Source organism: Ornithodoros turicata, chromosome 5 (genome assembly GCF_037126465.1).
Source record: "Ornithodoros turicata isolate Travis chromosome 5, ASM3712646v1, whole genome shotgun sequence".
Lineage (NCBI taxonomy): Eukaryota > Metazoa > Arthropoda > Arachnida > Ixodida > Argasidae > Ornithodoros > Ornithodoros turicata.
This window is the reverse complement of record NC_088205.1, coordinates 37,693,618-37,765,706: the sequence shown is the minus strand read 5'-3', so window position 1 is coordinate 37,765,706 and position 72,089 is coordinate 37,693,618. Positions and strand designations below refer to the sequence as shown.

Here is a 72,089-nt window from a genome sequence, read left to right as displayed (position 1 = left end):
CTAGGATTGCACAAACCGAGAACAAATAACGGCTACAGACGGCGTGGTGCAGGTAGGACAGAGGTCGCAAGCAACTCGCTGGAGGACTTCAACGACATAAACGAGATGGACACAACACACAGCAATGGCAGGACCAGGGAAGACAGTAGAGAGAGAGCAAAGTCCAACTGTACCACAACCACGGCAAGGAATCACAGGCAACATGAGGGACATACCCCCCACCAATCGAAGCTTGACAGACCAGCGAGAAGGATAATAGCAGTATTAGTAAGCGATTCAAATATGCGACGCACAACTGATACGATCCGCCAGAAAACACAGAATGCGGACGAAGTAAAAATATGTGTGAAAGGGGGTGTGGGTGTTGAACAAATCCTCCAGCAGGCTACATTACAACTGCAGAAGGCTGAAGAAAATGAGGTCATGATGATAATCCAAGCAGGGACGAACGACATCCTAGCAGGTACACCACCGGATGTTATTGCAGATGAACTAAAAGTGTGGCTGACGAGGGCGGCTGCACAGCACCGTAATACAGCTTTTGTGTTGTGTACAATTCCTGGGATATATCACCCAGGCCCAGAGCTGCAAGCAGCAGCAGCAGAGCTCAACAAAGCTATATATGAGATGGGCCGGAAAAGCAGTGCCAACCCTAAAATCGAGATTCTGAGAACACCGTGGTGGCCGGAAGCCATGGAGCCAGATGGCATACATTATAACGAAGAAATAGCGACCAGGCTAGGCTTTAAAGTAGGAAACAATGTGACAGCTTTTTTAGGTCTGCCAATGGTGTACCTCCCTGGTCCAGGCAACAGGGAAGACAGGGACACAACAGACCCCACCAGCGGCACAACACAGACATAGTGGACGTACTGATCACAGCCCTAAGGAATTGCAAGGAATCTCAGCCACAGCAGCGGTGGCGGAATTACTGACTGTTAAATGTTCCAAAGCAAACAATAGGAGGAAAGGGGGCAGCCAAAGACGTAAAAGAGGAAGACGAACAATTAGCGTAGCTTTTTTAAACATGCAAGGAGGACGCAGAGTGCAAAAATGGGCTGAAATACAGGACAGTATACTGTCAGGTGCAATAGATATCTATGGGCTTGCGGAGACACATTTAAGGCTATTGTCTCACTCCCCTCTTAAAAAGAGGCAACTTTGTACCAGACCTGTAGCTCTCATTTTCGTCTGCTGGTGGTGAAACTGGTGCCATTCGGAAGCTATGATTCTTGACTCGGGGGGACCGTCTTCCGATTTTCGGCCAGGCATGCGGTTGCGGCACCATAAGGCCTGGAACATGCCAATATCTCCGATTAAAGGTGGTCTTTGTACGAAACTGGCGCAAAAGGGAGAGCAGATAGCGGCGCACAATTTGTTGCGTTGTGTTGTTCTGTGATACGTGGAGGGTGGACTGTCTCGCTCTTATTGATATATGACGCCGATAATCCGGAAGCGCATTCAGAAAAAAATGAAAAAATGCCTTTCTTTGGCTTCCTGTTTCGAGGTGTTCTAATGTCACCACACCAGCCTAGAAGTGGCAGTGGATGGGCAATTATGCGCAAAACAGTTGCTGATTTGAACAAATTTCAGCATGATTGGAAGAGCACAGCGCAGGTTATTACGTTCCAAAACATTCCGACCAAACCGAAACTATACAAGATTTTCGGTGGCCACATCGTGGCGGAGCATGTAACTACCGTGTGATCAACTCCAGTATTCTGCGAAAGGTGGCGCTTGCGTCACTTGTGTTCGTTACGTCACGTTGGTTGCGTACTGCTCTGGCTGTGCCGCCGTGCTGCCGCTGTGCTGCGAGGCGCATTCATTCACGCCGTGTTGACAGGTGCTGACTGTCGTGTTCTGATTTGAACTGTTGATACTGCGGTAGGCTGCACGTTCATAGTATCGTTGCTGCTGCCGCTTCGCACAAACTGGAAACGCGCGGCAATGACACGGCCGTGCAAGAATCCTCGGAAACCGCGCAGTTGCGGTCGGAAATCAGTCCGCAAGTTGCGTCGGCGGCTGGCGAGAGAGAAACGGTAAGTTGTAACCAAGTGATTGTAACTTTGTACTGGTGCAGTGCGCTTGCTCTTATTTATTTGTTATTCCCCGTAGGCAATCCAAACTGTGGCCTTTGCCCCCCTTGTATGGTCTTAGGCATCAGTGGTCTTAGTCTAGTGTCATTGCCTTGACTCTGGGGGCAGGACTGAGAAGCACCCGTATTACAACTCTCCCCCGATGATTTTTTTTTTAATAGTCTGAGGTACAGCACAGGAGTAAAAGGGTGAGGATGGACAGCGTTCTCTAGGTTTGGAACTGTCTTCTGCTGTGTATCTCACTTCGATATTTCATTTCTGCCCATGAGAGCATTGCCAAGTTTTTGTGCATTTTGACTTTTTCAGATTACCACAGTGGGGCCACCTTTCACTTGCGGCTATCCAAGAGCGTACGATGTGATGCGGTTCAGGTCGACCCGGATGTTATCATAAACAATATATGCATTTACCAATTTCTAATGGCTGTGTTCCACCTCCTCTTTTTCTATGGTTGCTACAGTTGCCTCACTGCCTCATCCCGTTGTTCTACCCTCGCCAAGCGAATGGCCGCTTCCGCAGTACGATGAACTCAGCATGGGCATGTTCATAGCAATATCAAAATGCCCGTACTAACATACCTGAAATTTGACCCGTACATTGCTGTAGTCTCACCATATGTTCTCGTCTTCTTTTTTCTTTTTCTTTTTTTACCTTCTCCAACGTCCTGCGGTCTCGTGAAAAGTTATCGTATAGATTCTTCTCCCACAAAAGTCTTCTAACACTTTGAGTACGTTATGCAAGAGCAGGAAATTGACCGACTTGCGCGAGATTTCCGACCACTGACCTGCTGCAAACGGGTTGGCATGGCACACGGCCAGAGGAGGACAGATAACCGAGACAAATAATGGGAAAGCGCGCCCGTTCACATTCCTTCGGTTGTTGTACCACCTGTCTAATTGTAAAAGAAAATCGTGGGGGAACGCATAAGGCTGTTATTCGAAACGTGTCTCTTGTGTGCTTCCTTGTTTGTCTTTCTCGCATTCTCGCAACGTGTCCTCGGCCTAACATATTGGCCTTGGCTCATAATCGTTGTTGTGAACGAACTAAAAATCGTAGAACCCTATGTTTGCGCCTAGAGAGCAATACGTGCGTGTAGTGTGCCTGTGGACCAAATCTAGTGGTACAATGAACGACTGTAGCATTTCGTGCAGCACTATCTTCGGTGCGCAAGCAGCCATGGTCTCAAGGGAATATAAAACTGTAATCGGTATCATCAACATAATTATCGTAATGAACCTAATTATCGCAATACGTTTGAACAGTTGCACACCTCGCCGCGCATTCTGAATCATATTCGGTTACTGCAAGTGTCACTGACATCCTGCGTGTTAGATAAAGCTGTTAGGGGCAACAAGCAGGACCTTGCAAAAGAATTGTCACTGCTAGGCAATGAATGTGAACACAGAAAAGGCCACGAGCTAATTCTCTTCCGTCTCCCAAACACACGCTTCTTCGTGTTGTTCCTTTATTTATTTTTTATTTTTTGCTTCATTGTTTCTATTCGAATGGAAGGAACCGGGTTATGCACCAGCTTGCCTGCGTCCTGTCCCTTCGGTCGGCAGTTAGGTAGCGGGGTACCGCTATTCGCTACTCCTCTGAAACGTCGCTACTCTTTCGGAAACGTAGCGCGGTACCGCTACCGCAAGGAAATATGTACCGGCGCTACTGCCAAGCTGCCTCGTAAGATATTTTTTTGTGACGAACATGTAACCATGATGAGTAGAGCCCACACAACGCTTAGACAATAGAATATTGTTTTATGCAGGAATAATAAGCACGAAAAATGTCCATACCAGCTGTGAACTTTACTCTAGGCAGAACAAGAGCGTACAGAAATTAGAAAATATCACTTTGGTCATGCCGGATTGTGACACGGATACTGCCTTGTCGAAGTGAAATGGTGTGGAATACGAGTTACTTCTTTTGGTTCCGGGACATTTGATAGAACGCCGTTTGGTCGAAAGCCGTTTGATCGAACGCAGGACATTTGCTCGAAAACCATTTGATCGAACGCCATTTGATCGAAACGGCAGCGGTCGTTTGATCGATTTTTTTAATTGGTTCGCTTGGAGTGTCGAAAATGACAAAAAATGACAAGAAAAAAAAAGCTGCAGTTCTAAATGCAGTTATCCTAAGGAACATTTGACTTTGTGTAATCTGCTTCCCCGTAAACACATTCCTCATGCTAAACCACTTTTTAGTGTCCAAAAAGCACTACAAGAGCCAGGGTTGTTCACCGTTAACCCGTTGGACAACCGAATAGGTTTTTCCGCTCTGACACATAGTGACTAAACATGCTGTACTTGTTAATCCACCAACCCTTTGTCAAATAATAATTGATGTCAAGTATTAAACATTTTGGCAAATCAATTAAAAATAAGTAAATGACATTTTTGATTATTTATTCCCGTCGAATATGAACAAATAACAAATAATAATTAACAGTGTATTATTGTTTGTAATCAACTGACCACTGGATAGGAGAAAGAGCAGTTTCAGTTTATTTACTTTTCGCCTATGTGCAAGTGACCCTAAATTTAGTTCTTGCAACAGACATGTATCCGAAGAAGTCCTTCGAAACTTACACAAGATAAGCAGGGCAGCAGACCTTTGTACTTCCTCTATTTCTTCGGATAGCGTGCATGTGTAGTGATTCGAGGCTGCAGATGCATACTCTAAGGTCGAACTAAGGTTTTACATGCTGTTAATTTAATATCTCTCGTTGTACCGTGGCGAAATTTCGTTCTTAGCACCCACAGACTTCGCGTGGCTTTGCACATATGACTATCCCGTTTCAGAGCGTTCCCTTTAAATATGTCGCCAGCAATAAGAAGGGTGCCCAGAACAAGCATAGACTATCGGCTGCTCTCAACCTGTGGCAGCTTTCTTCGGTATGTGTCTTACTGATTCGTAAATGACAAACGTCTGCAACTAACCAGTGGTCTCCCCTCTTCGGCTGCAAAAAGCAAAAAAGAAAAAAAAAAGAAGAAATAAAAAAAGCAGAGGACACTGATTGCCTGCTCCGTATGCTCGAGTCAAAAGTAACCGAAAAAGTGGTGCGGACAACACAGCTTTGAATTCCCTTCGAACAAACGGTGTCGATCAATCGGCTTTCGATCAAACGGCTTTCGACCAAGCGACTTTCGACCAAGCGGCGTTCGATCAAACGCCTTCGATCAAACGGCGTTCGACCAAACGGCGTTCGACCAAATGGGCGGACACCACTTCTTTTGTCTTGCCCACTAAAGTAGCGGTAGCAGCATCGAACACGTTACCAAAATTTGTAGCGGGAATTATTTTTCCGCTATTGGTTAGAAATTTAGCGCGAACGCTCCTCCGCTACTGAAAAAGTAGCGAAAAGAGCTGCTCTGTTACTAGCGCCGCTACGCACAGCACTGTCTGTCGACAAGGAAACGTGTCCAGCCACACACGCAAGGGGCGCGGACAATTGCTCACCGGAGAGTTGCTCACCGGACAACTTCTCAGCGGACAATTGCTCACCAAAAACTGTTGAGGCCGGACAATTGCTCACCGCCTCTTTCACCACACTTATATTGTGATTTCATTTCGCGTTTCTGGCGCTTGACCTTTTTATGTTAGCTGAACTTCTTTTTTAGCTGTGTAAGTTGCTTCAAATAGATCTAGGAATCCACCAGTGAAGAGGGTGAGGCGAGAGGTCGTCCACTTGAAGGCACACCTGAAGCGCCTTTGTCAGGACCTGCATCCATGGGGCGTTCCTAGAGGATTATTTCCCAAGGGGGGGGGGGGGCAGCAAAGTGCTTCCATGGGGGGCAAAGCGTCCAACCACGTCACTTCCTTCCCTGGAGACGGACGCTGCGAACTGTGCGGGTGTTCACAGGTACATATTATGATGACTCTGAGAAAATAATCATGGCATATGAATAAAGAGCGCGCAATCTTACAAAGTGACCTTGTCCCCCTCTCGGTACGCTCATGCTCACCAGGATCTTCCAAGACACGAGACGGGGAAGATTTAAAATCACATCATTATTTAACCACTAAAATTAACGAATTTTCTATATTTGTCCAAGTCGGTTTAGCGAACGAGAGCCACATTTTAGCGCCCGTTATGCTTAGTAGGGCGGAGACGACTGAACAGTACGGTGGTTAGTTTATTATTAGGTTGGTCCAAGGTTTGCACCGCTATGTCCAGGTTAGTCTAAGTTCGCTGTTGGCAGTTTCCTGCGCGCAACTGTGCATTGTATAGCCAGATAACATTTATTTACAGTAGTTTGTTTTGAAATGGGGATTTCGATCACTTTATTTCGAGGTACACCCAAGTTCAGCTAACAAATAAAAAGTCAAGTATATGAGCACCATAACTGATAAATAAAATCACATCACATAAAACCGCGAAATAAAATTACATATAAGTGCGGTGAAAGAGGCGGTGAGCAATTGTCCGGCTTCAGCGGCTCTGTGGTGAGCAATTGTCCGGTGAGCAATTGTCCTGGATCCCACACGCAAACACACAAAAGAAAAAACCGTCCCCGAATCACGCACGTGTGTGCCGTAATGTAACGCGTATGACTGAATTCAGGTACCGTCTGCACCATGATAAACATTCGTTATGTAGGCAAGGGGATTTTGTCGGTCAAATCCTTTCATGGCAAAAAGAAAAACAAAAGAAAGAGAGAGAACAAGAAACAGCAAATCGTGATAAAATTTACCTTTTTTTTGGGGGGGGGATTCATAAAATTAGATTAGGCATATGCTGTGGGACTACTTTTGGGTTATGTATTCTTGTCTTTCGCATTGCACGATCTCGAAAACCTTCGGTATAACGTTCCTTCCATCTGCCGACGTCCTTGACTCTGGCAAGTGAACATGTACGCGTCCTTACATATGTGGCTTCCCAGCTAGTAGTTCTTCTTATGAAGCTACAAAAACGTGGTAGTTAGTAGTTAGTCAGTTAAATAACTTAGTAAAATAAAAATAAAAACGTGGTATTTCTGTAACCATGTCAACTGTTTTACATGGCATATCGTATCACCAAAAATGCAACGATGCAATTCACCTTCCTGAAGTTGTACAAGTTGATGCATAACTTTCCCATCAAGACAAGAAGAAAAGAAAAAAAAGGGTGCCGCGGAAAATGTGTGATCAACGGCATTTAGACACGACGGAGCTACGGCAGACGAGGACAGTACGGAAAGGACGGAAAGGCACCACACTGCCCTTTTCCGTATTGTCCTCGTCTGCCGTAGCTCCGTCGTGTCCTAAATGTCATACCAACCCCACACTGTGTTGTTAGTCAACGTTATTTGTTTGTGTGATATACACTAACACAACTACGTGGAGGCTTGAGTATCTGCCCCACTGCCCCTCGGAACTTTATCATGCTGGGGCAAGGTCCCCTCCAAGCAGTCTATCCAGCTGACACTCAGGACGAACGTTTCGCGGGATATCCTAATGGTCGCCTGCTCAATGTGTAGACAACCTCTAGCTCGTCTAGATGCTCAAAACACACGACTGCTCTGGAGCATCTTTACTTGGCGACTGCTGCTCCTCCTTTGAGGATGTACAAGATATTGGATATACATACATATGCCCCTTCTGAGTCACGCGGCGAACTGGCTTTTCCTCTTCGGGCTAAAGCGCGCGAATACAACGTTATGAGTACTTGGGTGCCATAATTAAAAGCTATCTAAAATTGGCTAGCAAACCTGTTCTAAAGCTATACTCGATGACCTTGGGTGTGGAAAGAGAATTTTCGATTTGGGAGTGAACATGAAAAGGAAATAGCAGTAGCGTGTCATATGCGTCGCATGTTTCTCTCAGGGAAGTCACAGTGACCGCCGTACGCCAATCAGCTACGAAACTTGCTTTTATTTCGTTGCATTTCTCCATATCGTGCTCATAGCATTTGCCATTACCTTCACGTTATTGTCATAATATCAGTATAGGCTCAGTATATAGTAAAGGGGATAAGCCCATGAACGGAGAACCTGTTTCATGACAGTAACTGATCGCAGTTGTCTCGCGACGTAAAGCCTCGAATTATTATTATTATGACAGTAGCTATCGGCGTTGCCTTCGCAAACAGCGAAGAATGGTTGTAGGAAACAATATCTCCGAAACAAAAAAAAAAGTCCGTACACCGAAACTTCCACACCGAAATGTCCCGTTCCCGCCCAAAAAATGTCCCCGACTGACCGCGTTATTCAGGCTACCAGCGGTATTCCTGCGGCTAATTTCAAAGTTAGCGAATATCACGAGGAACTCCTCGTGTAGTGACTCAAGTATAATTATTGCGGGACAGGGAAGAAAACATTTCCGGGCATCCGTTCTAACGAAACAAAATACAAGATTACAACAGCACACGCACACGAAGACATGATGATGGCGTGGGGCTGATGCCGGCCCGCAGGCTGACAAGATCACAGACGTTTTTACCAGATGTATGTTTTCTTGTATTTGTGTTCACGCTTTTCTGCTTTTCTAACCGATTGTGCACCCCGATGCTTTGGAGAATTGTCTTTGCGTGACAGTAAAATCCCGAGACGAGAGACGACGAAAGGCAAGGGATGATAAATCGGCGTTCCATGAAACGGCGTTGGGTAAAATGTCCCAGTCGAAATGACGAAATGAAAACCCCGTCACATTTCCCTGTCCCGTTTCCCTAATGTATCAATTTCGCGTGTGACGTTGTCCCGGTCTACGTTCCTCAGTACGCTGTATTCCAAAGAGAAAAATAATATAACTACTAAAATGCTACTGTATTCTCGTACTGTAGTGTCGACTGTATTTGCTTGGCTGGTTGGTTATGTGTATCAAGCGTAAAACAACATCATAGAAAGAAAGCACAACGAACCATTGCGCATCATTTGCCGCCATGTTTTGCACCGAGTCTGAGTTCCCGATTTTTCTATTAGCGAAAAAAAGAAAAAAAGACAGGAAATGGGAGAAATCTATTTTTCCCTTTTTTACACGCGCCTTTCTACATTCACAACTGCAGATTCGCGGAAACCCACCCAGGAACGTTTCCTAAGCGTTTTTGACGAGCGGTCGTTGCTCAAAACAAATGGGAGCAGCATAAAAAGTCTACTCAGCAGCGATAATACCGAAATCAGTTGAACCCTGGGGATATCGTCTGCGCCATGGTCTGCGAACGAAGTGCGGAAGTGACGACAGCGCTCTGCGGGCGATTTCAGCTGAATTCGTGCTTTCTCGGCGACGCATCTGCGTCGCCGCTTTTAATTATGGCCCATGTATATACGCTTTCTCGGCGACGTATCGTGGTGGACGAACACAAACACGACAGACACGGACGGCGTTCAACTAGCAACCTAGGTTTATTTGACACAAATCCTCCCTACCGCTACCCGGGGGCGTGTTTCTCGACAAAGGTGACGTCTTCCTTTGATGAGTTCCAACCAACATGCTCTTTACCTTCTACGTAGTGCTCCACGGCGCAGCGGATAGATCTGAAATGACCATTGTGTAACCAGTGTAACAGTCCGTTACGCGAGACCTGGAAATAGACCACCTCACGGGAGATTGGCATCCACTGTGCTGCTGCAACCGGGTCAACGTGACACATGGTCACAGGACGAACGACCGAGGAAAAACAACGAGAATGCGCACGCGTTGACATTACTTCGGTTGTTGTATCTCATTTCTCATTGTAAGAGAGAATCACAGGGGAACGCAACAAAGCTGTTGTTTAGAGCTTGGCTCTTGAGTGTCTCTTCACTTGTATTTCTGACATTCTTGGAAGGTTTCCACAGAGTAACATATTGGCTTTGGATCGAAACAACTGTTGTGGACAGAACTAAAAATCGTAGCATCCTATTTTTGCCCCTAGTAAGCAATGCGTGCGTGTACAATGAACGCTTGCGGCATTTCGTACAACAGCTGTTTCGCTGCAATCTTTTCGCTACGCGACGGACAAGCAGCCCTGCTGTCAAATGCCATATAGAACTGTATTCGTTATTATTATAATACTTATCACAATGAAACTGCGATTATCACAATAGGCTCGAATCATAACAATTGCGCCCTTCGCTGCGCATGACGAATCAACTTCGGTCTCCCAGTGCCACTGACAACTTCTATGACAGCGAAGCCTGTTAGGGCCGGAAAGCAGGCGGTTATATCTCATATGGCCTGAGTGTACATAAGGCTCAAGTGACCAGAACCCCAAATGTTCATAAGACCCGAAAATAAATTGGCCTTTTGAGCATTTGGGTCAAATGAGCAGGGCAGGATAAGGTGTCCAGAAGGCCCTAATGCCCAGAAGGCCCAAATGGTCATATGGCCTGAAAACCAGGAAGGCATCAGATTGACCTGTGAGGTCATGGAACCGCAAACAACAGAAGCGTATTTCCCCATTCAACTAGGCCAGCCCTAACCTTCCCTCACCTGAAAGAAAGGCTAATGTTGCCTCAGGGTCCCAAAACTTGCACTGATAAAAGTATACGTATTTTTCTGTGTATACGCGCCGTTATACATTTAAAAAAAATTCTCTGAAGAAGTCCTGCGCGTCATCTAATGTCATCATATGCGCGTCATCATCCTGTGCAGGACTTCTTCAGATAACCGTTTTTAATATATAACGGCGCTTATACACAGAAAAGTAGGGTACTTCTATCAGTGCGAGTTATATGCAACAAATATTCTTCTGTAAAATCGCCTTTCAAATGTGACAGCGCAGGAATTCCACACTTTTCCGAGAAGCCCTACGGCTTGGCATTTTGCTCGGGGCTGGGATTTATTATGTTAATCAAGTTGCGCCCATTCTGGACAATTGCACTCGGTGAATCCTCGAAATATGCTCCTCCTGACGTGAACACAAACAATGCGCTTCTTCCGCCGTGTGAAATGTAGTCTCCAAAGAGTTCAGTTACAGAATGAATTCCAAGGTGTTCGCCCATTTGATGGAACCCATCAAACGGCCCCGAAAAAATGGTTCCCGAGGGGTTAGAGCGGAAAAAACGGTCCCATGCGTAGGCATGGTTTGCTACGTTCAAACCTCTCCCGAAATCGTACATTTGGTAGCTCGTTCGGGATAGGGAAACGAGGAGTAAACCCTTCTCTCCTATGCAAATTTCCTCCTGAACCCCCCCAGAAATATTTTTTCTGGCTACGCTACTGCCGTGCCCGGCTTGGTTCCCTTCGCAGAAAAAGCGGTACTCGTTGTGCGTCATAGCAGTATACCAGAGAAGGTTGAAAAGCTTTTAATATGGCAGACGGATAAGTTATTCAATAAAAATATTAGGCACAGAGCCTACCAAATGTACCGAACGAAATATTGAACGCTGTAAGGATTCATGTTTATTTGTATTTAGTTTTTGCCACATCTATATCTTATTTGCTTGAAAAACTGTCGCATTCATTTAATATTGTGCACAGGAGCAAAGAAAATATCTAGGACACTCCTAATCTTCCCTCCTGGTTTTCGGGCCATATGACTATTTTGGCCTTCTGGGCATTTCGGCCTTGGACACCTTACCCTGCCCTGCTCATTTGACCCGAATGTTAAAAATGCCCAAATTTTTTTCGGATCTTATGAACATTTGGGCGTTTTGATCACTTGGGCCTTATGCACACCCGGGCCCTACAATTCCACAGACGACCCAAATCAACCAAAAGCTCATTTCATCCGAAAAAATGTTCGGAGGTTCTCGGCTTTCGGTTGATGTGGGCACGCGGGTGGCAGTGACCCATATCCCCCAAAAGCTCTTTTCATCCGAGCGCCCAGAACCACCGAAAGCGAGATACTTGAAAGGACACGATTCCTCTGTTTGTCAGAGAGAGGAGGAAGGCTGAGTGGTTTTTGGGTGTGCGGGAATCCAATCCTGCAACTGAGTCAGAAGTGAAGTTTGCAAAGGAAACGTATTATTGACGTCGATCGCGTTCAATAAATGATCCGATCCGAACAGAGAGATATTTTCCATGTGAGTGACAGGGCTCCAGGTACTGTGTAGGTCATCATAGTGGAAAGCAAATATAGTAACAAAGCGCCCACTTCACACACTCTTAAAAATGAACTTCACCACATAGCACGCTCCTAGCCAACCATCATCTCAAATGATATCGTTATCTGCCATGATTTGTTGAAAACGGGGGGCGTACGCCTTTTCTGTGACACTTATGCTGTTCATAATTGTCACAAAAAAGGCGTACGCCCCCCGTTTTCAACAAATCAGGGCAGATAACGATATCATTTGAGATGATGGTTGGCTAGGAGCGTGCTATGTGGTGAAGTTCATTTTTAAGAGTGCAGGTCTCGAAGAAGGTTACAAAAAGGACCTCCTCCTTTACTTTTCTTTGATGCGTTCTGTTAATACAGTTCGGACATTCAGAAAACACGTATTAACCGGCTGAAACAACCCCTAGAAAAAGCTTGTAAACAGTATGAATGCATGAAACCAACATATCGACTGTCGATCTCCTCTGAAGGCGCTTGAGATTTGTTTGTTTTCCGCCGTCCCACTAAATGTTCCAGCCACAGAACATACCACTCCCACCATGCTCTTTTTCCGTTAATCGTGACGCGGACTTCCATGACCTTCCGAAGATAGTGCTTCTCCCGTCAGCAACGATCTCATTTGTACACACCGAGTGTCGTGTCATTTCTATCCAACTACGATCAAGCTTCTTTAATATCGATCTCGTGCATCAGCTCTCATATTTATATTAGTCATATATGTTACATCTCTACGGAGAATTATTAGTAAGCAGGGGAACAAAGGAAGCTGTGCAAATCAACGGACCGCATACCTCATGCTACAGAACATTTCGAGCATCGGATGAGCAGCAATCAGGAACCCACGTGACCCTCTCTGGCGAGTTGAAGGAAGTACAGCTCGAAGCAGAGTTAACTGGAACGCCACTTCGACCGCTGAATCAGGAAGAGAATCACCCTAGCCCTGGGAAATTCTGGGCGCACGGAAATTGCCACGCGAACATGCAAGATTGCTTGACTGCTCGGGATCTGGCAAAAAAAAAAAAAAGGTTGCCACCAAATGACCACCACTCGCCATGATGCTGCGAGGGTGTCCGCCTTGGCATGAGTTGTTGACTCGGCATTACTCTCAACGGTGGTTATCATCGCGATGTTTGTTTGGGTTTGAGACAATTATGTAAAGGTGTATGCTGGCCGATATCCCGCGGATACGATGCTGTTATCTCATTGATACGCGCAAAGGTGGACAGCAACTCCAATAAATTTTCCACTAGACCCCGTGCATCCTCATTTGTTTTATCACAAATCTGAAAATGCCCCACTGAGCGAACGCGACCACTTTCGCATGTATCAATGAGATAAAGGCATCGTATCCGTGCGATATCAGCATACACCTTCACATAATCGCCGCAAACACAAACAAACATCGCGACGATAACCACAGCTAAGGGCAATGCCGAGTCAATAGCTCATGGCAAGGCTTACACCTCCACAGCAACAGTGGGACAGTCGGAACACTATTTGCCTTTATTTCTCGTAAGAGCCACTAGGGTTGCTCTCTCCCCGAGTTTAGTAGGGAGCCTTCATGGGTGGCTGCGGCTTCTCCGCTTTTCAGGAAGGAGACACCCTTTAACCGTGCCAACGCCGCCTTTCCTCCTCGCCCTTCCGCGGAGCGCGCATTTTGACTCCCAACTTGCTACGCACTGCCCATTGCCGGCTATGCATTTTGCGCGTTCGAGCGGCCATCCGGCACATATACACGCAAGTGATTGCATTTCTTCGGTGTCTTAGCGTAATTGTGCGTTTTGGGAACAAATATCGCAACTCATCCCTCCAGAATTTTAAATCCAGCGTGCAACAAGCGTGTCAGAACTTCCTCTATGACTGCTGAAATCGGTCATTCCACGAGTCAATTTCTCGGGTAATACCAGAGTTCCAGAGATTTTTTTCTGCGTGTACCACGTTCGGGTCACAGTTCTTTTGCATCGGAATTTACGCATGAAAGAGCTCTTTTTTTCTTTTCTCTATTTCTATGAACCACTGCTAAGGCTCAGTTCATCTCCATAATGCTGGCATGGGGTCGTTGATCTGTCGCCTAAAGAGCTAAGTCGCGAACTGGCGTTCGCTCTTGTTTGAGTAGTTCCTACTTGATTGAGCAAATACATTCGTTGGTGGACGAAGACAAGCGTGCGTGGAGATATGCAGAGCGCGTTGCTCGTATGATACGTCGTGCAGCGAAATGTCAGGGTGCTGTGTGCCCAAGTGTGCCAATCACTCTCGGAAAGGTGCGCGTTTGTATCGCTTCCCAGCATCTAAAAAAGCGGAAAGATGTTGCGCTCGCGAAAGTAAAGAGAGCAGAATGGGAACCAACAAGTAGCTGGTGCGTGTGCGAGGTAAGCAAGCACCTTTGCAGCGTGCAGTGTGTACCGTGTATTCTGGTAGCTCAGTGGTCATTTACGTTAAAGTAAATTAAATTGCGTTAAATCTCCGCAAAGTCACAACAAGCTTTCGTGAACACGTGCGTGGTGCGATGGATCTTCGGCATAGTTCGGGCAGCGTGAGAAATGTGCTACACGTTTCTTCGTACAAATGTGAAGAGGCATTCGTCTTTTATTCATAATAACGTGGACAATAATCTTCCGACTTGCAACCAACACAAAGAAGAACTATGTCATGTAATCGTGGGCAAATTTGTACAACTGCGATTAAGGGTGCAGTTGCGACAGGAGCATGTCGGTAAAACCGTCGTTTTCAAGCACAACGGCAGCTGGCGTTGCACTTCAATGAGACGTTATAATAAAATCTGCTTGCAATTAACATATTACTGTTGTCTATACACATTCCCATATTTACTATTGTAATTCGCTGGTCGAGACGCGACCGCGTGTGCAGGTGCAGTGACGAGTTTAGACAAACGTTACAAAGCATTAACAACATATTTTACAACCCATGACCAGCTCTACTAGCATTTATGACAGTTTTGCTACGCTAGTATCCTTCATTCTGCTTTTACCCCCTTCCTGTCGCGAAAAATCGAGAAAAATGCAACCCCGCCGCTGACGCCCAATACGATGTGGGAGTCAAGATGCCGGCACTCGTAGCAGACGACGGAGTTGTCGCCTCCCTGAAAAGGGGACGCACATGGAGGCTCCCTAGAGTTTAGCTCCGCCAGTCGAAGTGGCGTTCCAGTTAACTCTGCCTCGAGCTGTACATCGGATTCCCGCATACTTGGGAACCGCTCACCCTTCCTCCTCTCCCTGTTAAACGGTGCAATATAGCCCCAAAACCTAAGCATGAAGGCCTAAGGGATGACGGAGAGATCCAGCCTATGACCCACTTCCGAAAGTAAGAAGAACGAGACACTGCCCCCATTCTTGTCGTCAAGGCCAAAGCCTTCTGAGAAAAAGGACGAAAAAAAAAGACGGAAACGGTGAAAGAGGGAGGGAGACAGCAGAGAAAAGGAATAATGCCGAAAGCGAAGCAGAAACTGCAGGAAGAGGTCCCTGAGATAGAGTGCGATTGTTGTAACAGGTGGCTCTACATTGGAGAAACACCCTTCGAAAACGTAGCTGACGCTTGCGAGAGGGACTACAAATGTAGAATATGCGAACAGCACGAACAGGGACTGGCAGAGATCAGGAAAGAGATGCTGATGCAACAGGAAGAAGGGGAAGAAGAACGCAGGAAATTCCTCGAGGAGCTAACCGCGCCACTGTACGAAAGCATCAAAACCCTCTATGATGAATGCCACGCCCTAAGGTCTCAAATTGAAACAATGACGAAGCAGAGAGATGAAGACAGAGTGGTACTTAAAAACTTAAGGACCCAAGTAGAGACTGCGACGCAAAGCAGCGCAATAAATAATGCTCAGCAAGAAGAGCAAAACACTAAACGAGACGACGACAATCAGGACGAAAACGAGGACGCTAACCAAGGCGATCAAAAGACCATCCAAGAAAATGACACACGTGAAAGACAGACGCCAGTCACGAATCACGAACAGACCGCCCCCAACAACCCTGGAAGCCAATCGGAGGGCACGGATGTGAACCAAAGAAAAGTCCTACTCATCGGGGACTCAAATGTTAAGCGAATACACAGGAGCCTGACTGATCACATCCAGACATCCGAGACATCTGTAGAAATCATATCCCTTCCTGGTAGGGGCATTCGCGCCGTTCACGAAGCCCTACGTGAGAAAGCCAAGAAGATTGCATGTGACCACAACCTATCTGTGATCATACACGCAGGCATAAACGACGTCCTAAACTTGACTGATAGAAACTTCATTCCAAATTAAATTAGGACAATGGCCACAATGCACCCATCAGTGTCGTCCCAGGTCTGCACAATACCTGAGGTCGACCACCTAAGGCCTGGTATGCAGCACATGATCCGAGTGAATAACGGAGATCTCCAAACCATATGCAACACCTACAAGCTCGAGTTCATTGACCTTCGGGGAGTACCGCACCAGCTCGTAAACCCGTTCCACCAGGAGCACTATTCACCACTAATGAGCAAGGTTGTAGCTGAAAGAGTCGCACGGAGAGCCAAGGCTTTTTTAGTGAAAGGGAGTCGCATCCCTCCCCCAACGAGACACAACGAACGGTTCGAAGGCTTCAGTCACCAGAGGAGGCGAAGATACTACGAACCACAACTAGACAGGGAACACCAACAACGAAGGATGAACCCCCAAAACTACAGGCGCTCGGACCCTCGACTCCAAACCGCCGAAAGACCGTACTGCAGAGGGCCGCAACGTCGAAGATTCTGGAACAAGAAACCACCCACGACCTGGTCATGGGGCCAAGGACACCCAACGCATACCCAATACGAGGATACCGCGGACCAGGAAGGTCAACAGCAGTGGTACCAGGAACATGGCTCATACGCAAGCCACAGCCACCACCCCCAATATCCGCAACAACTCCATCCCCTAAGACAGGATATCAACGAAAGACAGCAGCAGGAAATCCTCCAAGGACAGGCATCATACAGAAGCGAACAGTGGGACGGCTGTCAACGGGAAATCACACCGCACCTGATCCCAGAGGAGAGCCAATGGCCCAAGATCAACCAAGCGCCAAACATGAACCCCGAACCCATAGCGCAGCAAAGCGAACCGTGGATAAGCTCCGAGCCACGCACGCTGGCACCAGCCCCCCAGACACAAGGCCTCCGAACTGCCTGGTGCAACCCCATAAGCTACAATGTAGGGTACCTCCAAATGCAGGACCCCACGAGAGTGGTCTAACACTGAGAGACGCTCCCCTTGCATGGGTTCTTGGCGGACAAGATATCGCCCAGACAAACGAACAGCTGCCAGTAAGGAACGAGAAGAACACGCGCGGCAAACAGAGGAAACGCCGCAAAACAACTAAAGTAACTAGACACGGCAAAATATGCCTAGCCAGCTTAAATATCCAGGGAGGCTCTAGTCTAAAATGGGAGGAGCTTCAAGCAAATGGAATAGAGCAAAACGTAGCAGTGTACACCATCACCGAATCTCATTTGAGAAATCAGGAAAAGCCACGCCTAAATGGGGATTGGTAATGGATAGTTATAAACCGAAACACCGGTGACAAAAAGGGAGGAGGCATAGGCTTCGCCTACAGACAGCATCTGGTCAAGATAAAGCAATCAAAGATGTGCAGAGAACATATGTGGGCTGAATTTGAAACACAAGAGAAATGGTCCTTCATCCTCAGGGTAACATATATGGCAACAGGCAACGGCGCCGATCCATGGAACGAGACCATCTACGAATGTCTGCAGCAGGACCTAGCCGCCTTCGAACAAGACAAACCAGGGGACAGAATAATCGTGATGGGTGACTTTAATTGCCATTGCATAGAGCTAGACGGACACGAGTCAGCTGCCCGAATGAAAACACTAGCGGAAAGGAACCAGCTATGTATCCTCAACTTGGAGCCGGAATGTAGAGGAAAGAAAACATGGTCAAGAGGCACACAAACCTCGACCATCGACTACGTACTCGTCAATAGGGCCTGCCAAACATCAACGACAAAGGTCAAGCTCCAGATCGAGGAAGACGGCAGTTTCAACTGCGGCAGCGATCACAACCTACTTCGACTCACAGTAACTGTTAAAATACCGCCAAGCACACTGTCAAAGCCGTCAAAAAGACCTACAACACCCAAGACGCAAAGATGGAAAACCGCAAATGAAGAAGCTCTTATGAAGCTCGCGGACCTACTAGAGGATAAACTGAATGGACACACGAACACCACGGATGCGGACTATGAAATCTTCACCAAGGTGCTTGTAACTTCGGCAATGGAGACAGTAGGAAAAACCTCGGGCAACAGAGGGTACAGGAAGAAGAAGAACCAGCCATGGTTTGACGAAGAAGTAAGAGCAGCCATTAAACTAAGGCAAGAATTGAACAGGAAGAGGAGACAGGCTGTCAAAGCCAGGAGAGATCACTTGGAAGCTGACCAAGCCTATGAAACGCAAAAACAGGCGGTAAGACCATGGTCGCTACAAAAATCAAATCGTTCCAAAAACAAATAGCCGCAAAAATAACAGACAGCGGACGAAGGACAGGAGCGGGACTGTGGGCCTACATAGCCAACATCGACAAAGAAGACCACCAAGAGTTTACCTCGAACATACAAGATGATAAAAATAATACTCCCTCAGACCCCACGCAAATCGAAGAATATATAACCGAATTTTACACAAAGCTGCAGCAGACACTCCTACGACGAAGAGCGCCATGCACTAGGGAAGAAATTACCCAAAAAACAAATGAAGCACGACGGAAACGAATCCCGGACATAACACAAGACGAGCTAGAGGTGAACATCAAACGCCTGGAACCGGGGAAGGCAACGGGCCCGGATGGGACCCCTAACGAATTCCTAAAGGAACTCAAACCCGGAACAGTGGAATTCCTTAGACAATGCTTCAACCAGATTATATCTACGGGGGACATTCCAGTAGATTGAAGGGAAGCCAACATTACACTAATACACAAAGGAAAGGGTAAGCCAAGAGAAAATCTTGGCTCCTACAGACCTATCGCCATCCAGAGCAACGTGTATAAGCTCTTCACATCAATTCTTAACCGAAGACTACAACGCGAGTGCGAAGGGAACATAGCCGAAGCACAAAATGGGTTCCGCGTAAATAGAAGGACTAGTGAAAACCTATTTATTATTACACAACTGATCGAAGTCTACAAGATACAACGAAAAACGTTGTACCTCGCCTTTTTGGACTTTGAGAAAGCGTAGGACGCTGTACCACACGACCTACTAAAACAAAAGATGCAGGCCTGCCAAGTGTCCGAGAGCTTGGCGACTCTGATAGATCTTCTATACAGAGACATCTACAGCAGATTCACCTTGGGCCCGTACACGTCGGACAGAATCAAACAAGAAATCGGACTGCGCCAAGGATGCCCACTTTTCACCCACTATCTTCAACATTTTCATCAACGATCTCCTAATCGCCCTCGAAAAGTCGGAGAAAGGAGTCCACCTGCGCACACAGAATGTGGACGGGAATTTTGAGGAGACCGTGATCTCGTGCCTAGCCTTTGCAGACGATGTCGTCCTGATAGCCGATGAACCGGGAAAACTGCAGGACCTCCTAGATATATGTTCAGAGATAGCAGAAGCGGAAGGAATGCTTTTCAGTAGAGAAAAAACCAACGTAATGAAGATCGGAGACAGCGCAACATTTCCCTCATTTACACTGCAAAAAGCAAAAGTGGACATCACCACAGCATACAACTACTTTGGAATCTTGCTCGAGGACAGGGACAACTATCTACAAACGTACGAGGAAAACCTCCTCAGAAAAATGAACAGCAGGAAAGGCCATACGTGGCACATAGCACGCCACTCCTTCCACCCCTACGAAATAGGACGTCTCCACTGGAAGACCACCGCTGTCCCAGTGGCAACCTATGCAAATGAAGTAGTATGCCTCAGCAAGACAACAATTACACAACTTGACCGGCAACGAGAAATCGGCCGATGGCTTCTACAAGGATCCTTCGTCACCCCAAACCCGGCCATTCAGGGTGAACTGGGGTGGTCCACGTACGAATACCGAGAAGCACGCTCCAAGACAAGATACCTTGAAAGACTGATCCACGGACGCGAAGAATCATACATGACCCGCCTATTCAAGTTCCTCAGATTTGCCAATATATAGACCAACTGGATAAAGAGGTTCAGTCAAATAGGCAGAATATACAGCAGACACACAAAAAGGAACACCGCCAAATCTGAAAAGGAATGGAATGGCCTCGTCAAAAAAGAAATGGACCTCATTGAAAGGGAAAGGTGGCTCTCGGCTGTGTCAAAAAAAGAAAGCATGGCGTTCTACAGACGACACAAGACGACCCCAGCGCCCGAGAATATCTACAGGGGAGACAAAGGTAGTGGTCTCCCGTTCCAGGCACGAACGGGTTCCCTCCCAACGAAGAAAAGATTGAAGGAGCTCTTTGGGAGCGACAGCGCTACCTGCCTCCTCTGCGACAACGGAGTGGATAAGGACATCGAACACATACTCCTCGTTTGCCCGGCCCTACACAAGGCAAGGAACACAACGGCACAACAGATAGAATTGCTGCTAGGCTTTCAAGTCCACAGCGACATCCAAATAATCGGAGAGACCAAGCACCTCCTAATAGAGTGGGAGAAAGCATCAAGGACAAAACCAGACGGACAACGTCCCCGACCAAGGAGCCCCCAGGAAACACAAGGGAACGTCACGCCTGGAACCCAACCAAACCCCACCAACCCAGAGGGAGAAGCCGAAGAGGCCGAAGAGGAAGCGGCGCCCACAGAAATGACAGACACAGCCAGGGAGGCAAGTGAAGCCAAGGCAGCCACGACCATCCCTGTGCCACCTAGACAACGCCGGAGAAACTCCACCCCGCCTGCTACACCTCCAGTGTCGACGTAGACCAGACCCAAAGACCAAGCCAAGCCAATCCAGACTGTGCCAAGCCATGCAGCCATGCGAAACGAGATGCTTTTTCCTTCCTCAGTCCCTCTCTGAGGACGCCGTCTGCTTCCTTCACCTCGACCTCAATCCTTCTCTCCCTGTACCCTACCTCGCTCACTTTCTTTCTCCCCTCACCCATGCTTCCTCTTCCTTCTTTCCGCCTCTCTCTCTCTCTCTCTTAGCCTGTGGCACCGCTTAGGTGCCTGCCCTGATGCAAAAGGGGACGAGGCTACCCTGAACCTGAACCTGACCTGGACGCGTGTCCTTTGAAGTATCCCGCTTTCGGTGGTTTTAAGCGCTTGGATGAAAAGATCATTTGGGGGATATGGGTCACTGCCACCCGCATGCCCAGATCAACCGAAAGCCCAGAACCTCCGAATATTTTTTTGGAGGAAATGAGCTTTTGGTTGAATTGGGGGGGGGGGGGGGGACGTCGGTGGAAATGGGCGTTTGGAGGATATGATCTGCTACCGTTCCCCAGAGCACGCGCGTCTTTGTCTCGTTCCTTTTTCTTTCCAACTAGTTTCTTTGTTTTCTACATGTGGGGGAACTGAACGAAGAACCGGAGCATGGAAGGAGGGGGCACCATGGTAAATGTTTATTATGTAGGAAAGGGGAAGGAGTGCTGTCGCATCCATTTTGCTACGAGGAATTTTTGTCGCACGATAACTATCTTGCAATGCAAATGCAATTTCTTGGATTGAACTCTGAAGTCTGTAGACAGATCCTCCGTTTACTCGCAAGTATAACGATCGTCTCACGACAAACTGTGGGCAATCAGCGCCGCGTAACGCGATGGAGACGACTGAAATAAACTAGTGAAATGACCACATTTCGTGGCGAAAGATCACACCTCTCGTCATCTCACAAAGCGATAACACGAATCGCAGCCAAATAGAAAAAAAAAAGTTATCTTCATCTACTAGCAGTGGCGTAGCCACGGGGGGGGGGGGGGGGGGGGGCTCGAGCCCCCCCTACCTGCCACGGACCGACCCACACAAATCGTGCAAATCCGAGAACATAATATATGGGGGGGGGGGGGCGGACCAGTTTGACGATCGCGAAAGTTCTTGCAGTTCATGGCGTCTATCTAAGAAGCACTCTAGAATGGTTTTCAAAGTATGAGCCTTTCAAAATACTTCCAATCTCGTGACACCACCTCATTGGTCATGACAGCCTATACATGTAATCGTACTGTGAACGTCTAAATCAACTACTTTCGTTCCTTTTTTTTAATCCTCAGTTTGCAGTGTGCACAAGTATGTGTGTGTTGTCGATACAGGATCAGCGGGGGGGGGGGGGCGAGTTTTCGTACCTACCTTGGAGGTCTGGCTACGCCACTGCCTACTAGTCACAGCCGCTACTCTGCCGAATACGGACAGGTTACATAGCGTATAATTGTCGACTTCCCTATTTTACTTCGGTTATGCCATTCCTTTGATTCTTATCATGTTGTGTGCGCACTGTGAGTTGAACTTCTAGTTTCAACAGAACTGGTAATTTCATAATTCATTTCAAGAAATCCTGTGTCTGTAAGCTGTATTGAGATAAAACTGCTACCGATCGGCACGTGAACAGACTCTTCACAGCTGACTGCAATTATTTAGTATTTGCGTCCATTTTTATGACGGTTGTTTGACCATTTTGCATTTGAGATATATATTTTTATATATATATCTCTCAAATATATTATATTTTGCACAGTCTTCGTCACACGCTACGTGCGCGACAGCTACCCCCGTGCTACACAAAACACGAAAGCACGAAAATCAACTCGCCGTCTTGCACGACAGTTTCAGAAGACTTTTACGAGACAATCGTCCCTTCTACACACGTATAGGCCTGTTGCACTAGGCCAGGTGGCGCAGCAAACCTTGTGTGTCAGCGCCGCTAGTGGCGACCTTTTCAACACACGGCCGCTCCCTAGCAGACGACACTCAGTCTACGCTGGCTAACTTGCTGTGGCGTTATCGTTTATCATCTGTTTTCCGGATAGAAAAAAGTCAAAAGGATCGACAAATTCTTTTTAAAAACGTTGCTGAAACATGTGTACAATGCGCGGCACGATGCACGTATGCAGAACGCGTGTATGTCGCGAATGATGCTGTTTGTTAGGGCGTTTAGTGTGCTTCTCTGGTGCACTGGGGGTGCCAAAGTGTAAATTTCATTCTGAGAAAACAAGAACGTGGCAAAGATTAATTCGCAGGGTGCTCATCGAATTCAATGGGGACTTGACAAAACGCTCGCCGTTATAACTGAAGATAGTTGAACAATATTAACGGGACATCTAAAAGAAACACAAACTGTTTTGTGGTTCAACACCCAAATAGTTGCTCTTTCCTGGGACCTCTGAGCGAACTTCTCGACTATTTAGATTTGGAATCAGCTATCATATGTCCGTCTCGTTCAAACATTGTTGTGCACATATACACGAGGCTATATATTGTATATGTATATGTTTGTAAGAGCTCCAAAGAGCTCCGGCTATATTTTTTCCTTGTATATGTACATATGGAGTTTCTGGTGACGACGACCCAGTGAAAGAATTGATAAAAACAAGTGAGCTGGTGTGTGTAATTCATGACAGTAAGACTCGGAGACTAGGAACGACGAAAACAGACACATACAGATGTCTCCAAACTTTGTCTGTGTGTGTCTGTTTTCGTCGTCCCTAGACACGAGATCTTACTGTCACACAGCGTCAATTATCCGAAGCATCGGCTGCACAGTCGACTTTTAATATAAAAAGCAGAAAACTGCAAAGCAAATACAAGAAAACGAAAAGTATATCTGGTCAAAGTTTTTGTGTTCTATTTCATGAGAACGGATGCAGATATTTGTCTACTGTAATAATTGTATGAAGGCAGAAAAATAGGCGATGTCAAGTTGCCGGTGATGAGTAAATCAAAGAGTGATCTTCAACGGTAGGAGCAACTTATTTATTTACACATGGTAACAAGTATTTCGTGCACGAGACTGCACTTCTTCAGGTTACGCAATAATAATTATACGTGGATATTACATAGCCGCAATGTAAGTCTATGACTGAAAACGGTAAACGGCGGCAGCAGTCAGGAATAATTTTTTCAGGGCTTCATATTTTAAAGGGGCAATAAACAGGTATACGAGGCGCACTTTTTTGAATTACATTGTGATACTTTGCCGACGGTGGACGTTTTCAAAAAAATGTTGTCGCAAAAAAGTAAATAATGGCTCCAAACCGACTGAATATTCACTGCACTCTTTCGCCATCATGCCCCGCCCTGCGATGTCCAGGCGACAATAGCGGCACGTCATTTTGACGTCGCGCATCTTCAACCATTTAGAATCTGGGATGCTTATACATTAACTTTTTTGTAATATCGAGAAGTGAGGTCAACTCTAAACGTATTTCCACTTGTCTAATCTAAGGTAGCCAGTTCAAACTGTACCAAAAACCCTCAATATTCTATTTCACGTGCGCACTATGTTTTCTGTGCCGTATTGCTCCGCGAGGTCACCGCGATGTTCCCGTAACCGGTTCCCTCGCGAGTTGCAGCTTGTCTCGGTGGGGTCCGTCATTGGCTACGAGAGCGAAATCTCCCCCACCTGCAGCGCATAGAATTCGGCGTTGCAATACGCTGGAATATAGTGACGTGACCCGGTTCCAAGGATAAGGAGAGGCTCGCGCGGATTATGCTCTTTGAATGGCATTGTTTCGTGTTAAAGACGCTCGCTGGAAGCAAAAGAGTTTCATATTTGGATATCATGAGCTACATTCTTTCATTAGGCATAATAATTGGAGAATGTTCGTCGACCTGTTTTGTGCCCCTTTAAGAATTAGCTAGTTCTGGAGTACAAAAGACAATACAGCCGCCTGCATATCGCCGGCTGCCGGAATAGCGCTGCCAATCGGGGACATTTCTTTCGGGAACATCTTTTCCGGGGACTTTTCTTGGGCGGGCAAGTTTTTGCCGTAGCCATCTTCTTGCTGCTATGCGTACGACACAACAACAGTTTGCGATTTTTTGTAGAGTACGATTCCATTCAAGTAAAGTTCGATTTCGGAAAAAACAAAACAAAAGAAACGGCGCACTCTTTGACGCGTCCTACCCGTTGCTATCAGTTATGCATACGGGGCGAGAGCGGCCGCGTGTCGTAGCATTCCGACGGTAGGGGTCAGAGTGGCGCTCCAGTCGCCCTCCTCAAACTTTTGCGCAACAGCCCTATAAACACCGGGTACAATGGCATAGAGAAGAGACTCAAGGTCAAAGGGTCCAGTCGGCAGCTGTCCCACGCGCGCGGGGTCATCCACGGAAACCGCGACGGTGGCGCCCCGCCGTAGGAAGTCCGTAATTAAATTCATGATGGCTACCGTGAGACCGTAGCCTTAAGGAATGAAGAGGGATCACCCCCACATAGCAATGTGCAATGGGAATGATGCAACAGAACAGATAAAGAACGACAGGGCGGGGGTCTGGGGGTACTCACCGGAAGTAATATGAAATGGAGCCGTATAAAACCTGAATGCAGGGAACATATGTGGATGCGAGGAAGGATTGGGAAATGCTCTGTATGCCTGGCAGTAGTGTACCTGTGGACTGGTCAAAATTCTCGAGCCCAAAATACAGAAATACTTAAATGCATAAACCAAGTTGTAACGAACCTAAGGGACAAAGGAGAACTGCTGATTGTGGGAGATTTCAACGCACACATAGAAGAGCTGGATGGACAGACTGATCACCAGGGACATGAACTAAAGAGATTCATAGACAGACACAACCTTACGCTAGGAAACCTAAGCAGTAAATGTGATGGAAGATACACATGGAGTGCCAGAGGACAGAGAAGCTGCATCGATTACTATTTCCTCTCCCCCCGGTTAGCAAAAAAAGTAAACCACATCCATATTGATGAAGAAGGTTTATGGAGTGTTGGCAGTGACCACAACAGGATATTAATTAGCTTCGGTAGCATACAACTAAAACGACAGGGTCACACAAGGACAACCCTCTACACGAAAAAGTAGGAGAAATTGCACAACAATTAGAAAACAAAGATTTAACAGACCAAACATATCAGGACTGGCTGGCACTACTCATAAACAAAGACAAAGTAAAAGAGACAGAACCTGTGGAAAACAGCAAAAGACTGAAGAAATGGTGGGATAGGGAAGCCAAACTTAGCATCAGGAAAAGGAAAGAAGCACTAGCCCAACACAGGAATGCACTAAAAAACCACAGAATAGACCTAATTGAGGAAGCTTGGCAAAAATACAGGGAATGTAAACAAGAAGCAGCTGAAACTGTGCAACGGAAGATCAGACAAGTGGATTTAGAGTTTATACAGTCGTTGAGAACATCAGGAAAGAAGGCACCAGCAAAATTTTGGAAATATCCCTATTGAAAAATACTTCAGAAAATCTTACAAAAGAAATTTTTCAGACCGCTGAAGGAATTTCTATGAGGTTATGAGACTAAATCTTACAAAATTTCTCTCAGGGTTTCTTACAGGGATCCTGTAGGATTCCAGGGAGGCTTTCTTAGAGGATTTCTTACAGGCAGTGCCAATGCAGCTTTCTTACAGGGTTTCTTACAGGGTGGCTTGTGAGGCTCTCTCACAGGATTTCTTACAGGCCTCGAGGCCCGCAACAAAGCCTGTGAGAAAGGGTAATGGGCCACCCTGCAAGAAACACCATAAGAAAGATGCATTGCCACATGAAAATTGAAGGATCCCAGACTTACTTGCTGAGAAGTATTGAGAGTAAGTCGCATGCCGTCACTCTAAGGAATGTTGCAGAACATTTGTGTCCCAGCCAATAAATTCAGAAAGGCATGACCCAACGCAATGTACTCGTATTTGAAATGTCCAATGCGAATTTATTCATGTGATTATGCCATCTTTTTGTTTTGCACCTTGGGAACGCGTAGGCTTTCTTGCGTAAAAGCACCACCTAACTTTCTCGAGACGAGAATGGGTTACGACCACAAACTCGGATCGAATGCGTTAATTCCCGCTGCCTGCCGCTTCTTACGAGTTTAACCTAGAAGAAATAGCATTTCAAAAAGCACGGTTACAACAGCATGTGTGTGCGTGAGAGATAAGCATAGAAATATGTAACATACCTTTTGCCCAAAGCACAGTTGCTATAACCATCTCACTGCATTCTACCTTCCGATCCACAGAATACCTGCGAACAGGGGTAAAGACGCATAAAGAATGGGAATGCATAGCGCGAGCGATTATATACCACACGCACACGTGCTATATATACCTCAAACGCGACGAAAATCCTGAATGCCAGGCGATACTTGCTTGAGATGCGTAGCTGCGTCCATGCGCTTCCTCGTTTCAAAGCAGACTCACTAACTTGCTGGCAGTTGGAATAAACGCCTTCACTAATGTACGATGGAATGTCATAACAGGTTATATAATTAATAGTTTCAATAGGAACGACAAAGCGGAGCAACCATGACACATCTACCTAAGAGGGATTATTCACAAACATACAAAATCGCACGAACTACTTTCCAACACGGACGAGATATCACTCTCTGCTGCCCGTCATTTCTTGCTTCATGTTCATCCGACAGGGAAATATCCTTCAGAATTTATCTTAATACTGAAGAGAAGTTCGTGAGAAAGTCAGTCGTGTATGAATCACGCTGTTTTCTCATAGAAATCACAAGGCCAGACCCTGAATTATCCCACAGGATATTTTCTCGTGTGCCTGTGAGGATATGTATACGAATCTGCATCCTCTGTAGGAAATTCTGAGATAAGAAGACGCTTCTGTAAGAAATTCGGAGGGAATGCTATGTTTCTATGAGATTTTCTGAAGTATTTTTCAACAGGGATATCAAATCATTGTCTCAGAAAAACCAATCATACAGGAACGGCCTTCAGACAGATCAATGCACAGAAAGAGAACTGGAGCAGTTACAAGTGTTGATGACACAACAAATGTCGGGGGAAACGCAAGCCAGCACGAAAGCGACAAATGGAGACCAAGGTACAAGTGAAGAAACAAGGATGGAGGTAGACACCATCACAGAGCAAGAAGTGAGAAGTGTACTCCATAGATTGGGTGCCTCAAGCAGTAGGGGCCCAGATGGGGTACCCCCAAGAGTGCTCAAAGAATTAGGTCCAAAAGGACAAGAATATTTAAGAAGACTATTTAATGACGTAATCGTATCAGGACAGATACCAGCAGAATGGAAGCAAGCACATATCACAATGATCTACAAAAAAAAGGCTTAAAAAATGATTTTAATAATTACCGACCAATTGCAATCACATCAGCTATCTACAGGTCATTTGCAAAGATAATTGGGAGTAGACTAGAAGAACAAGTAGAAGAACACGCGATCCTGGGGGAAATGCAGAACGAATTTCGGAAGGAACGAAGACTGGAGGACAATCTACATATACTCACACAGATCCTGGACATAAAAAGGAAACAAAAAGGAGAGATACATTTAGCATTTCTTGACATTAGGAAGGCCTATGACTCCGTACTACATGGACCACTTTGGCACCTGCTTAGGCGTCAGGCTTGGCATCAGGGAGAAGACGATCAACATTATCCAGGCCATTTATAGCGGGGCTACTGCATCAGCAAAGTGGAAAGGAAAATTAACCAAGCCAGTGGAAATTAGAAAAGGATTAAGGCAAGGCTGTCCCATGTCCCCAATACTATTCAATGTATACATAGCAGAGCTGGAAGAAAGACTGATGAAAGCAAACATGGGAGTGAAATTGAGCTACTGGGAGAATGGGCTGCAACAGATGGTGACAATTCCTGGGCTGCTCTACGCGGATGACCTTGTACTGCTGTCAGAGGAAAAGAAAGAACTACAGGAAATGCTTGATCTCTGCGGAAGATTTGCGGAAGAAAGAGGTCTGCAATTCAACACCTGCAAATCAGCCATACTGAGTATCGGAGACCAAAAGGGAGAAGCGGAATTCACAATTCAGGGCTCAGTTGTACCACATCAGGAATCATATACCTATCTCGGTGTTGATATAGAGGCTGCACAGTATGGATTCCAACAGTATGAACAAAAGCTAAGAGGAAACGTATAAAGAGTAATTGGATATTGGATATCTGAATAGGACGGCACAATGGAGCTTTAACTACACACTAGTGGTACAGGAAGTTTGGAAAACCGTCGTGGTGCCCACAATAACGTACGCTAATGCAGTACTGTGCATATCTGCCAGTACTAGAGAATTTCTTGAACGGAAACAACGAGAAATTGGAAGAATGGCACTGAAAGGACACAGATCAACACCCAATGAAGCTGTAATAGGAGACCTTGGCCTCTCCACATTTGAAGCAAGGGAAACAAGTAGCAAAGCGACATTCGAAAACAGGCTGATGAACATGGAAGAGCACAGATGGCGAAGAATAATATACAAAATGACGTTGTTTGCGGGAATTTCTACTCTGTGGAATCTTATAACGCGAAAATTAGAAGCTAAGTACACTATCCCAGTTATGCTCCTAGAAAGGACGTCGCCAGGACTGTCGGACAAAGAAATTCTAGAACAAGTTGCGGCAACGGAAACAGATACATGGAGAACAAGCATGGAGAAAAAAAAAACGCGTTGGAAATCTATAGGACGGAGAAGACACGTATAGCAAATGTCATTGGGCTCTACGATAACTCCCAGGAAAGCGGTAGACTGTTTGAGGCAAGGTGTGGAGTGCTGCGCACATGGGAGTGGAGGAGCAAGCTTGAGCCCATCGATGCTCACTGCCAGTTATGCAAGGAAAGACTTGTGGAGAACATACTGCATGTTGTACTGGACTGCGCCTCCCTGGGAGGTAAACGGACATGCCCTATAGAAGAAGCACTCGGCTTCTATACGACCAGCGGAGAGGACGCAGAGGTGACAGCAACGAAACGCCGTTTGAGACGGTGGATGACACTGAACAGAGAGGAACGACAGAAACAGGAGCGCAGCAATGAGGATACCCCAGTACAAACAGGACCCAGCTCAACGACAACAAACTACGAAGTAGTACAGGGCAACGAAGGCAATTGTAACCTACACATACACGATTCAAACCAGTTCGAAGTATCCAGACTTGTGCCCGTTACCGAAAAAAGGAACTAAATACCGTTACCCGTTACTTCAGAAAAAAGTAACGAACTACGTTACTCGTTACCGACATACAAAAGTAACGAGTTCCCGTTACTCACGGGTAACGAGTTACTTTTACGTTACCTCCGCATAGTTAAAGGAGCCAACAAACATGCCGCCACACCTGGCAACGTGATTAGTGGCCCTTCGTTTTGTCTTGGTGCCCCTCTGCGTCGCATCTTGGGCATGGGTCATTGTAATAAACCTTTTGCTGAGTCTGATAATTTGTCGTCCGTCCTTCGTGTTCCGTGTCTCTCGGCCTCTTACCATGAGTCTATATCAGCTTGCCTGGACCCTCCCTTCTTTCCGAAGTGGGGGTGATCGGAGACTATGAAAACACAAGAAAAGACACCGGTTTTCGTGCCACCAATCACCAACGGTTCCCCAAAACAGACGAGGGGCTGCGTCATAATTTAGGGCGCTCAGACGCTTAGCAAAGACAAGAAAAGGCTAGAAGTCGAAACGCGTTTTTTGTAGCCATTCCACAATTGGTGCCCATTCTTGGGAAGGAGTGATGGTCGGAGATTACGGAAACAAGAGAAAAGACAACAACACATCCAGCGAGGGATGCAATAATACTTTGAGTCACACGTAGTCCTGGGTAACGCAGGTCAGATCTGCACACATTGCGCCACACGGAGTGCCGAAATGTGCTTCCCCACGCTGAAGAAAAGGAACGAGTAACGTCAGTAACGAGTTACCATTTTTTGTAGCTGATTCCGTTACTATTACCATATTTTAAGAAGTAACTGAATCGTTACTTCGTTACTAAAAAAAGTAACCGTTACCAAGTAACGAGTTACTTGTAACGAGTTAATCACAACTCTGGAAGTATCAAACAAAGTCAATGGAGAAGAGGCCGGCGCCGCCAGCTCCACCACATGAACCGGAAGCCAAATATGAACCACAGAAAGACAGGGACGCAAATGAAAAGGAACATTGAAAATTGAAAGCATTGAGTCATTGAAATTGAAATGCAGGAAACTTATTGGCATGTCCGCACAGTTCGCTGTTTGCTGGACCCTCGTTACAAAGAGGCCCGCCAGGGGTGCCCCTACTATCCATCCATCCATCCATCCATCCATCCACGGGGATCACGGAGGAGAAGTAAGGAGACCGAACTCGGCTGGAGAATGCCGTCCCAATTCCTCGAGCCTATTGTTGGCCGCGGCGCGGCGCTCGCGTTCCCTCCGGTACTAGCTCTGCGAAATCTCCTGCAAGGCAATGCGCTGTTTGTCCTCGAATACTCTACTAAGAAGCGTTAAAAACGAGTGTTTGTGTAATAAAAATTAACAATGATTTCTCTAATAATGAGTTAATGTTTTCTGGTCAGCTCCAATCTTGTTTTGCAATTTCTGTTGCCTCGTTTTCGTGTCATAGGTGGGACCTACTCCAAAGGAAGCAAAGGTTGTGCTGAAAAGCCACATTTAAATGGCGTGGAGGGAATGATATCTTTGAAGATCTGTAAAGTTTCCGGACGCGATCTTTTCGGAATATGTGGGCATTTCTATGCGGTGTTGCCTCATAGGCTGGGACTGGGAAAGTTTTATCTGCGTACGTGTAAAGCAATTAAGAAAACTTCGTGTATGGCGACGTTTAGTGACACGCTATGCTACGGTTTTGGGAACAGAAAAGAAAGTCGGTATGTAGTCTGTAATGTGTGTTGTCCAACACTGACATCTTGAATAACACTGACTTTGTTGTTCAGTTCCATGCCTAGGAGTTTCAATTTACTTCAGCACAAGCATGCTGCTCAAAACGTTACACCAGGTATTCCCCCCAAGCTAAAAAAAGCCCCAAATCCAGTAGATATGGGCTTCACACCTCAACCGGACACCAAGATAAATCGGCTTCGGGATCTCTTCCTTAAACTGTACGGACTCAGTACGTGTACTCGAGTCCTCTACCGCGTTTGCAAACCTGTGACAGAAAGTGCGTTCTGGCATCTTGGTATTAAATTCGTGTATGGTGTCATGTGCAATGTAACTCTATCCTCTGTACCTTAGCGGATGCTTCACAATTACGACAAAAAGCTCCCGTTTCCCAAAGCGTTGTGCACGCAAAGCGGGTGGTAGAAACGCGCGCTACGACGCTGTCGTGTAACAGCTGGAATCCAAATGTGCTCAATTACATCATTTCCTCACGCTGCGAGATGTTCGTGGGAAGTAATAATAATCAGTGCACACCATTAACAATGTAGATCTCGCAGGCGTGCCTTGCCAGCAGTCATACAACTTATACTACCATCGATCCTGTACGATGTCAAACAACAACCTTTATGCTCATTTGGGTGTCTTTTTATCTCAAATAAAACAAAACGTACTTCCGCGATTCTTAACAGCTTCTTAACTGCGAGAGCACTACGCTTATTTAGACATTCAAGCCTCCGAGCAAACGCGGATCCCCCTTGACGGCGGCTTCCCCACATTGTAAAATGAAAGCCTCCCGCTTTGCACCAACAAGAACTCCAGGCGAAAAATGCAAAGAGAGATCGTTCCTTGATGAACGACAATCGTGTTGCTTTATCAAAATATTTTTTCCTGCTTGCACTGGACACACTAGTAAGTCTGACACAGCGCATTACAAGCACGTCATTTCAGAGGAGCAAGTACCTGATGGAGCGCGAGCGCCGCGCCGCGGCCACAATTAGGCTCGAGTCGAGCAGCCGGCGACGGAGTTGGAGGCAGCGCGCTTTTCAAAGGTCAGTAAAAATTATTGCCTATTCACCTGTCAGTATGGGGAGGAAATCTCGAGAAGAGCAAATGATCCGCCAGTGCGACCAGTGCAAACGATGGATGTATCTGGACGAAACCGAATTTGACAACTACGGACAAGCCCAAGAATCGAATACCCGCTTCGATTGTAACATATGCAGATCGTTCGAAAAGTACAACCAACTTCCAGCACGCGTCTATCATGAAAATTGAAGAGTGCAACCAAACCCTAGAGAAAAAGATCGAGAAACTTTTAGCGGAGAACAGAGCAATAGTGGAGAAACTCGAAGCACTCGAGAGAGAAAACGAGTTGCTTAGGGAGGTATCAAGATCCACAGAGAGCCCGACAAGACCAAAATCCTCGAAATCACAACGGAAAACGTAACGAAAACGGAAGTAATAGAGTCTTTAATGAACAGAGCTGAGGTGTTAGAAAAAGAAAATGGCGAACTTCAAGCATTGAGACACAAAGACCCCATAGATGCGAATCTCGTCGGCATGGCGACCATTGAACGAGGTCAGGATGGTCCCACTACCGGGAGAAACTCAACACGTCAGTGTCACGTGGAAAATGGGGTCACCTCGGCGGACCTAGACTCCCCTAGTGCGCGTGCGAATCACCTCCAGGCGACCCATAACGCAGGCCCTCAACAAAGAAAACAAGTCAGAATAATCGGAGACTCAAACGTAAACAGGATAAAACGACCGCTCCTCAGGAAAATTTCGAGGGACAGACGGGTAACCATAATAGGAATACCAGGAGCCAAAACTGATGACATCCTCGACGAAATGACAAAAGGACCCGACAGCGAAAACGAAGATGCCCTTATAATACCCATGGCAGGCCTCAACGATGCGTTAAACGGGCTAGAACCTAACCAGATCACATCGAATGTGACGAGCAAAGTGAGCCAATGGCTCAGCGAACATCCTAGTCACACAGTAGGAATTTACTCCATCCCATTCACGAAAGAAAGGGGGCAGGACATTCAGAGCAAGATAAAAGAAGCGAACACGAGTCTACAAGCAGTATGCAGCTCAAACCCCCGCATGCTATTCCTAAATAGCTACCACCTCCTTCGGAGAATTCAGGCATCAGGCATGGTAGATATTCACTTTTCACCGGAAGGAAGCGACACAGTGGCGCAACAACTATAGCGCAGAAGATACAAGTTTTTTTAGAAGGAGAGACGACCATGCAACAAAGACGAAACTGGCACCGCGAACCTTACGAGGCGTTTCCACACCAATATTACTACACCAGATGGATGCCCCCTCCCAGGATGGACAGACGAGCGCGAGAATGGCACCGATGGGCGGACAATGGGAATGCCCAATATTCTCGTCCCCACAGACGCTACTAACCCAAAGAAAAAAAAGGAAAAGAAACCGACATCGGACCGCTGGAAGCCACTTTGGAATCGCAACATTAAACATACAGGGGGGGAAACAGAGTGAAGTGGACAGAACTGGAACTTAACGCTAAAGAAGAAGATATCGCTATCTACACGGTTACCGAAACGGACTTAAGAGACCAGGAAAAACCCCTTTTCGGACAACATTGGGACTGGATAGGAGTAAACAGAAAACACACTGAGAAAAAAGGCGGAGGGATTGGAATAATGTATAACAAGGAAAAGGTTGAACTACTATCGCACAGACAATGCTTTGAACACATGTGGGCAAATTTCAGGATATCGAAGAAGCACATCGTTAACGTCGGAGTCGTGTACATGACGACAGCAAGTGAAACACCAATGTGGAACCATAACATCTGTCAGTGCATTACACAAGATATAACTGAAATGAAACAAGCACACCCTGATATACCACTAATGCTGCTTGGCGATTTCAACTAGATATCGCATATACTAGATATGTCATATACTAGAACTCGACGGGAAAGAGAACAAAGCACAACCTAGATATTTTAAATCTACATGAGAAGTGCTCAGGCCGCGTTACCTGGAGTAGAGGAACCCAACAAACATGCATCGATTATGCACTGGCATGTACTCGCTGGCAGCAGCCCCCGCTAACCATCCACAAGATAGAAATCGACGACGAAAAGAAATTCAGCTGCGACGGCGACCACAATCGTATTAAAGTAACTATAGGTATACCCAAGAACGAAAAGCGACGTAAACTCCCAATGCGTGAACAAGAACCGCGATGGAAGACGGGCGACGAAGAAAACATGCGCAAGTTCGCCACGAAACTGGAAGAAACGCTGGTAACGTCAGGACCCCCCCGATTATACAACCCTCATACGTCAAATGGAAGAAACGGCGAAAGCTACCCTCGGGAAAACACGAGGAGGACGACCACAATCACGCAAACGAAACCCATGGTTCGACAAAGAAGTACGAGACGCGATAAACGAAAGGAAGAGACTGTGCCGAATACTTCGAGCAGCAGCAAAAAATAAGACTGTCAAATGGAGAAGGAAGCTTATGAAAACCAACAGGAAAAGACAAAACGAGTAATAGCAAAGAAATTAGAACAATATCACAAGTCGATAGAGGAAGACATCAGTACTTCCGTCCGGAAAAACGGACGCAAATTTTGGAATATATATTGAGAACATAAACAACCAACGGGGAACGACCACACCTGAAGTAACCCTCTATGAAAGCCAAGGAGGGAACAGATTTACAGGGAAAGAGGAAATCGAGAAATACATGAAGCAGTTCTTTCAGGAACAACAGGAGGACATACAGAACCGAATGAACACCTACGATTACCCTATAGGACCCCCAGCACCTCAGAACGGAAACGAAGATCAAGATATTTTGAGGCCAATAGAAGAGGACGAATTAACAAGACATATAAAAAAACTACTGAATGGCAAAGCACCAGGCTCAGACGGAATACCCAACGAGTTCTTAAAGGAACTGGGGCCGCTTTCCAAAGAAAGTCTAAGACGAATATTTAATATGATGTTAGAAACAAAAGAGCTGCCTGAAGAGTGGAAACAAAGCACTGTGCGACTACTATATAAAGGCCAAGGGAAACAAAAAAGACTTAAACTCGTACAGACCAATAACACTACAAAGCAATATAGCCAAACTGTTTGCCTCCATCATAAACAGCAGAATGATGACGCTATATGACCACAAACTAAGTGAATCCCAAAATGGATTTCGTAGAGACAGAAGAGGAAGCGACAACTTATTCATCCTCACCCAACTCGTAGAACTCGCACAGAGGACAGGAAACGAAATGTACCTCGGGTTTCTCGACTTAGAAAAAGCCTACGATGCTGTTCCACATGAGCTACTATGGGTAAAGTAACCAGGGTGTCGAACCGAACCCGAACCCGAACCGAAAACCGTACCCGAACCGTTAATTTTGCCAGAACCGTACCCGAACCGAAATTTTCATGACACTGTTGAACCCGAACCGGAGCAGAACCGTAAAAAATAATAGCTGTAACCGGTTCGCAACAAAACTGTTCGGACATAAAAGAAGTCAGCATAAAAGTTCCTCTCAATCCCAGAACGAAGACACATTGGTATCACCATCACACATCCACATCATGAATTTCGGAAATTATCAGTATGTATCAGTAAGTATACTCTCAGCGTCTGAAGCGCAGTTGTCCGTTAAATCTCTCCCGGACCTACAACAAGACAACAACGTGAGAGTGTTCAGGGTTTATTCTCCTCGTTCCGAGTCCAGGCTCGAACTGCCAGTTCCGTTCCTCAGTTCTCTTCCTCGTCACCTCGCCACGAGCAGTCCGTCGATGCCAATGCCTCGTCGTCGTTGCTGTTTCCCGGAGCTGACAACATGACACCTCCCTCCTTTCGAGTATGAAACCGTGTCCACGTTTCATGCGTGCTGATGAAGGCTGGCGAATACACATGAGGCGCACGAGACACTGCGGACTTAGAGACGACATGACCCTGAACCGGTTAGCACCTCAACTGATACGTTCCACGAACGACCCGTATATAATGTACATAAAGTTAAACCCCAAGAAGCAAAAGCAAAACACAGTTGACATTAACGTTATACTAAAATCCCGCAACCGTCCCGAGCAGGGAGCACACGTTATTTCCCACAATTGAACCCTCGGCCACTGCATACATTTCTCCAACCCTCGGCCCGATCAAGTGCACGATCTCGACAAGAAATCGGCAGCTACATTATCCTTTCCCCGAATGTAGTCCAGTTCTACGCAATACTTTTGTAATGCGAGTGCCCACCGGGTTAACCGCGCACTGGAGGGGGCGGCACGCGTGAGGTAAGTCAACGGGTTGTGGTCAGTCCTGACCTTTACCCGATTCCCGAATACCCACGTGTCCAGCTGCCCAAGTGCCCACACAATTGCGTACGCCTCACGTTCGATCGTTGCCCACTTAACCTGCGGGGAAGTTAGTTTCTTACTCAGAAACGCTATGGGTCTTTCGGCCCCGCCCTCTTGTGAGAGACAGCCAGCTACCGCCTTCTGAGACGCGTCGGTAGTGAGGATAAAATCGAGGTCTAGCCGGGGAACGGCCAACTCAGTCACTGTTGCCAGTTTTGACTTTATCTCCTCGAATGCCCTATCCAGTTGTTCATTCCAGAGCAATGTGTTGGGAAACTGTTTTTTGGTTAGGTCTGTCAACGGACCTACAAGTTCGGCAAAGTGTGGGATGTAATTCCTATAGTAATTCAACATCCCCAAAACCCGACGCAACTCTGTTTTCGTCGTAGGGGCGCGCAACCGGAGTACCGATTCTATCCTAGCAGGGTCCGGTGAGTGGCTACCTGATCCCACCATGTGTCCTAGGTATTTAACCTTGCTCTGTGCGAATCTGCACTTTTTCAAGTTCGCCTTCAACCCTGCCTTCCGCAGAGCTTTGAATACCCCGCGCAAGTGTACTAAGTGTTCTTCCCAAGTATACCGCTACATCATAGATGTAGGCGGCGCAGTAGCCTCTGTGTTCCCTTAGAACCTCATTCATAACGCGTTGGAAGGTAGCTGCCGCATTACGAAGTCCGAAGGGCATAACCTTCCACGCAAAAAGACCGTTAGGAGCCGCGAAGGCGGTGAATTTCTGGGAATCTGGGTCGACGGAAATCTGCCAGTACCCTCGAGTCATGTCGAGAACGGTTATAAATCGTGCCTTTGCTACCTCATAAAGTAACTCCGTGACAGTTTGTATAGGGTACCGATCCTGTTGAGTTACCGCGTTCAGCTGTCTATAGTCAACACATATGCGCACCGACCCATCCTTCTTCGCCACGCATACGATGGGATGCGCGTACATACTTTCTGTCGGAAAAATGAAATCCCACTGTAGTAACTGCGCAATCTGACGCTCCACCTCGGCCCGCATGGCCATCGGTACTTTGTACGGGGGTTGCCATCGGGGCACTGCGTCGGGGATCAGATGTATTTTGTGTTCTCCCACCGTGCACCTGCCGGGTTGTTCTGAAAAGCAGTCTGCTGCCTCCTGGATGACATCCTTCAACTGACCTGCTTGCTCGGCCTCAAGTGTTGAGGGCGTCTGCTCTAATTCCAAGAAAATTCGGCTCGAGCCTCCCCTCTCATCTGTCAGATCGGGTGCGTTCACCACCTGCCCGAACTCTTCATCAGCCTCAAAGATAACCGATACCTGATCAACCCGGGCCATGTAGGGCCTTAAATGGTTCGCATGCACCAACTGCTTTTTACCGTCCGCATGTTCAATTACGTAACTATTATTTCTCCTGCGTTCCGTAACTTCCACTGGCCCCTGCCATCGGGCTTGTAATTTGCTCAGTGTCCGAGAATCTAAGACCAGCACCTTGTCTCCCACACCGAACGTTTTAGCGCGAGCCCTCAAATTATATCGGTCAACGTAACCCCTCTGCATGCGTCCGCTCCGTTCTGTAACAGAGTTAGCGGCGTCTACCATCCGGTGGCGCAGAGTGTCTAGGTATTGAGCAGCGGAGCGATTTAGTGCGCAGGGAGCTGTCCACTCTCCCGACCATGACTTTCGGAGAATGTCCAAGGGCCCGTGTGATGTGCGACCGAACATCAACTCGAAAGGTGTGAAACCTGTTATCTCATGCGGCACATCGCGATACGCCCACAGAATGCAGGGAATCTCGCGATCCCAGTCACGTGACCCATCCGCGACGACATGCCGTAACATGTTCTTAAACGACCCATTGAAGCGCTCCACAATTCCATTGCTCTGTGGGTGATGTGGTGTGGAGAATCGCATATTGACTCCAAACCGTTCATTGAATTCCCTTGTAAGGGCAGAGGTGAAATTTGTCCCTTGATCACAGCAGATCAGTTCCGGGGTACCATATCTGGTAAAAATCTCTTGTAGCGCTTGACACGTAGCCTTTGCTGTTAATGCTCTAAGAGGAATCACTTCTGCCCAACGTGTGCAGAGGTCTACTAAGCACAAGGCGTAACGATGACCTCTCGCGGATGCCGGTTCCAGCGGGCCTATGCAGTCTATATACACGATTTGAAACGGTTGTTCCGGTCTGGTGAGCGGGGTGATTGGAACACGATCCGATACGCGGGGGTGGGCAAACGTCTGACACATATGACAGCTCGCGCAATATTTGTTCACATCTGCTACTAGCGTTGGCCAATAGAAGGAACTCCTTATTCGGGCTCGCGTTTTCTTTCCTGATAAATGGCCTCCAATCGGCCTGTCATGCGCTAACTCTAAGACTGTCTCCCTCCGAGACTGTGGTAGAACAAGTTGCATTTGTCTTTTACCATTGACATCTTCCATATGAAAGAGCACTCCATTCTCAATGAGCATGCCATGGGTCTTGCTTCGGGCCTGCTCCCACGCGTCCGAAAGGGACGTGTCTTCCCGTTGCTCCCTGGCAAACTGTAAATCTGAGGGTTCTGCACATTCGCCCGCTACCCCTACACTGTTTGCTCCTACAACTGCGCCGGCTTCCCTTGACTCCTCCGCTACGCTGTCTTCCAATTCTACGTGCTCACCCATCGTGGTCATCCCTGCACCTGCATCCACCTGGCGTTCTATAGCGAACATCTCTTCCGCTTCAGATTTGGCTCTTCGGACAGCCCTGGTGAGCTCCTCGTAATCTTGAGGCGTGATCAGGGCACCGACGTCATCCGACAACTCACTGGTAATCGCACATAAGATCCTACATTGAGAAGAAACTCCCACTCCCCTATTCTCCCCTTTCAGCGCGATATCCAAATATCGCAGTTCTGCCTCAACCGGAGCTCCGAAAGCACCCTTTAACTGTACAACACCCCCCGCTTGTGCCCAACACTTCGCTGGTACATCTCTCGGGTGCACCACCGTTACATCCGCGCCGGAGTCTACTCTGGCTGTGACCGCTCTACCTTCTATGGCAATGTCCACCCAGTCCGCACGATCCCGCACTGTTCCGTCTGTACCCTGGAACCCGACCTTTGCGACTAACCTCCGTGGACCATCCGCTCGGGATACAGACCGTTGCCCCTCCGATCCCCGCTGAAGCTCTGGGCAAGCCCTACGCATGTGGCCGGACCTCCCGCAGTGGAAACAGCGTCTCGGGTTCCCATCGTCACTGTCCCCTGTCCTACGTGGTCGTGCGGTATCCCTGTCCGCCCTAACATGGCCGTTCTGATAATCTCGCGTGACCCCATCGCATCTTCTCGCATCAACTACATCCTGCCACGACTCCTCGAAATTTTCTGCGGCTGAAACCAGTTCCCTAGGACGTAACCACTGATTTACTTCACCCTGCAAAACAAACCTTTGCATTTCCTCAGACATTTCCTCCTTCAGTCTGTCTGCAGTTTCCTGAGGTCATCCAGCGTCTGAACGCCTCGACTGTCCAAGTAATACCTCAACAACGTCTCTACTCTAGTGGCAAACTGATTCCAAGACTCGTCCGTAGTCTTCGTAGCGCTGTTAAATAACCGCTTGTACGTGTTCGCCGTTAGCCTTAACTCTTTAAGAATTAACGTCTTCAACTGCCCATAGGTTAGGATTTCTGTGGCCGTCTGGGAAGCCACGAAAGCTCGCATCCGCTCATTCAAGAAAGGGAGGATCACAGCGCCCTGCACAGACTCAGGAATTTCCAGGGAATTACATAACGCGTCAGCACTCCGAAACCATGCTGGCACCAAGGCATCCAGATCGGGCATCGGGGGCAAGGTAGCCCGTAGTTCTGCTGCGTACTCGCCCATGCGCCTTCGCGTACCTCCAGCCGCGCTTTCCCCACGAGCCTGCACCTCTGTCTGCACTGTCGCCAACCTTAACCTTTGCAACTCAATCTGCAACCTAAGCGCCTCCAAGTCCCTTCGATCCGCCCCCAGATCAGCGGTCGCGTTCACCATCTCACCACTACTCTGCCTCACAGGGTCTCCGCGCATGCTGTCCTGCTCAGAGTCAGTCACCCCTTCCATATGTCCAGGAGACAATGGAGTCTGCTGTGCCCCTTCCGGCGCGAGATCCCTACCCTGTTCTGCCCTTTCCATCCCCTTCGTCCTCACCATTGACCTGGTCCTTCGGGAGAAAATCAATTGAGGTTCTCACCCGTCCCTGGACTCGCCACCTGTCCTCCACTGCAAGAATTCTGCTGCTGCAGCCGATGCCACGCAGCCCACGGTGGTTGCCGTTGCCTTAGCTCGGTAGGCCAGAAGTCCGATCCGCCGAGCTGCCGCTCCTTCGGAGTGGTCCGAGTAGTGACGTAGGATGGCCGGAACACTCTGTCCACCTGTCCTGCCAGGAGCGTGACGCTGGGTGATCCTGTCGGGATCCTGTCGGCTGCGCCAGTTAAATCTCTCCCGGACCTACAACAAGACAACAACGTGAGAGTGTTCAGGGTTTATTCTCCTCGTTCCGAGTCCAGGCTCGAACTGCCAGTCCGTTCCTCAGTTCTCTTCCTCGTCACCTCGCCACGAGCAGTCCGTCGATGCCAATGCCTCGTCGTCGTTGCTGTTTCCCGGAGCTGACAACATGACATTGTCCTTGTGAGCGCCGTGTCTAGCGCCCCACGCACGCGCTGCGGCGTCTACTCTTCAGAGACGAGGCGCCGATGCGGACGAATGAAACAGGAATGGAGTAGGCCAGTTATGTAGCTCTATCGGACGAATATGTGATTAAGTAGGCTCCCAACATTTCCCTTTACACGTGAGCAGTAAAAATTACACAAGTTAGAAACATGAGAAGTGGAAAAGCAGCGTACGCAGAACAGTGCCTGTTTGTTTGGTCGTGGTTTGAAAAGTAAATGCAGTTCTGCTTATTGGTAGTGCAGTTGTGTCGCCTGTTGCCTTTGTGTTGTGGATTAACTAGTATACTGCTGTGAGCTCGGACAGAGTAAGGCTGGCAGGCTTCCTTTAAGTGTATCTTGCTGGCACTGTGCGTGTGAAAAAAGATTTTAGGAACAGAAAGTAGCAGGTCTACGACGCTTCATCCATTTCTCCTTTCTCTCGCTAAAGGGAGTACCTGACCGCTAAAAACATCAATGCAGACAACAGCGGTACGCTATTAGCCACGCATTTCCTGATAAAAGCAGTTTTATGGAACATATAAAATAGCAGCGTTGAACCGGTTCGTGAACCGGTTCGAGGTTGAGAACCGGTTCGATTTTTGGCATGGCCGAACCGGAACTGAACCGGAACGAAATCAAAGCAACGCGAACCCGTACCCGAACCGAACCCGTATTGTTTGCGGTTCGACACCTTGAAAGTAACGCGAATCAAGCCTCCCAGAGGGCATGCTAACTATCATCCGGAATATGTACACGGATTGCTACTGCACATACAATTTAGAAGAATTCAAATCAGAGAAGGTAAAGCAAATTGTAGGTCTCAAGCAGGGATGCCCACTCTCCCCAACACTATTCAACATCTTTCTGGATGAACTACTAAAGGAACTACAAGACAGCAACAAAGGGATCAGGATAACTACATTGGACACAACAGGAGGACAAATTCACACTCATATAGCAGCGCTTGCATTCGCAGACGATATCCTTCTTATCTCAAGAACAGCAGCAGACCTACAGCAGCTGCTCGACATCTTTACCAAAGTGGCAGACACCAACGGGATGAAATACAGTAAGGCCAAAACACAGTGGATGAAGATCGGAGGAACCAATAACAACATCGAAACTTTCTCACTTCAAAATTTTACCATCGCCCACACCGACCAGTAAAAATACCTAGGGGTGCTCTTGGAGGATCAAACGAACTGTCTGGAACAATACGAAACATCCATAGTAGCTACGACAAACAAAAAGAAAGGACACGTGTGGCACCTGGCTCGCCATTCCTATAACCCGTACACGGTCGGTAAACTACTATGGAAAACAGTTGCGGTCCCGCACGTTACGTATGCAAATGAGGCTATGCTATAGCAACACCACCGTAAAAGCCCTGGGGCCCTATTCCGAGCTACCGATTGCGCGTGACCGACACTGTCGGTAGGCGAGGATCGCTCCCTCTCGATTGACCTTGTGGGAACGACCCATGCAACTTTTGATATTCCGACGGCGCGTCTAACGATAGCGTGGACATTCGAAGACGAAGTGTTCTGCTGGCAGCCACGCCAATTCCTTCGCTCTACAACTTTGCTTAGTCCTAGTATAACACCTCCATCCCTATAGAACTGTACAGACTATTTGTGCTCATTTCGCTTCGGGAAACCGGCAGCCTGAAGCGCCTTTTCACACTGGCCCGCAAACCGCAGGAAGAGTCTGAAATGGAACCGACGAAGGAGATCTGCCCTTCAAACCACCAGGCCCTTCAAGCCTCGGCTACTTCTCCCCGACCAGTCCAGTCGCTAACTAGCAGCTCCAACACGGTAGCACCCTTCGTTGCTCCCTTGGAATCCACTGTGCAAAGAAATGTTCCGGACAGCGGTAGCGACCTCGACTCTCGTCCTAGCGACGACGATATGGTCGACTCATCAGCAACTGAAGTAGGCGACTTCGTCTTTCCTAGACGTCACCTGAAGCGCAAGCGCCAACTAGAGCGACGCTCTTGCAATTCTGGAAGCTCCAGCGACGAAACGGTGAAACGTGCTCGTCGCCTTTCGCCCCAAGAAATAGCCCATCGCACCGTTCTCTTCCGTCCCTTTGGTGAGGGAGTTAGCGTCAATTCCTTGAGACTTGCGAAACTGGAAGAATACCTCGAGTCAGAAGCACCCGGTGAGGTCACCGAAATACGAATCAACGTGTCAAAGAACATCGTCGCCGTCGACGCAAGGTCATCTGGTGGTGTTAACAAGCTCCTAGGGCTGTCGCGCCTGTGCACAATTAACGTCAGTTCGTTCCTTCCGGCCTCAACCAGCACAGTAACGGGAATGATTCGCGTTAAAGACCTCTCCATGCTTGATACAGACATCTCTCAGCGGCTGCGTTCACCGGTTCCCGTTATGGGAGTGCGACGCCTTGGCAAGCAAGGCGAGTGGGTTAAGATTCGCTTTCAATCTGGCCCCCTTCCTCAAGCTGTACATATCGGTACCGTCAAGTGCCTAGGGAGCGCGTACAAGCCACGACCACTACAGTGCAACAAGTGCTGCCGTTTTGGTCATGTCAAGGCCACGTGTCAGCGTAGCCAGTCATGTGTGCAGTGTGCAGGCGAGCACAGCATGAAAGACTGCCAGGAAGGCAGCACAACGAAATGCGTGAACTGCGGTCAAAGCCCTTCAGCATTAGACAAGGCCTGCGCAGTTAGACAACTAGAAACGGCCGTGCACCGATACAGCCTCAAACAAAAGTCTCCTCGCGGGAAGCTCGCAAGATAATCCTAGAGAGTCAGCAACGCAGGCCAAATAAAGCAGAGCACACCAATGACCAGGATGTTCCCAGCGCTATTCACACCCTAAAGTGTCCCACTGATCGTCGACAACCCGGTGCACAAGTCAAACCCTCCTACAGTGAAGCTGTGGGCGGCAAACGGGCTACGCAAGGACCTCCGCGTGCCGCAGAAGACGGAAAGGAACCCGTGATGGAAAGGGACCCCCCAGATAACAGAGCTCCCTCCGGAAACGGTCCTTCTCATTCAGCTACTACAATAGGAAACATACTGAACCTAGCCTTCACAATGCTGAGGGCACTCATTGCGAGCTCTTGGCTTCCAGCCGGCCTTCGCTCGTTTTTCTTACTCCTTCTACCCTTTGAGGAGTCACTTGTCAGCTTCCTCAGGACGTAGCTCCTGGAAGCGAAGCATCCAACGTGCTGCAGTCACTGCGCTAGTCAAGCTCTTACATCCCTGATGGCCAGTACAACTACACATGCGTCTTCCGCTCATCGCTCGGCAACCGTGCTACAGTGGAACTGTAACGGTGCTCGGGGTAAACTACCTGAGCTTCAGCAACGGCTCCTGAAACACTCGGTACCCGTTGTGGCTCTCAGCGAGTGCGGACTACAGGCATCAGCAGCTATCACAGGCTACTCGAAGCTGACGTCGCCATCGATCCCGACATACCCCACTGGATGCGTCGCCCTCCTTATTAGAAAGGATATTGTACACTTTCAAGTAGACCTAAGTTCCGCCTGTAGTCCAGACGCAGAATTTGTCGGAGCAAGAGTGATGCTCCCTAATCTGTCTCGCGATGTTGTGTCAGCGTATGTCCATCCGGCAAAGAAGGTCGACGTATCTTCCTGCCTTGACCTCATCCGGAGCAGGTGCCCTGGCCGTCTTCTGGTGTGCGGTGACTTCAATGGTCACAACACAACCTGGGGGAGCGCTAAAACAGATGCAAGAGGCCGAGAAATCCAAGAAGCTGTGGACACACTGACACTGATAGTCGCAAACGACGGCTCCCCTACCTTCTACCGGCCCCCAGACAAACACAGTGTCCTAGACTTGAGCATTCACTCACCAGATGTCCCAATATCTTGGTTCGTCGAAGCAGATACATGGGGGAGTGATCACTTTCCCATATTTATTACACTGAGAGGTCACACTGCAACAAAACACAATAAAGACAAGGTGCTACGAAAAGTCGTAGTCTGGGACCAATACAGGCACCAGCTGGAGGTAGCAAAGGGTACTATTGCCGATGCTATTCCCGCCTGCGTACTCAGTGCAACCAAGTTCTTCTGGTGCAGACGAAGTGACCCTTCTCCTGACCTCAAGTTTCTTAACTTGGTCGCCGCACGCCGCAGGGCACAACGCCGGCTAAGAAAATCTGGCACTCGCACAGATCTCGCTCAGTACAGGCGTATATCAGCCGTCGCCAGGCGACACTGCATCGGTCTTCGCCGCCGACAGTGGGCTTCCTTCTGCAGCTCACTTGACCTACGCACTCCAAGGTCCCTTGTGTGGAATACCATAAACGCGATGACAGGAAAAGCCAAGGAAACCCGTCTATTTCCAACCCTAGCAGCGCGACTTGGATTGTCGTTGGATGACACAGCTGAAGCTCTGGCCGACTCCCTCATCAGTACAGCCGCGCCCCACCCGGGGCCAGACCTGGCGCATCCTACTGCTGCATTCGCCGATGACCCACACATCCTAGACGAGCCCTTCACTACGGCAGAACTCACACGGGCACTGCAATCATGCCGTCGGCGAAGCGCACCCGGAATGGACGGGATCTCTTACCAGGCTCTGAAAAATATGGGTGAAGACGCTAGGACCCGGCTTCTCAGCTACTTAAATGGAATATGGGAATCCGGTGACATTCCGACCTCGTGGAAGCACTCAGTTGTGGTTCCCATCCTTAAACGTGGGAAGCCTAAATTCCAGTTGTCCTCTACCGTCCGGTGTCGCTCACTTCGTGTCTCGCAAAGCTTATGGGACGGCTCGTACAATCTCGGTTACAGTGGTTCCTGGAATCAAACCATGTGTTACCGAGCTGCATGACAGGATTTAGAAAGGGTCTGAGTGCAGCCGACTCTGTTCTCGAGTTTTCATCGGCAGCGGACAGCGCCAAGAAGCGTATGCTCGCAATGCTTGCGGTGTTTGTGGACGTTCGTCAAGCTTTCGACAACGTCACCGGCACAGTTGCTGCCAACTGTCTCCAGGTTACCGGCGTCACTGGAAGGGCCCTCCGCTTTGTGGTCAGCTTGCTCACTGGCAGAACTGCACAGGTGCGGATAGGTCAAGTCCTGAGCACTCCTCGTTCTGTGGGCGGGTTACCACAGGGTAGTGTGTTGAGTCCCACGCTGTTCAACGTCGTACTGGCTGCTCTGCCGAGGTGCCTCCCAAAGGCCCGCCCACGGATCTTTCTATCAATATATGCTGATGATATAGCCCTCTGGTGCATTGGCTGTAAAATGGGACAAATGAAAACTCAAATGGAGGCTGCCTTAGATGCGACAGCGGATTACCTCGAAAACGCTGGCCTGTCTATCTCGACAGAGAAATCCAAAGGGAAACAGGAAACGCCGCAGGAGAATCGAGATCAAACTTCGCGGCCACACTATCCCTCATGTCAAGACCCATCGCTTCTTGGGCGTCACCATTGACGAGAAGCTCAGTTGGAGTCCGCAGGTCGTGGCTATCAAGTCGACCATCGGAGCCTTCCAAAGTGTATTGAAACGACTCCGTGGTACCGACTGGGGATGCTCTTCCAAGGTGTTGTGCACGCTACACAATTCGCTTGTCCTTTCCCGCATACTGTACGCTCTCCCATACGCCCTGCCGCCAGCAACACGGCTAGTTCAGCTCGAGGCAGCTCACCGCATGGGCCTAAGAAACGCTCTGGGTCTCCCGCAGCAATCATCCAGCGAACTTGTCTACGGTGAGGCAGGGTCAATGCCCGTTCGTCTGTTTGCTACTGAACGTTTGTTACAACAGTATGACAGACTACACAGGTCACACGCTGGGAAGAAGATCATCCGCAGAATACGCCGCCACCGCGGATCTCGCTTTAAGAAACTGGGGAGGTACACCTACAAGATGCTCGTTGGCCCTAGGCCGAGCTCCAGAGAGGAAGAGCCACCGTTTCTTCGACAGGGACCGCGATGCTCTTGCTCTCTTCGGGGTCTCCGAAAGAAGTCACATGTCCCAAGCATTGTGGCCAAGGCGCTTGTACAAGAAGCCGTCCTTGAAAAAAACGAGGGTGCACTGGAAATCTACACCGACGGGTCCACCAATCCCGTTACCGGAAGTAGTAAGGCAGCGTTCTGGTGTCCTGCACTCGAGCACTCGTGGGGCGGTCGCATCGACACTCAAGTGTCTTCAACCTTAGCCGAGCTCGTAGCCATCAAGCAGGCCTTGGAATTTTTACTCACGGTCGCAGAGAAGAGTGCTATTGTGCTTACAGACTCCAAGTGCTCTCTTCAGCGAATATGTAACCCCCGCATCGACGACCCCATAGCACATACCATACTAGAGATATGGAAACAACTCAAGAACAACGGTACTGTCGTGGGTTTTCAGTGGGTTCCTTCCCATGCAGGAATATTTGGCAACGAAACAGCTGACCGGATCGCCAACAGCTACCACAAGCTTCCTTCTGAGGTCCCTGCACCTCTGGACCCACGACATAATAGGAAGCAGTTCTCTGCGTACGTCCGAGAAATCCGTCTCACTGCTTATCCGGAAGTGCGGCACTTCTCCCAACCATGCCCCGTGAAGGATCTCAACCGAAAGCTATCTACCCTTCTTCACAGACTCCGATGCAAGTCCGTCATGACACCCGCCTTTCGTTATAAACTGGGTTTCGCGTCATCGCCACGCTGTGAGGCTTGTTTCTGTTTTGGTGACCTGGCGCACATCATCATGGACTGCGCAGAGTCTCAAGCAGCCAGAGACACCTTGATCTCGAGTTTCAGTGCCTTATCACTTCCCTGTGGCTCTCTAGACGAGATTTTGTACCCGCAGGGTCCCACCCACATCCGTAGAAAAGCGCGAGACGCGCTCCTAGCTTTCGCTTCCTCTGTGGAACTGTCGTGACCGCTTTCCTTCTCTTTTCCTCCCTTTACTCTTACCCCCTTCTTAGTATTTCTTTATCTATGTTTTTAATTACTCATTTCTTCTAATTTCTGATCCTCTATACTTTCTCTGTTACTTCCCCTTCTCCCCCTCCCCTTTCACAAAGGAGTGAAACTTGCCACCTTGTCTGAGCAGGCAGACCTAACTCCTCTTCCTTATAACATCGCACCACCACCACCACCAACGATAGCGTGCTTGAATCGCGAGGTGCACCGCACGAGCAATCGAGCTGTTTGCAACCGATGGCACGTGATGCGTGATGTCACGTATCGACGGCACCGAGCATTTGGTATTTCCTTGCCTTCTAAACGTGTCGCTTGTGAACGATGGTATCGGCTGAGTGTCGGTGCACGAGCGATTTCTCGGACCCAGTCGTTTGGCCTGTCGAGTAGCCAGAGTGTCGAGTGTCGAGTAGCCAGTGCTATCGAGGCCAATGCGGTGGGAACCTATGTGCACGTCGACCTGCCTTCATCGCTCTGTGAGGCAGAAGCTGCCTCGGGCGGTGCCATATTAATTATTGTTGATGCGGACTCCGAGACCGGCAGTGCCCGTATCCCGAGTATCCTGCATCCCGGTCGTCGCCACTTGCCCAATCACAGAGGCGAGCCGCTCCTCAAGCTCAGAGAGCGATGCTTTCGGTGGGGGATCTCTTCCCGTCTCCCGCGTGTGATGTGAGATGCGAGCTGCCTTGGCTTTGGTGGCGCTTTTCCAGTTGGTCCACGTCTAAAAGTTCCCATTGAACACAACTTCAATCAAGTAGTGGGATATTGCAACAAAAACAACGTATATATTCTGATGATTCAGGGGGGCAGTTTTCCACTCTATGAGTGGAAAGCTACCCCATAGCTAGGGGTTCTAATGTGAGTGATGACAATGAGAGATGACGGGAATGATCGGAGCGGTGATGGCGATGATGAACGTGATCGTGATGGTGGAAATGTCCGAGAGCGCTGGTGGGGTCATAATGAGTTCCTTTGGCCTGTCGCCTCAAAAGAGCCAACTACATGACGTAAGGTCGCCCTGGAGTGGGCCGCGGTGTCCGAAAGGCCGATGACGGGGATATTGCAGTCGTCACTGCTACCGCGAATTTTGAGATTTTTGTTGGTGTTTCGTATCTCATACTAATTTACGCACCTTTCTCCACCTCTCAACGGGTTTCACTGCACCACCGCTGGCGTTCAAACATGTAGCCAGCTCGCACCACTCCCTATTTCTGTCTTGCGATGTGTAGCCAGCGGACAGCCCACCCGTAAAGAGATTACGGTGCTCCCCCACATAGTCGAGCACAATGTGAAACTGCTCCGAGGTGGGACGTGAAGCGCGTATCGGTGAATCCATCGCAGATAGAGGAAATTATACGAAAAAAAGAAAAACAAGCACAGCTTGTTTCTTTTTCTTTTTTTTTGCGTCGTCTTTTATTGCCTATGTTTGCTTTTATCTCAAATGCACAAAGTTATATTTGCGAACGCGCTCGTGCAATCGCTTTGTCGTCGTCATCTGGGATGCGCGTGACAGTGACGTTGAACCCGTCGACGGGCTGAACGATTGTAAATAACCCAAGCGCGCGATCGTTAGACGTAACCCGAAATACCAAAAGTGGCAGGTATCGTTCCTGCCGCCTCGATCGCTTCGCCTACCGACACCATCAGTGGTCCGGAACTACATGTGGTAGCTGCTCAACGGATTGGGAAGTTGTCAGTGGTTCCTTTGCCTTTGCCTTTCGCACCTCCGACTCGCACCTCGCACCTCGCAATAGGGCCCCACGCCAACAACGAGGAATAGGAAAGTGGATTTTGGGTGGAAACCTGGCCACAGCAAATGCTGCCATTGAAGGAGAAATGGGTTGGTCCAACTTTGAGTACAAGGAAGCACGTCCGAAAACGCGATACCTGGGACGACTCATCCACCTTCCAGAAAACAGATACGCAAAAAGAATATTCGACCACGTACGATTCACAGGCATAAAAACAAATTGGATAAAGCGAATGAATCGAATCGACTCCAAGTACAGCAAAGGGACAAGCCGTCACAAAAGCCTCCTGACCGCAAGACAGCGGAATAAACAGGTCAGCAGAGAAATGAAAGCAGTTGAAAAGGAGTACTGGAACCAACGGATGAAGCAAAAGCAAAACATGGAGCTATACAGAATATACAAGGATGAGCCCGCCCCGTTTCACCAATACAGAGGAGACCATCAAAGCGGACTTTTATTTCAAGCTCGAACGGGGGCCCTCTTAACACGGGCGAGAACCTCAAAACTGTTTCAGCGCAACGATACTACATGCATACTATGTGGCGCCGAAAATGAAGGCATGGAGCATGTCATATCCCGATGCACGGCTACGAGCAAGACGCGACCGAAGGAAGTTGACACCGCGACTGCACTGGGACTGACTCCTCCCCCAAGCGGAGTAAACGGCAGCGACATCGTCGAGATGACGAAGCGACACCTGGTCAACTGGGAAAGGTAAACGAGAAACGCTTTACAAGTTTTGCAGGTTTCCTGTGACAACTAATCCAGTCCCAGTGGATACCCGTGAGGGAAAGCGTGCATCGAGATGAAACTAGCCCGAGCCCATATCCGGAGCCTCAGGCCAACCCGACAGCCAGCCCAGCCAGCCAAGCGGGATTCATGGAACATCTTCAGCGCCATCTACAGACCGCCTCCCCGATTAGGGGGAAAAGGGATTAGGCGCAAGGGAACCTGAAACTACGTCACCGTACCAAGCATCGTTACTCCTTTTATTTAATCTTATTTTACTTTTGCCTGTGATGTCGAAAGACATCTGCCCTGATTTAAAAGGGATTAGGCATAACTGAACCTGAACCTGAACTCGAGGAAGCGGGACCATACTTTTTCAACGGCGGCGCCGGCAGAGTTCGGTCTCCTTACTTCGTGACGGGGATAAAGGAGGGTCACGTGGTTAAAAGATCACGTCACTTCCTCTCCTCTCTTTCTTCTGCCCCCCCCCCCCTCTTCCCGCATTTGGAGATCCTGAACAGTGAGGAGGTCGGCAAGCTGGAAGACTGAAGTTTCGAGTGAAGTTTCGAGTTATCGAGTGAAGTTCTTAGCTGTGTTTTAATGTGTGGTTGTGTTATCTGTTGTGTTGTGGCGAACGTGCTTCGTGCACTTTGCGTTTCGCAGCTAGGGGGAATTGTCATCATACTCCCAGCAAAATACCACCGGGAAGGAAATCCTACGAGGCAACGAGAATGCACGTTTTAAAACGCCAAAGTGAAGCGGAAGAAGCAGAGTGAACGAAACAACATCAGTTCATGTGATTACGTCAACTTACCAACTTTTTTTGGAGGAAGTGCGCGTTTATAAGTTTCGGGTGTGTCACGGTGGTTGTGTGCATGCAGGGTGTGAGGCATCATGCAGTGACCTAATATCGATGTAAAAAAATTATGGTGTTTCTAATGCCACTTTGCGTGTAAGAGGCAGCTTGAAAGCAGCAGCTGTACTTATATGCAATCCGATAAACATAGGAAGCATGCAGTCGCGGTTGGTGAACGATCGACTGTAAACAACGAGATTTAGCCGAGGCAGACCAACAATTAGGGACGACACAGACAATGATCGACTGTGTCTGCGCGTCTTTCTCTTTGTCTTGTTATAAACTTTCCACGTATAGACAGAGAAAGATGATGCCTCAGGTGCCATGGGGGTCGATCAGTGGCGTGGGACCCCGTTCAATTGCTGCTGTCTTAAAGCTGCATGCTGTCTTGCAGCGTGCAACCTCTCTTTGTCTTCTGTGACCCACTCCTGCCGTCTGTTTACTCGCAAAGCTCTCTTACAGCCATATATTTTGGTTTGAAGTCACGCCTGTCTCTTGAAAACATAGGTTATTGGGCCCACTGACTTGCAGTAGCAGTCAGTGTGTCCGATACGCGGTTGTTAGCTCCCAAAAGAATTTTTGGTGAAAACATTGTTCGAATTATAACAATCAACAACATTCTTACTACCCATTATTTAGATATCTTTCGAAATAGACATACGTAATAGAATGAATGATGGTGATAAAACATTGTATGCATTGACCAATGGACACGAAGGGTTCATCGAAACAAACTACAGTGTAATAAAATCTTTGAAATTGTAAAAGTAAAAAAATGTGGTGGAGTCCCAAAAGCATGTATATTCACACTGTCCTTCACATGTCCTGCAGAGGAAGCACCATGTTTACTGCTTTCCGGCACTCCTCAACTTTTTTACCCACCCTCCCACGACTACACCAGTGCTCTGCTTTGTTGGGCTGAGCTCTTCTGAGGTGTTCCAGTGAGGAATCATGATGTTCCTTTCGCTTTGCTGCTTGACCAGAACAACCCTTCGTTGGTGAGCCTCTAACAACAATACCACTTGTCGTTGTAGTACATTCAAGCAGTTCCTCCTCCAGCTGTTCAAAGGCACGTGTGACTGCATCAACCTTGTCCTTGTCAGTGCAGTAATGAGAAATGTTCTTAAGCCGTTCTGCGGTGTCCTGAAGACGTCGTTGTGCACGTCCCAGTGAGTGGGTTTTTCGTTTGGGAATACTTTCTAAGTGAGCTTCTCCGTTCCCATCTTCTAATGAAGTGCAGTCCATGAACTCTGTGCACTCTTCGTGGTTAGAGGCAGCACTCTGTCCACAGTGGTTGCTCAGAGTAAGCTGCTCCCCTTCACGGTATGCAGCAGGAAGTTGTGAGAAAAAACAACCTTCAACTTCATTAAAGATAGCACAGAAGTGCTTGCATGGAAGCTTGTGAGTTTTAAAGTCTTGGCATGTGCAGGACGGTGTACGGAAACATACAACATGCACACCCGAAGTGCTGGACTTCACCTCAAACACTCCTTCAGGAGATATCATCCCAATGTCTTCTGCTGTGTAGTCGGAGGCATTTGTAAGCCTGCTCATAACGTGTTTTACAACATGAAGTGGCCTGTTATGCAGGTATTCTGGTACAATCGAGTGGTATTTTCGGTACTGCGACGACCTCTTCATGTTTTCCTGGTGGAAAAAGCTTTGTCGGTCTGGCATAAAGTGCTTAACAACAGTGGAAATCAGAGCTGCCAGCGTCTTTTTACCTGCACTGTTACTCTTCAGATAATACTGTTTCAGGAGTTTATTTTCTGCTTCCGTGCCATTGTTTGTGGTAAACACCACCCCAAACTTTTGCCTCTGGTATCGCACCCATTTCTCAGCATGAGGTATCCGCTGTGCTCTGATGTAGGTCCTGAACCTGGGGTTATCCCAGAATGGAGATTCCTTTAATGCATTGTAGGCAGCATCAAATTCATTTTGAGAGGCAGAGTGAGCCATCCGTCGAAGTAATGACAAAGCAGCAGTACTGTTTTCGATGCCGTTCTCTTTTCTCTTTACCCATCTTTCCCATGCTTTCTCTCGGTGAAAATCACATAGCATAATTTTGCTCTCTCTGAAGGCCGAGCCGATTGCTGACATTTCAGCCTGAGAAAAGTCTATCATCCAGTTGTCTGGAGAAAAGGTGGGACGCCAACCCCTAAAAATAGACAATGCTTCTTCAATGCAGCTTATAGTTTCAAACTGCACGATAAACACTCCAGCTGTCATGTAGGCTACTGGTGTTTTCACGACTATCAGAAAGAGTGGCAAAGCATAGTTAGTAGTTTTATGGGTTGCATCAAGAAGAGCACCATACTTCTTCATCAGCTCTTCCATGAACAGGGATAGATAGCAAAAGAGCAGAGTGTGTTGATACTCCTTTGCTGAGAGCTCTTCTCCATTGCCTTCCTCATCTACTTCACATAATGCTTCAGTCCTCCGCTGATATGGACGAAACAAGATCTTGGCATCACGTTCCTCATCCTGAAGTTGTTTCACCAGAGCTTCTGCATTTTCTTGGTCTACGTTACTGTCCCTTTCTTCCCGGAGTGCTGCCTGGATGTGGTTTGAAATATCACCTCGGGTCGGGAAAAATGCCCTGCACGCTGCACTTGGCTTTCACTTTCCTGCAAAAAGCACATCTTGAACATAATACCTCAAGCAGTGCTGCACATCCTTTACTGATGACAAGCCATTACGGACAAGCTCCCTAATGCGTTTTGCAATGCTGGGGTCAACAGTTTGCCCAAAAGTTGTAAAATCGTCAAAGGCATGCTCCGTGTGCTTTGGCTTTCTTGTCATTGTGATATAGCCTCTTTTTTCTGATGCCAGTTTCTCGCTACCACCCAGTACTCGTGACAAGTGTTGCAAGGCAGTGGACTTCATCGTCTTCAGCTTGTTCGGAGTGCAGCCAACAGGAACATCAACCTAATAAAATTAACAAAGGAAGGACAGGTGCGTTAAAATGTAATATTAAATTTTGACAGAACACTATACGTATACCCTCAAATCTGGAAAGGTTTCAATGGTTTTTAGTTGCATGACAGCAACGCAGCCCTTTTTCTTTGTACCTTGGAGCTTTAGCTTCCTTCTTCTGAGCGTTTCTGCACTCTAGTCTGCCGCTGATGTGGCAGCAGATGTCTTCTTTTCATTTGTTTTGTGTTTGTCCTTTCCAAAAAGGCACTGCTTCTCTACGACGGACAGAACACGAAATGGCACATTTAGAGATAGTGGCGTCGTCCCCTTGTTCATGGAGAACATGAGTCTGCCTGAAAATATATTGAGTGGACATTAGAGGCAGACTTTTCAGTGCATACTTTCAGATGATACAGGGAACAGAATTAACACAGTCCAGTTTCGATGGCACAGTTTTTAATCACAATGCAAAGTTTAAACACGACACAGTTTAAACATAAAGGATGCAGCAAGCCTGTGCTTCATTGGGTAAATTGGGTACACACTGCAGGATATATACAGGGTGGCCGGACAAGTACAGGGGTTTTCTGTTGGACACAAATATTCTTATTAAATTTAGCTAAGAGCTACTTTGGTGCAGCTTTCAGAGTCGAATTATTTGGCTCGCCAACCTCCCTCTGGTTTCTCCCAAAATATTTCACGCAAATTTCCAGATTTGCAAATGAAAATATTTACTTGCACTTACATTTTCCTGCGCTCTCCAGCTTCTCCGTTGGGCAGAAGTGTGAGCCCACTGTTTTAAATGAAACTCCAATAGTGAGGAGGTCTCTGTCGAGACTGGCCAGTTTCTCTTCAGACTCAGCGTAGCCAGTCCAGCTCTCCGTATCAGTTTTCAGGTCGGTCACCCACCTTCGCAATATTGTTTCCTCGTCTGCATCCAGGAGGCGAAGCAGAGAACAACAAGAAACGCGAAACCACGGGCGAAACGCAAGAATCGAAAGTGAAATGCGCGCCAAAGTACGTCGGCAAGTGAAAAAGAAAAAAAACTGAAACACAGAAACAGGAGAGTGCAGTCCACTCTCCTCTCTTCGCGTCATTGCTCTCTCCCGATCTGGAAATGTGAGGGAAGGCCGAATTTTGTGAAGAGAGAGAAAGTCACGTGGTCTTTTAACCACGTGACCCTCCTTTATCCCCGTGCAAAGATGGCATCCCGCAAACCCTAGTGCGTAGTTTTGACGATTATGCTTCATGGATGTGTCATTACATTACCAAATTTGTGGCCAGTTCGACGTTTCGCTCCGCTCTTATGTGTGAACATTGTCTCAGCTCATGAAAACGGAAAGAAATGTTGCTTATTTTGTTCTACTCCTCGCACTGAACTAAATCATTTCAAATAATTGAACCTCTATATGCAATAAGGGGATAAGTCGAAAAATCCCAAAATGAGAAAAGGGGCCTGATATCATTGTCCGTCCCATTGAGACACATGCATTTCCCGTTTTTTACCATGCTGTAGCGGGCCAACAAATCGCAATAAGGTCCTAAGTTTTCATTGTCAGGTGCATACTGGTATGTAGATGTCATTGCAACAAAAATAGTAAAAAGAGGATAAGTCGACTTATCCCCTTATTGCATACAGAGGTTCAATTGTACTGTGTGTTTCTTTTTCTTTTTCCTTTTTTTTCTTTTTGTAAGTAGGTACGCAAGTATGTAAAAAGGAAAGAATGTTGCTGCTTGTTCTACTCCTCACACTGAACTAAATCCTTTGAAATAATTATACTCTGTTTCCTTTTTTCCCTTTTTGTAAGTAGTTACGGAAGAAAATAATTGTACTGTGTGTGTGTGTGTGTTTCGTTTTTGTAAGTACAGAAGTACGTAAAAAGGAAAGAAATGTTGCTGATTGTTCTACTCCTCACACTGAAATAAATCATTTGAAATAATTGTACTGTGTGTGTCTTTTTCGTTTTGTAAGTAGTTACGGAAGAAACTGTTTCGTTTTTGTAAGGGATTCCGGGACATTTGATCGAACGTCGTTTGGTCGAAAGCTGTTTGATCGAACGCGGGACATTTGGACGAAAGCCATTTGATCGAACACCGTTTGGTCGAAACGGCAGCGGTCACGAAACAGAACACACACACAACGTGGCAAGATTAAGAGGCAATTCCCCAAGGTCCTGATACCTTCTGCATATTTCCGGTAGATATGTTGCAAAAACGCAGCGAACCACATGTCTCACGTTAGCGTGGGCGTAGGAAAAAATTGTCCCAGTTTGCGGAGCATTTTACCAAATGAAACGTTTGCGCGTACTTTTAGCAATACGCTGAGGCAGTATCAGCCACGAGGACATGAGAGCGGAGCTAAACGTCTAATTTTACTTTCAAAGCTCCTCCAAACACAGTTTCAGCACTTCATGCAAATAAATAGTAACAAAAAAAAAAGAAAACAGAAGGCACATCATCGGATCGCCTTCTGGATGCGAAAAAGTGGATTAAGTTGAGGAATGTGTTTATGGGCGAGCGGATTACACAGAGTGAAATATTCCTTGGGATAACAGCATTTAGAACTGAAGCTTTCTTTTGTTGTTTTCTTCTTTTTTGTTTCATCAACGCTCCAAGCGAACGAATAAAAGAATCGATCAAACGACCACTGCCGTCTCGATCAAACGATGTTTGATCAAATGCCTTTCGACCAAATGTCCCGCGTTCGATAAAACAGCTTTCGACCAAACGACGTTCGATCAAATGTCCCGGAACCCTTACAAAAGGAAACACACACACAGTACAATTAGTTTCTTCCATAACTATACTTGCAAAAGACAAGAAAAGACACACACACACAGTACAATTATTTTCTTTCGTAACTACTTACAAAAAGGGAAAAAAAGAAACAGAGTATAATTATTTCAAAGGATTTAGTTCAGTGTGAGGAGTAGAACAAGCAGCAACATTTCTTTCCTTTTTACATACTTCCGTAACTACTTACAAAAAAAAAAGAAAAAGACACACAAACAGTACAATTGTAAATGATTTATTTCAGTGCCAGGAGTAGCAGCAACATTTCTTTCCTGTTTACATACTTGCGTAACTACTAACAAAAAGAAAAAAAAGAAACACAGAGTACAATTATTTTAAATTATTTATTTAAGTGCGAGGAGTAGAATAAAAGCAGCAACATTTCTTTCCTTTTTCATGAGCTGAGACAATGTTCACGCATAAGAGCGGAGAGAAACGTCGAACTGGCCAAAACTTTGGTAATGTAATGACACATCCATGAAGCATAATCGTCAAAACTACGCAGTATACTTGCGTAACTACTTACAAAAAGAAAAAAAAAGAAAAAAGAAACACACAGTACAATTGAACCTCTGTATGCAATAAGGGGATAAGTCGACTTATCCTCTTTTTACTATTTTTGTTGCAATGACATCTACATACCAGTATGCACCTGACAATGAAAACTTAGGACCTTATTGGCGATTTGTTGGCCCCCTACAGCATGGTAAAAAACGGGAAATGCATGTTTGTCAATGGGACGGACAATGATATCAGGCCCCTTTTCTCATTTTGGGATTTTTCGACTTATCCCCTTATTGCATACAGAGGTTCAATTATTTGAAATGATTTATTTCAGTGCGAGGAGTAGAACAAATGCAGCAACATTTCTTTCCGTTTTCATGAGCTGAGACAATGTTCACGCATAAGAGCGGAGCTAAACGTCGAACTGGCCACAAATTTGGTAATGTAATGACACATCCATGAAGCATAATCGTCAAAACTACGCACTATGGTTAGGGTTGCCACCTTTCGTAGTGAAAAATACCGGCTGAGGGAGAGGAGGTGGAATAGAGGGAAAGGAGGAAATGTTCGCGGGAATGGGAAGTGGGTGAGGGGTGGAGAGTATACAGAGAGAGAGAAAGAAGGAACCAGCATACTCGCTCAAGACAACAATGATAATAATAATGAATAACTAAGAAACCGACTGTTGACTACGGAGTTAGGTCTGTGCTCCAGATTTATTCAAGCTGTAGTGGAATGTTGAAAGGAAAATTCTGTAAAAGCCCCTATGAAAGGTGTTGAGCCGCAAATACCGGCAAAAGGCTGCCGGTATCATCTTCCTACCGGCAACTGGCCGTGCCCGTATAGGCCTGTTGCGGTGGGCCAGGTGGCGCAGCAAACCTTGTGTGTCAGCGCCGCTAGTGGCGACTTTTACAACACACGGCCGCTCCCTAGCAGACGACACTCAATCTACGCTGGCTAACTTGGTGTGGCGTTATCGTTTATCATCTGTTTTCCGGATAGAAAAAAGTCAAAAGGAGCGACAAATTATTTCTAAAAAGGTCGCTGAAACATGTGTACAATGCGCGGCACGATGTACATGTGCAGAACGCGTGTATGTCGCGAATGACGCTGTTTGTTAGGGTGTTTAGTGTCCCCAAGAACACGCTGACATCCCTCACTTATCCTGAGGATGTCATTGCGGGATAGCAGTGATATCCTGAGAATAACCCCACATGATCCTCAATTTGTTAGAAAAGTGTTAGAATGAGACTCCAGAGATAGTCCTAGGAACAACATCTGGGGACAAGACTGGGATACTCTCAGGAGCACTATAGGATCATGTAAAATTCTCCAGTATATCTGCTTTCATTTCTCACTTTTAGAAGTGTGCAGACGTTTACAGTGGAAACGGACTCTCTCTTTTGCAGTTTTCAACCTCGGCCACCAGCTTGTAATTTTCCGTCTCTCATTTTTGATTGTTTTTTGATGACGAACAATGGGTGCCGTGGTATAAAAAGCAAAAAAAAATATAAAAGGTCATGTGCCAGACTGAGAAGTTTGCCAGTAAGTGAAAGACTAAGACAGCCGACTTTGAAAGGAATATCCAACAGTGGCATTTCCTTTCGCAGATAAATCATATACTATATATTGCTTACTTTGCGAACTTCCGCATGTGCGAGAGTCCTCCTAGCATCGCAGTCAAAACCAAGGGTGAGGAACCTAAGTTTAATTCAATTTCATATATAAGTAACAGACCAGTGACGAATTCCTTGGAGTCTAAGGATACAACCAAGGTAGCGTCCGTGTTTCCTACTTAGTTGATTTAAAACATCCACCGAAAGTCAAGCACGCGCTGTAATACGCCATCACTTTTCTGTATCTTCCACGGAAATGCTCCGTGCAGCATCCTGTCAGGGACCTTGCACGGATGTTCATGGCAACGAGGTCACAATGAAAGGTCTAGCAAGCTATATTTTATCGCACATTGAACATAGTGCATGGAGTATCCGTTGAAATCATTCAATTTGTATTTGTATCCCTGTATTTTCTCTTTCTATTTTACTATTCTCTCTTTGTAATATTTTGTAGTTTATGCATGATCACTGCTGATTTGGTTCAATTTGGTTATGACAAAGAAACCGAAACGCTAATTAATGGGCGCAGGCATAGAAATGCACATCGCATTATTAAACTAATTTACTTCTCCTATATATGTCCTCCGGCTGGCGGCCGCAGGATGTACGCAAATGACTATCACTGGAAGATCCCATGATGACACTCTCCGGATCTCCTCCGGACATTTCATCACGGACGAGGACGCGATGACACTTTGAGGACGTCCTGAGGATCGCGAGTGTTCTTGGGGGTGCTTCTCTGGTGCACTGGGGGTGCCAAAGTATAAATTTCATTCTGAGAAAAATCAGGCTTAACAAGAACGTGGCAAAGATTAATTCGCAGGGTGCTCATCGAATTCAATGGAGTCTTGACAAAACGCTCGCCGTTATATTGAAGATAGTTGAACAATATTAACGGGACATCTAAAAGAAACAAACTGTTTTGTGGTTCAACACACAAATAGTTGCTCTTGCTGCCCCGACTGGCAGCCGGAATAGCGCTGCCAGTCGGGGACATTTCTTTGGGGGACATCTTTTCTGGGGACTTTTCTTGGGCGGGCAAATTTTTGCCGTAGCCATCTTCTTGCTGCTATGCGTACGACACAACAGCTGTTTGCGATTTTTAGTAGAGTTCGATTTCATTCGAGTACAATTCGATTTCGGAAAAAAAGACAAAAAAACGGCGCACTCTTTGACGCGTCCTACCCGTTGCTATCAGTTATGCATACGGGGCGAGAGCGGCCGCGTGTCGTAGCATTCCGACGGTAGGGGTCAGAGTGGCGCTCCAGTCGCCCTCCCCAAACTTTAGCGCAACAGCCCTATAATACCGGCCTGGTGGCAACCCTAACTATGGTTTGCTATCGCCGCGTCATCGGAATTTAGGTTACCGGCCAGTCTCAAGGTCGAGGCTCAAAGTTATGGCAACCACACATGCACTTACCGAGCTAGAGTCACTGTACCCGGGTGACTCTATACCGAGCGCCAATGTTGCGCCATCTCTTACGCGAGAGCAGAGGCTTCAAGGTCGTAGCTCGTAGCTCTACCGGAAGAAGCAGACGACAGCGGCTCACATATCCCGAGCTGAGCGCTACCGATGCGCCATCTATTAGGCAAGAGCAGAGGCCGCAGCGCTCCGCCTCCCGAGTCCTCCTATTGGCGCGCCATTTGGAGGCGGTGCCTCCCTCGCTCAGCAAACCCCGAGGCTGAGGGACACAAATTAACGACACCAGCTCGCCTGCTTCATTGCCACCTTATACTATTGTTACATAAGCTTGAAGTCACCAGTTGAGGTACCTGGAAAGAAGCAAAAAGCCCCAGTAGTCACGTAACATGCCCTATATTTTGTAATAAAAAAAACGAGAAGTAATTGGTACTATTTTAAATAAACTGCTTTTTGGTCTTCTGGCAGAAATCTGCCTTCTTTGTAAAAGAACTGTTCAATTTGCCACCTGGACAGAGTCCTCAGCTGTGCAGGCTCCACCGAGGATGTGGACCCACTTGTATATGTGTCAAGGATGAGGGCACCAGGCTCAAACAGCTGAAATGTCGGCATTTAGTTCAAATAGTACCATAACTAATATACATAAGACTTAATAACTGTAACATCTACATATACACATTATATGCTACACATGCATAATTTTTATGCATATGCAAACACAAGATGTATTCTGTTTTACACTGTCACACAGCTGTATTGGCACCAATGTTACCAGCAAATAAGGGCTAAAGTAGCTGCACAGGCTTTACAGGATGCCCAGAGCAAGTTGAACTTGTTGAACACAGCAGAGCACCACTGGTATGGTAATGGTTGGTAAGGTTATTTTTGGTAATGTAAAACAAAGTGCAGAGTTGTAGCAGGAACAAAATCTCCTGAGGACATAGTGCATCAAACTTAGGTTTATTTATTTTAGAGGTGAACTGCACAGCACTTGCTGTAGTTTTTCTGGCATGTTATGCTGGTGAAAGACTTCAGCTGCCATACACATGGGTCGCCCTGGTTTGAGAGAAGAAAATGAATAACACAGTATGCAACTCCAGTTCGGGTGAATATAAATGGATGTAGTAATCCACCTGAGTAATGATTATAAGATAAGGAACAAAAGTGTGCACCTCTTAAAGGCATCCTAGCTTATTCAGGCGTAAACAAGAAAATGCCCCCTCAATATCATATTTGTGAATATGAAATCAGCAAACTGAAATCAAATAATAAAAACAAGAACTTATGAACAACACACAGAGCCCGAATCGTAGGCAAGACAATGCTGCAAAGAGGAATCTGGAAGGAGTCTGCATAGTGGGTTGCAGTGATCATGCTGTCTCACTTCGGGGGTTTCAGGCCCCGCTGAGGAAGTTACCTGTAAACATGAACATGAAAGCAGATGATTGAAGAGAAAAGAACCGATTCATATGTTCAATATATTACATAAATATTCTGTTAAAGTATGGTTTGCTAAGATCATGCTAAACGAAGTCTGTTTTTATCAACACTGGACCACCTGAGTTTAGTGACTAGATTCGGTAACTTCTATTTTGTCTTTCTTTTACTCTCTCTCACTCTCCCTCTTGTGTGCCGTAAGCGGCCGCAATGTTCCAAGTCACGCCAATGAGAATTAACCCATTTACGCAATCCTGAAATCTGTGATAGCATTTGGACCACACGGACTGAGAGATCTTTGTTAGCCCCAATAACAAAAGTACTCACACTTTTGTGTCGTTTAGGTGGATATGTTCTTTCCCCGGTGTGGACACGTATTGTGATGATGCTACATCTTGATTCAAACGACACTGTGAGCTCGTTATCCAGTACGTTGAAGAGATTCAGCGTCCCCTTCGTAGTCGCAATCATGGAAATGTTCGCTACAAACACAAGCAGTCGATGGCACCCATAGCACCGCACAGTCTTTCCGTTCCGGCGGTCCGATTGCTTCGTGGCATCAAAGGATGTCTGTCTCGTCACTGGGAAGCATATGACATTGGATGCCCGGCGCATATTGACGTGAATTAGGGCAACCAACCATCCAACATCGTCTCGGCATGTCGACGAAAACCACAGGATGCGACTGCGATAGACCGCGACCATCGCGTAGAAGCTGGCGTCATCCGTCGGAAGCTCCCGTTTACGCAATGGTCCAGGGAAAATGGAGGGCGCCCAAACCACGTGATCTCCAGGAACCACTCACAGCGGCCCCGAGATGCAGCGCGGGAAAAAAGCTGGAGCCCAGTGCGCATGCACTCTTAAAAATGAACTTCACCGCATAGCACGCTCTTAGCCAACCATCATCTCAAATGATATCGTTATCTGCCCTGATTTGTTGAAAACGGGAGGCGTACGCCTTTTTTGTGACACTTATGCTGTTCATAATTGTCACAGAAAAGGCGTATGCCTCCCGTTTTCAACAAATCAGGGCAGATAACGATATCATTTGAGATGATGGTTGGCTAAGAGCGTGCTATGCGGTGAAGTTCATTTTTAAGAGTGTGCGCAGACCGACCTCCTTTCCCTTCTCTCCTCGGGTTTTTCGTCTCTCCTCTTTTCCCCCCTATCCCCCCCAGCCTCGTCCGTTTGTCTTCAGCGCTTGCTGTCTTGCTGTAGAGCAACGATCATGCTGTCCCAAAGCAGAAAATCAAAAAGCGATGGTGTATGACAAATCAAGTTTATTTGTCCTCGGGAACTGCCTCGAAAAAGCTACAGTACATATCTTTTTCGTCTTGTAACAGGCTTCACTGGAGCTTTAGGTGCCTCGACATAGAAGGGCAGTTCAGAAGCCAATGCTGAGCTATGTGCGTCGTCGTTGCCGATGGCTGCGGGAGAACTAAAACAAAACAAAAAAAATCTATTGATGATCCGTAACTCTGCACGAAAATCACTGCTATCATAGATACTGTAGAAGTGTTTTTTTTTCGCGCGGAATTATTTTTCGCGTTTTTCGCGCACTCCTCCAGAATAGCGAATTTAAGTTCCCGCGAATAACTCTAGCCACATGAGGGCGAAAATCGTTCGGCGTTCGACGCTGTACCGTGACTACCTTGGCTCTTTCTGCTCCATGCAGTGTAGGCAGTTTAAGCAAGCCGCAGAAGATTGTTTTATCCCATCAGGCTAGATGTAAGGAAATGAAATTCGATCACCCTACAAACCCCTACTCCTACAAACCCGTTGCACTGTACATACAGTGTACCACTATACCACGAAGCCTTTTCTCGCATCCTCAAAACCAGCTTGTATGATACTACCACACCTCAACCGAACTGTTCAGTGCCTGAGTGATAATGAATGAGAGCTGCTAAAATCAAGTGGCTGACCTGCACGCGGCCAGTACTATGACATCCTGTAGGGTCCCTAAAGGCCATTGTACGGGGCATTTCCTCCCATGTCTGTGAGGAGAAGAAAGGAATTGACCTAGAATGCCGCCATTAACGTGAACAACGGATGTCTTAGTACTTGCCGAAACATGCCGGAGTGTTGACGGCGGCACGATATGCAAGAGCAAAGCACCCCCGGAAACCTGTGTCGCGAATTTAACTTCTCGCGAATAACTCCTCAAACCAGCTCTGTTCGGAAACGCGAAAATATTTTCCACGCGGAAAAAATGACTTCTACAGTAATCGATCTTAATTTCGTATTTGAACACCAAAGCGCATTTGTCACGAATGTTCGTAGATCACAGTGAATGAACGGCTGCGACGTGCATGAGGAGCAACTAGCATAACCACACATAATTTGATTAGCGGCATATCAGAAACGTACAAGTTACGGCAATGCACTGCACAATGAAACGCCGCTAACGTACCGAGTGACTCGTAAATGTTGTACGTAATACACTTAACGTGATAAACCTGCATTACTTCCTTCGGTCACAAAAAAGTAATCAAATTTCTCTTACCGTTCACCTGCAGTACGTCGGAAAGAGTGCAGACTTCCTCTCTGACGATTTCTGCGTCCATTGGAGGTGCAGGGATTCCATGTCATGTTCGTCTTCCCGCTGTTGTGATGATCAGGTGGGTGTGCCATTCCGTTCTCACATTAGCAGTTCGCCACAATCTAAATCTAAAGCATTCAAAACCCTCAAACTACCCCTAGCGTCTGCGTGCACAACGGTTGCATACAGTTCGAAGTCCGAGAGAACATGCGTGGCCGGACAGACGCGATGTCTCTTCTGTCGTTTTTCTTTCTCCTCCGTTCGACCGACCTTTTGGATACGCGCGCCTCAATCAAATGACTATCGTCCAATCAGCGCGAAGGAAACTGACGCCAGTTCTTGGAGACCAATGAGCATCCAAATATTTATACATATAATGCGCAGCCAATCAGAGATCTTCCGAGCTCGCACGCCGGTGGCGACAATATTTTCGAGGCGGTGCGTTTCGCTTTAGAGCCGGCGGCTGCTGGCGTCATGGAGATTTCCACTCCCGATGAACGCATACGCGGGATCCTACGGCGCATGCTCCTAGCGGGACCACGACACGTCACGATGACGTGTCGCGCGTGTCACGTGACTAAGTTGCTCGTGTGTCTGTGTTTCCGCGCGGCAGATTGCCACAGCGCGGCGCATGACGAAGGTAAAATTTTGGTTCTTGACTCAGAAAAATGTTTTCTTTCTGATGAAAGCGAGAAAAAAAATCATTTCATACTCCCTTTAAGAGAGGAGTGAGACCATAGCCTTAAGTGACCTGCATTGAACTGCGTCCAGAGGTGGCTTTGTACTAGGATTTGCAAGGAAGAGCTTGACGTTATGCAATGAGTTGCATGTGGTCGTTTGCATTGTAGTGGTTATGGTCCGGCGGGGTGATTAGTTCTGGCCGACACGTGGGACCCCGATTTCCTCCTCCGTCCATTGCTATATAAGCTGGCGAAGATAATGCAAGGAAGAGGAGAGCCGACTCAACGTAAGAAGATTCTGCCACCAATCGCCTCACGGCCAATGGACCTCACGTCCACCAGCCAGTAGGTTGCCGTACCGCCTTCCGGGTTCCAGCCGTCTGTCCGTCATCATGCTTTCATCGTGGCCGCCCAGTTACGGACTCTGCGGTACCGTCCGGAGACGCCATTCACTGCTCGATCCGAAGGATCCCAGCCGCCGTCTACCTCGTCATCCGCGGCCCGGTCTCAACCAGGAAGGCACCATCGCCAGGAAAAGCCACGCATACGTTGAGAACGTTGACATCATCACCGCACAAGGGGTCCTCATTAGGCTAAGGCTATCATTCTTTCGGTTCTGACCACGTTAGTGCAGCGATCGTATTGCTATACCGCGCGTTGATTATGGTCTTACCTCTGTGAGCACTGCATTAAATATATGTTGACCTGTTCGCTTTGACTTTCTCTGCCTCTGCGGGTACCCACACTTTATTTCCCGAGCTTCTTGCGACCCGTCCTTCTCTAGAAGGGAGCGTCATAAGTCAAATTACTCAAATTGACTGTTGTTTTGCCCACACCAAGCAGACGATCTACTGACTGCAGCGCCACCGCTAGAGTGTGACGTCAGGCGCGCAAGCTGGTCTATATGACACAGGTGTGGTGCTACGTACGCTATACTATGCGGCAGAATGGAATATGAACTGACTTACCTGTCATCGAGTAGGTAGCGGAAAAACGCAGTATTGGTTCTTCTTGAATCGTTGTCGCACCAAAGAATCAAAGCCGGCATGCCTTCTATGTATCTTTCAGTGAATTGACTTGCAGAAGTATCTAAGTGCCCCGAGCTTTTCAGAGTTTCAATACCGAAAACGTGTTAATGGCAGGACACTAAAACCCCCCTTAAAATCAGTGCCGACATAGCTGCGTTGCTCGCGTCCTTGCTGCATCCACCATATTTCGAAACTTCACCAACTTTACGCCGAAGCTGCTCTGGCACCGCCGACGCGGCGTCACCCGGCATCACCGCTAGCCCGGCCCTGGTATGAGTTGTCTTGGTGTGAGCTGGGGTAGAGCCAGATAAACTGGTTTGTCAGTTAGTGCTCCTTGTGTTCGTCCTTTTTTGTTTGCTTGATATTTATTGTTGATATTTTATCGTTTTACGTTAAAAGCAAGTATACATCCTTACCATATTCTCAAACAACACAAATGTATGTTGTTGTTGCCGACACAGCAGTGGTTCACAGCAACACTGCGTGTTACAGATCTGCATTTTAGGAGCAACCAGGGCCGGCGATAGGGGTAGGCGAGTAAGGCGACCGCCTTAGGCCCTGCACTTGCATAGGCCCCGTGCACGAAGCCCTCAACCAGGGATTACTTTTTTAAAAATATCGAGTATGCACTTAATCGCACGCGCGATCTTCGACTAAAACAGAAACGAGAGAAGAATGTGTTATTTGCCATTCCGTCATGTGATGAGAAAAAGTCCCACTTTTAAGAAAAATCCGCCAACCTTGCAAACTACACCGAGGATTTCGCACCCTTCTCTCCAGCTGAAATTTTCCGTACTGCTAAAATCTCCCACTGCGAAAATATTATAATTTCTTATATTTTCATTACTGCTGGTGTTAAACAGGCCCGCGATGTGCCTTTGCCTCAAGCCCCGCGCAACCCTAGCACCGGCCCTGGGAGCAACATTACTGCAACTGTAGCATACTGTACTCTCTCTGTTCACTCATCGTATACAGCCTAAAATGAAAGCTTGAGGTTACTGGACGACAAAAATCGCGTACAAGGAAGCCTACAACTGCCAAGGACGACCTCAAAACTGACACGATTGAATGAACGCAATAGCTGCGAGGAGGAAATACCTCGCGCACTTGGGTTGCAGTTTTGTTCAGTTTCGGTTTCGAATTTGTTTTTGTAAATCGTTGTTCCGATCTTTCACAACGTACATTACGTCTGAACCGTTTCGCGAACCGGTAACCGCCTGAATTTATTTCGGTCCAGTTCCGGTTAGGCGCAAAGCGAGAAAAAAAAACATTTTGGTTCGGTTCAGTTTCGGTTCAGCGAAAATACGGGGTTTTAGCGGTTTTCGGTTCAGGTTCGGTTGCGATCCCTGCTTCGAATGGAGGGAGCAGTGGCGGTCCCAAGGGGGGGGGGGGCGGTGCCCCCCCCCCCAAAAAAAGCATGGCTTGGTCCAGTTTTCGTCTCTTCCTCAACCTTTTCTCGCTCGAAATCCTATCACTCCCCCCCCCCCCTCGCACCCAAATGGATAGCGACTGGCTAAAGGCTCGCAGACGTCGCAGCCCCCCCCCCCCCCAAAGTACTTCGCTGGGACCGCCCCTGGGCCAGAGAGAGGGGATCCGAAAAAAATGGTCCCGGAAAAAAAGGTCCCGGAAAGAAGGGTCCCGCTGGCAAAAGGCGGAAGAAATGGTTCCGCAGACGGGCCATAAACGTCTACCCGACAAACGTCATCATGACGTTGGTAGACAGACCGAAGTCAAAACAGATCGGAAGGGGAGAGATGGGTTCCACGAATGGGCAATTGTTCGCTGAAAGAAAAGTAGGATCGAAGGTCGCGTCCCTTTCAGAGACCTTCGTAATCCCCTCAGGGCCGTGGCTTTCGGACGCGACCTTGTTCGCCACTAGCTTTGAACGTAGTTCAACTCTACCAAACTCGTGGCGCTGTCGAACATTATGACGTCATTTGTTCATAAACAGGTAGAGGTCTATAGCTTTGCCGTCGCTTAAACACACATCTTTGGTGTGACAGAGATATGTATTATATTTTGTGAATACGGCGTTTCATCTTCCTCTTTTTTTTTTTTTTCTTGCTTCAAATTGCATAGTAGTAGCACCTGACTACCTCGCTTGATTAAAACTGCTATCCCAAAGTTCGCAATAACTCGATCGGTGCGGGACAGATGACATTAGTGCACAAATACGCTTGGATTTATTCAGGAACAAAAACAGCGGCCAATTATATATCACACTGCTATAGTAAGACACGAAAAACTGGTCCCGGACACAGTCGTTATTTTCTTTCTCCCGCACATTCTTCTGAACACTCTTAGCACATTCGTGCATACCGTGCATGAACAGTCTATGAACTAGTGCTGAAACAAGTTTTTTATTGTCAGTCCCGTGTTCTTTTCTGGTTTTAAGGAACAGCAAACCGGCTTTGCACCTGGCAGACCATTCCTTATAGTTATTATATATTTTTAAAGTAAACATATACCCCCACCCCACTGGTACAAACCAGACACCTTTATTCAAGGCCTCCTCCTGACCTCCTGACCACGCCTAGGATAGAGTAGGTTACACAGACAATAAGAACTCAGGCCAAAGCTGGAAAAGATGATGAAGTCAAGTGTAAGCGCCAACGGAAGCACATAAAGCTTTTCACCAGGGCAGTACCACGCCTAGGCTAAGAGTAGGTTACACATTCAAAAAGTTCACTGACCTAGGTCTAAGAACTCGGGCCGAAGCGGGAAAAGAGAATGACGTCAAGTGTAAGCCCCAACCGAAGGACAGAAAGCTTTTCACCAGTACCGCCGCTCAACCTACGGAGCTCTAAACGTCAGGTGAAACATCGGATCTCATCCATCCTCAGTAAGTCACTGGAAACATTTTTTTTACTAGTAGACGTGGATTGTGAAACTTGTAAGAAATTTTAGTTTCATTTTCGTTTATGTGTGCATTATGTAAGAAATGTTATTTTAGCGTCATATCCAATTTTATATTTGCAATTAAGAATGGGCAAGGGTCAGTTCTAGGGCCACTACTGCTTTAATGACTTCGACAAGTCGATCACACTGAAACTTTTTCACAGTGCTCTCCCCCAAGTAATGAAATTTTTACACAATTGCAGACACCCCTGAGTGGTTACAGCGATGGAAATCATCACATCAAATAAAGGACGTGAGAAAATGTGTTTCGATGGGTACGTGTACGTAAAGCACAAGACTGTGGTCTGAGGCGTCCGCTGGCGCTGCGTGAGAAGAATAGAAGCCTGCAAAGGGCCCTGATATGTGAAACAACAGGACAGGGGGGGGGGGTCAGTGTAGCCCATCCTCCGAATCCCAGTGATGTCAACGTGACAAAAGCTCGTAGCACGATGCGAGAACTTGCGATGTCTACGACGGAGAACCCTGCAGCGATTGTAGCCCGAGCGATGTCACGTCTTACACCAGCAGAGAAGGTGTCATTGAAGCAAGAGGACAGCCTCAAGCGGTGTATTCGTGCTCAACGATCTTCTGTGTACCCGCCCCAGCCAGCATCTCTCACAGAACTTGTGATCGACGGTGACTGGGCGCTAACACGAGGGGCAACACAGGAGCGTTTCCTCATATATGACAGTGGCCCCGACTCGGAGGACCGCATGAGTGTCTTCGCAGGCTCTTCCGGACTCCGGCTTTTAAGTGAATCGACAACATGGTTCATGGACGGGACCTTTGACGCAGTGCCTGAGCTCTTCAAGCAACTATACGTCATTTTAGCACCTCTCGGTACAACCGCAGCACCCGTCGTGTACGCCCTGATAACGAGGAAGACACAAGAAGCGTATGAGGAACTTCTTCAAGCGGTGGTCGACGAGTGCGCTTCACAGAACATGGTACCATTGTAGTGGTCTTCCTCTAGTGGTCCTTCCGGCCCGTGTGTGATGACGAAGACATGCCTCTGCTGCCACGCGCTACGGCGCTGGCACGCCATTTCCTGATGCCGTTGTCACTGACTTTGAGAAAGGAGCCATGAACGCAGTTAAAGGGACTGTCGCATCCAGATCCGTGGGTACGAATCCTATACCAATTTGTTCAGCACACTACCACGAGCTATTTTCCAAATTTTCTCCTCCTAAAACTGCCCGGGTGATGAGAAATTGTATTTAAAAGATCGGGTTTCGTTTTGATCCTCGAAAGCGCCAGCGCCAACAACATCGTGTGACGCAAGGTCGAATCTGGCTAATCCGCGGTCAAGGACGCTGTCGTCTGCCGTCAAGTCTTGGGCTGCTTTGTTTTTTCCTGCACGTCGCCCGCGTTCACATGTCAGGTTCACTTTCCAGTGACGCGGGTACTCTTTGTGAATCGGGAGAATCTCTGCGCTTTCATCGTTTGCGTGAGATGCCGTCCGGAAACCGATGCAGCGTTCCCGGCTGCAGGAAAACTTCCTTCGAAAACCGCGACGTTGATTTCGCACGCCTAGGGACAGCCAGACGAAGCGAAAGTGGGAAGCAGCTATATCACTAGCAGGTATCCAGATGAAGCAAGCAGTATTCATGCTGTCCGCGTATGCTCCTCGCATTTCGCCGATGATGCGTACCTGGATGAGAACATCATGCAAGTGCAACTTGGATTGACACAAATAAGGAAAAAACAGAAACTTGACGTCCTTCCGACAGTGTTCCACGAACAAAGGGAGCCAGCAACTTCGACAGTAAGTCACAATGTCTACGTACTTTCCCAATCGGATCTGTCACTCTGTCATCAGTAGTATGGGATCAGCTCAAGTATCCGGAGACTCACACAGTCATCTGGACGCCATTAATTACCAATTAGAGCTAATTGGGACCCCCCACATTAATCAGCACCCTCCAGGGAGTCATTACACTAATTGGGGAGCATCTAAGACGTGTCCAGACCACTGTGTGAGTTTCCAGATACTTGAGCTGATAAAAAATAAAAAATAGGTAGAAAATAAAATAAAAAGATAGAAATAGAGTGGAGAGAAACAATTTATTCGAAAATCAACGATGCCGTGACGAAGAAACGGATCCGGGGTGACCAGCGCTTGTTGGCGTCGGGTAGTTGAAGAGATCGACGACAGGTAGCCACTTAGTTGCAAGGCATCATACCAGATGGCGCCACCATCATA

The 72,089-nt window shown here is 47.4% G+C and overlaps 1 protein-coding gene and 2 long non-coding RNA genes across 3 annotated transcripts; 2 read left to right on the top strand and 1 right to left on the bottom strand.

Annotated features, from left to right (window-relative positions):
• Positions 1-36,499: 36,499 nt before the first annotated feature.
• Positions 36,500-41,761, bottom strand: LOC135394374 (uncharacterized). Its single transcript, XR_010422863.1, has 2 exons — positions 41,357-41,761; positions 36,500-36,745 (listed from the first exon to the last, which is right to left on the bottom strand). It is a non-coding gene; the product is annotated as an uncharacterized LOC135394374 (long non-coding RNA).
• A 4,873-nt stretch (positions 41,762-46,634) lies between these two features.
• Positions 46,635-48,675, top strand: LOC135395734 (uncharacterized). Its single transcript, XM_064626827.1, has 2 exons — positions 46,635-46,865; positions 47,137-48,675. Exons 1-2 carry the CDS (start codon positions 46,635-46,637, stop codon positions 48,673-48,675), a joined length of 1,770 nt encoding a protein of 589 aa, XP_064482897.1.
• A 17,109-nt stretch (positions 48,676-65,784) lies between these two features.
• LOC135395537 (uncharacterized) lies at positions 65,785-66,670 on the top strand. Its single transcript, XR_010423151.1, has 2 exons — positions 65,785-65,920; positions 66,129-66,670. It is a non-coding gene; the product is annotated as an uncharacterized LOC135395537 (long non-coding RNA).
• Positions 66,671-72,089: the final 5,419 nt, after the last annotated feature.

Coding starts and splice junctions, on each gene's coding strand:
- LOC135395734 (XM_064626827.1), top strand. CDS start 46,635: ATGACAGGATTTAGAAAGGGTCTGAGTGCAGCCGACTCTGTTCTCGAG. Junction 46,866..47,136: donor TCACTGGCAGAACTGCACAG/GTGCGGATAGGT, acceptor CTATCTCGACAG/AGAAATCCAAAGGGAAACAG.